At 50.8% G+C, this 70,244-nt stretch overlaps 2 protein-coding genes and 1 pseudogene across 2 annotated transcripts; 2 read left to right on the top strand and 1 right to left on the bottom strand.

Moving 5' to 3' along the window:
• The first annotated feature begins 21,789 nt into the window (after window positions 1-21,789).
• On the top strand, window positions 21,790-34,564 carry SERPINA5 (serpin family A member 5). The gene is made up of 5 exons (XM_055417635.2): window positions 21,790-21,841; window positions 30,016-30,640; window positions 32,240-32,510; window positions 32,850-32,997; window positions 33,539-34,564. Exons 2-5 carry the CDS (start codon window positions 30,034-30,036, stop codon window positions 33,725-33,727), a joined length of 1,215 nt encoding a protein of 404 aa, XP_055273610.2. The 5' UTR covers window positions 21,790-21,841; window positions 30,016-30,033; the 3' UTR covers window positions 33,728-34,564.
• A 19,410-nt stretch (window positions 34,565-53,974) lies between these two features.
• On the top strand, window positions 53,975-60,034 carry LOC129550170 (serpin A3-1-like). The gene is made up of 4 exons (XM_055417638.2): window positions 53,975-54,624; window positions 57,243-57,513; window positions 58,637-58,784; window positions 59,838-60,034. Exons 1-4 carry the CDS (start codon window positions 54,012-54,014, stop codon window positions 60,027-60,029), a joined length of 1,224 nt encoding a protein of 407 aa, XP_055273613.2. The 5' UTR covers window positions 53,975-54,011; the 3' UTR covers window positions 60,030-60,034.
• Window positions 60,035-67,261: 7,227 nt separating this feature from the next.
• Window positions 67,262-69,265, bottom strand: LOC129550168 (GAS2-like protein 1 pseudogene; annotated as a pseudogene).
• Window positions 69,266-70,244: the final 979 nt, after the last annotated feature.

The raw sequence follows: 70,244 nt of genomic DNA, 5'->3' as shown, positions 1-70,244 counted from the left end.
CTAACAGAGACAATAAAATGAGGGCAGTGGGGGTGCTGAGGCTAAAAGTTCCAAAGGTTTATCAGTCTCAAGACCTTGAGGGATGAGAGAGAACGAAGACAAAAAACAAAAAGCCCTCACAATCGTGCCTTTAGGGAGAACACGATGACGTCACCTAATTTGCTGCCTAGCTCGTCAATGAGTCGTGGCAGGTGTCGGCTCTTCCAAGTTTAGGAAACACATCCCCATCTTTTACCTGGGGAAATACCTCCTCCGGTGATGCAAGGGAGCGCGGTTACTCCTGTTCACGGATGAAAGAACGTGCAGCTAGGGTGAGAGATGGACTCAGCCAGGCTGAGCCGTGGTGAAGAGGGAAGTCAGGATATGTTGGAGTGTCCGGCGTTGAACACTCCACAGAGGAAGGGTGTATCCATGAAGACAGTGCATCTGCACAAAGCAACCTGGGCAAAAGTCGGCGGACAGTTGCCCAGCATCTCCTCAAAGACATGCAGGGTAATTCAGGCGAGCCAAGTGTTCTCCAACCAGAGATGAAATCACAAAACTCGTCTACATCTGCTGTTCTTCAGACACATTGTCCATGTTTTCTAGGGTGTCCTAAATGCATCTTGATATTTGTTTACCTGTTTTACAGTAAATCAGTTCAGAGGGCTTATGATTTATAAGAAAATTCTTCTCTAATGGAATCTTTTCCTCCCAGGCTTCTGATCATCTATTCTGGGATCAGCAAAAAGGCTGAATTTCTGATTGTCTGGTTCTGCACTCATAGCAGACATGACTAGTTGATTCTAGGACTCTTACCTGCTGAGTTTGGCACTTCTCAACCCAGTGCTCTGGGCAGCGTTAGTATCTGATCAGAAGGCAGTGTCAAAACGTAGCTATAGCTATTGCCCATCTTCGGATGTGGAGGGGCCGATTCAATCCAGTTCAGCCAACTTTTCCTGAGAACTTCTGTGGATGCAGGGAGAGAGACAGAGAAATCAGACCCTCTGCCCTCAAGCATAAGTGCTTATAAACTCTCACCACAGTTTTCACACATCTTAGCATCACATCCCATAACCACGCTGGGAAGCCATGCGCACCATTAAACTCTCCCTCGGTGTCCTCAGGTTACTCGTCTATAAACTGGGGCTCCTCCACCTCGGCACAGCTGACATTCCTGGTCGGGGAGGCGGTCCCGAGCACCCTAAGGTGTTCAGCTGTGTCTCTGGCCTCTGCCCACTAGGTGGCAGTAGCAACCTCTCAACTGTGACAATCCGAAGTCTCATAGGTTCCCTGGGGGGCAAAATCCATCGCGGACCTCACAGTTCAGAACCGGGGCACTAAAGCCCCTTTCAGCATCAGATTCTCAGAGTAAGTCAGGTCACAGAGAAGAAAGCAGCATCCACAGAGGCCTGGGAAGGATTTTTGCGCCATCTGCTGGTGACTCGAAGCCTTGTCATTGTTGAGCCTGGTGAGCCGCCCTGCAGGTGGCCAGATGCAAACATCCCTGAGAGGTGGCCGCTCTGAGGCTCGGCCTGGGGAAAGTGCTGGAAAAGCAAACGGAGAATGTAAGACTCATGTCTGTGCTTTGTGTAAGATTCATAAGTTAGAGCAGAAACCGAGGCTGACGGGGTCCTTGGTGAGGAGCTGCCAGCTTCTCTCCCACTGTGTTTCTCAGTGGGAGCGATGTTGCCTCCTGGGAGACACTTGACAATGCCTGAGGAGCTCTGGGGTTATCACAGCTGGGAGGGCATGCTACTGGCACCTAGGGGGTAGAGACCAGGGTGCTGCTAAACATCCTTCATTGCACAGGATGCACCCACCCCCCAAGAAAGAATAACCCAGCCCTAAATGCCAATAGCGTTGTGTTGAGAAATTCTGCTCTAAACAAAGCACTGAGCTTTCCAGAGTATTCCTTGCTTCCTGAGGCAGACTGGGCCTGAGTGCTCATAGATACATTCCAGTGCACACCTGCGGAGTGTGGGGAAGTGCACAGACTTTATGAGAATTCCATTTGGAATAATGTATGGTAGCAGGGTTAGAGGGGGTTGGAACAAGGGCAGACTTGCTTTAAACCCAGCCAGCAGGGTTGTTTTCCCTCCTTATGAAGGAAGCCATCCACCCACAGCACACATTTGCCCGACGGTTCCCCTCAGACCCAGCCCTGGACTGAGTGGACAAGTGAGTTGGTCGCCCAGGTTGGCATTTCCCCAACCAGTGAGTTGGGGAAAGGACTTGACCTCTGGAGACCCCAGTCTCCTCATCTGTAAAATGGGCACAATGCTGGCAGTACTACGCTTTCACAGTAGTTGGGCTCATTTGAAGGAAGTCGGTGGTGGGGGGGGGAGCTGGGCAGTGGCACCATCAGCTCGCACCTGGGACTGGAACTGCCCTAGGTGCCATCAGCTCAGCTGCCAGGCCCTCACAAGGGGGTGAATGTCACTGCCCTAAGGGTGACTCAGCGGCTCTCTGCCTTGGCTGATCGGCCTCTGCCTCCCCAGGTCCTCTGAAGCCTCCAGCTCCTCCTCACCCTTCCACCTTAATGTACTCTGTGCCTCCCTGAGCAAGGGGCTCTCACCAGCCAACCAATCCTTGGCTAGGATCCGGGCTTCTCAATGGTCCCCCCAAGGCCTGTGGTCCCCCCAGACCTGTGGCCCTTGTGGGAGGGGGCGAGCTTCAGGTGAGATTCTCCCCCCAAAGCCAGGGCAGGGAAGTCAATGGCACACAGTAGGGTCACTCTCTGTGAGGCTGAGGTCATAGCAGGTGCCAGCAGGAGAACGTGGCCACGCACCTGCCATCAGGGTCAGGATGATGCTGCCAGTGCAGGGAGAGCCGGGTGAAGGGCAGAGTGCTGGTTTCTGGAGAGGAAGGAGGTGCACGGGGAGCATGGCCGGTCCCCACTGAAGGGCATGGGATGACCGGGTGTCAGCGTTTGGGCCGAGCTTGGAGATTCACAAGGCTCTTTTCTGCTTCCTCTTCCAGCTGATCCTCAGAAAACCCTCTGCAGTTGGAAGGACGTCCTTTTCCAGATGTGGAAACTGAGGCCCAGCAGGGGAAATCCCTGCCCCTGGAGGTTATAAACAGCAAGTGCCAAGGCCAGGCTGGATGGCAGGTCTGTCTGATCACAAGCTTGGCACAGCACAGTTGCCTGGACCCTGGGTCACCTGGGAGGGTGGATGGAGTCGTCCCCACCGCAGCCTGGAACGTCCCCTCCACGGCCCGGAGCCCCAGCACGTTAGCTCGGGGGGAGCTTGGGGGGAGCGTGGGCTGCAACTTGGCTGCGACAGGGGCATCCAGGGCAGGGCTGTGGCATCCAGGGGCAGGGGGTACCTAAATAAATGCTGGCAGACCCTGGTGTGTGCATGGTCAGTTGCTCAGTCATGTCCGACTCTTGGCCATCCCATGAACCGCAGCCCACCAGGTTCCTCTGTCCAAGGAATTTTCCAGGCAAGAACACTGGAATGGATTGCCATTTCCTACTCCAAGGGATCTTCCTGATCTCGGGATGGAACTCTTGTGTCTCCTGCACTAGCTGGCAGACCCTTTACCACTGTGCCATCTGGGAATCCCGGAAGACCCTGAAGAGGGGATATTATGGATTTTGGCAGAATGCTTAAATGTGGAGGATGACATGGTCTAATGCTGGCTGGAGAGGGCAGGGCAGGAAACCCCATGTGTTAGATTGAAGCATCGATTATATGAATTTCTGGCACTTGTCTGTTGTTGACTTTAACATCCACAGAGATATAAAGGAGCATCTAGAAGGGGCGTCTCCAACTCAGCACTGGGGGCTAAACGGTGGGATCAGGGAAGAGAGGGGCTGTGGATGAGCAGGAGATGGCATTCCAGGATATGGGGCAACAGCGTGAGTAAGATGAGGAAGCCAGCATACCATTGGTGCATCTCAGCCTGACCCTTATCTGGATACAGCAGGCTGGACCCGGAGCATCCCAAGGCTCCCCATTTATCATCTTCCCCAGCTTGGACGTGGGACAGGCCTGAGCACAGAGCCCTCCTTCTCTCCCAGTGGACCTGAGGGAGGCGGCTCCTAAACCCCCTACTCTGACCATCCAGACGGCCCTTCTCCTCTTCATCCTGGGAGGAGGGGGGTGTGGTGTGGTGTGTAGCCTGCGAGAGCTGGAGCCGTTCCCCAGGGAGAAGTTGAGGGCTGCTTTAGGAGGAACCAGCATCCTTGCCCACGTGAGCAATGAAAAACGTGTACAAAAACTGGACCCTTGTGACTTTGGTCTCTAGGAAACTTAGCTCATAGCCTTGTGAAAACTTCTTACTCATAAATATGCACTTGCTGTGACTTTCCAGCTGTGGCATTTTGTTTCTGTTAATTTACTGTGTCTTTGATAATATCTTGAAATCAGGTAGGGTAAGCCCTCCAGGTTTGTTGTTTTTTTATCATGGCTTTGATCAGCACTCTGACTTCATTTACATTTTTCCTGATGGTGAGTCTAATTTTTTAATTTTTAACTTTTAGGGAAGGTCCCTTAAACCAGTCTCAAATCCTTTAATGAACTGAATGAAACATAAACCTTTTTTTTTTTCCCTCGCAGGAATGCAGGGTTGGAAAAGGCCTTGAAGATCTACTGGCACCAAGGGCATTGCAAACTGGCAGCAAACAGGCTGAACCAGTAGAAGCTGTACTGTTTGGTGTAGACAGATTTATAAAACTTATTGAAATTAGAGACCCACATTTAAAAATTTGGATTACTGCTTGCTTTCTTGGTAGTCACTCAGTCGTGTTCTTGCTTTCTTGGTAGTCACTCTTTGCGACCCCCTGGAGCCCACCAGGCTCCTCTGTCCATGGAATTCTTCAGACAAGAATACTGGAGTGGGTTGCCATTTCCTTCTCCAGGGGATCGTCCCAACCCAGGGATTGAACCTGGGTCTGCTGCATTGCAGGCAGATTCTTTACCATGTGAGCCAAAATTGAGATAGCTCACACACAAAAAAGAAATCCAGATTTACAACTCCCTTGGGACAATCAGAAGCTCCACTGGGGCTGTCAGAAGATCGGACACCAGGTTCATCTAGACCTTCCACGAATGTTTATGGAGAGTTAGACCGTAAAGGAGGCTGAATGCTGAAGAATCGATGCTTTCAAACTGTGGTGTTGGAGAAGACTCTTGAGAGTCCCTTGGATTGCTAGGAGATCAAACCAGTCAATCCTAAAGGAAATCAACCCTGAATACTCATTGGAAGGACTGATGCCAAAGCTTAAGCTCCAATATTTGGGCCACTGATGCAAACAGTCAACTCATTGGAAAAGATCCTAATGCTGGGAAAGATGGAAGGTGGGAGGAGAAAGGGACGACAGAGGATGAGATGGTTGGATAGCATCACTGATTCAATGGACATGAGTCTGAGAAAACTTCGGGAGATGGTGAAGGACAGGGAAGCCTGCCATGCTGCAGTCCATGAGGTCGCAAAGAGTCGGACATGACTGAGTGATTGAACTACAATAAAATCTACTACATGGTAGACGCAGCCCTGGGCACTGAGAGTTTCTCACGGTGCTTCTGAAACTTGCTTCATTGTTCTGTTAACAGCCTGGTCCTTGAAAAGGTCCAATGTGCAGCCCTTACTTGTCTGGCCACCTTCATTTACAGAGGGGAAACTACATAGAAGGAAAGGAACCTGCTGAAGGCCACCCAGAGACCACTGACCATCAAAGAACTGGCACCCAGGTCTCCAACACCCATTCCCAGCTACACAGCCCTCCTCTCGGCCTCTAGCTGGGGAAGCCTGTTACTTCCACCTCCCTGCTCTGGTTCCTGTCATCAGCATGCTCTCAGCAGCACCAGCAGCTCCCAGTGCCCAGGTCTTGAAGGCAACCGACTAATCAAACACACGAAGACTTCCATCTGAGCGACTCTGCAGCCTCTTTCGGGTTCTTGCTTTTTTTTTTTTTTAATTCACTGTGATCCAAGCATCATGTACACCCAGTTCATCCATGCCTGCACTGAAAGCAGCTGTTAGAACTGATGCAGAGTTCGTTACAGCTAGCTGTCTCTGATGTGTTGCGCTCTGCCCGTGTACCTGCGGGAGGTTGGTGCCCTGGCCCGTTCTCCTGCCCTTGCCCCAGCTCCCTCTGCAGGGTTTCCATGGTGAGTGAGGAGTGAGGGAGAGGGACACCACTTTCTTTTCCAGAAGGTGTCTGTGGCAACAGGAGCAGTGGATTCAGATCCCCCTGGGGTGTCTCAGATGCCCCGTCGCCTGCCTCAGCAGTGCGGTCCTGAGTGACTTGCGCTTCCCCCTCTCCCCTCAGCCTGGACTCCCAGCCACACTTGTTTGCATGCGTGTCCCTTCTCCTCATCCACGTCTTGGCTCAAATGTTAACCTCCTCAGGGTGGACTGCCCTGACCAGCCACCCCCCCCAGTCAGTCTGTATCTCCCCCCGGCATGCTCCTTCCAACACTGACCATGATCTGATAGTCTATTAGTTATGTGTTTATTTATGCCCCATCCATCATCTGGACTAGGGCATGAGTTCCATGAGGATGGGGACTTTGTCCTCCCCAAGGCCCAGCTCCCAGAGCCTTGCACAGCACTAGGCACACAGTAGGAGCTCAGTAAATGACCGATGAGCTGCTGAGTGGACTTGGGCCTCCAGCCTCCGCCTTCCTCACTTGAGAACAGCACCTGTCCCATGGGATGTCTTGCAACTTAGTGTCAGCCGGGTGACCTGTGCTTTAGAGTCCTTCTTAGAAAAAACAGAAAAAAGGTCTGCTCTAAAAAGACTCTAAGTCTGGACTGTTTGGAAGATTCACTGTTACATAACAAACCACCCAGAATCTCAGTAGTTGAAAGCAGCCATCACTTTCTCACTTCCTTGAAGGTTAGTTGGGTGGGAAATCCAGGCAGAGTTTTGAACTCTGATGCTTTTGAACTGTGGTGTTGGAGAAGACTCTTGAGAGTCCCTTGGACTGAAAGGAGATCCAACCAGTCCATCCTAAAGGAGATCAGTCCCGGGTGTTCATTGGAAGGACTGATGCTGAAGCTCCAATAGTTTGGCCACCTCATGCGAAGAGTTGACTCACTGGAAAAGACCCTGATGCTGGGAGGGATAGGGGGCAGGAGGAGAAGGGGATAACAGAGGATGAGATGCCTGGATGGCATCACCGACTCGATGGACATGAGTCTGGGTAAACTCCGGGAGCTGGTGATGGACAGGGAGGCCTGGCCTGCTGCGGTTCATGGGGTCACAAAGAGTCGGACACGGCTGAGCAACTGAACTGAACTGACATCAGAGGAGATGCCTGGGCCATTAAGAAGTGGTAGTGAGCCCTCTGGTGGTGAAACATTAAACTGCAGGGAAGTCACACACTGACCCACCCCATGAACTGTAGCCCACCAGGCTTCTCCCTCCATGGGATTTTCCAGGCAAGAATACCAGAGTGGGTTGACATTTCCTTCTCCACACACATCTGGGGAGTTGATTAAAAAAGCAGATGTCTGGACCCACTCTACACCACCCTCATGATGCTGATTCAAGAAACTTGGGGGAAATCTGTGATTCTCTGCTTTTAACAAGTGTCCCTCTTGTGGAGGACCTCAGGGCCGCATTTGAACAATGTTGGCCTTTGGAAAAAGGCAACCACCTCCTTTCTGATGTCAGTAGTTAGAAGTGGAAGTTTCCATCTTGGGCTTTGGAGCCAGAGATGCCAGAGTTCAGATCCCAGCTCTCCCATTTACTAGCTGTGTGACCTCGAGCAAGACAGGTAACCTCTCTGGGCCTCCACTCCATCCCACCACTGCAGAAAGGGAAGAGGGAGACTGACATGGAGCTGGGCACACTCAAGGATGCTATCCGTTTCCCTCCTATGAGCCTTCCCAACAGTAATCACTCCTAATTTGATAGATGAGGAAAGGGAGGTTCAGAGAGGTGGAGTGACTTGCCCAAGGTCACACAGCTCCGTGGTAGCAGAGCGTGTCTAACACCCAAACACAACCTCTATCCAGAGCATTACAGGGGCAGGTGCCAGGACCCAAAGGGCAGTCACTGTGTGCTGACAGTGGGGTCAGGCTACCTGTCCCTCCAGCTGTAGCCAAGCATGTGCTGACCCCTGGAATCTGTTGCATCAACCTCTAACTCCTCGCAGAAGGCAGACCAAGTAGCACAGCCCAAACGGTGGACTAGTGAAGAACAAGTCATTTATTTTCACACGCGTGGGACCAAATATCAGTAAGCATCTTGCCTTCATTCATTCCCTCGGTGAATTTTGCTGGCGCCCCTACTGTATGCCAGTCCCCGTCCCAGCACTTGGGTTAGAGCAGTGAGTGAAACTGGAGCTGATGTTCTAGCAAAGTGACAGTCTGTCCACGCAGAGAAAGAACAGTTCAGAGTGCAAATCCTACCTCGGAATCTGAGCTTGCAACTCTCTGGGCAAGTTTTTTATGGGATAGTATTGTGTGTGTGTGTGTGAGAGAGAGAGAATGAAGTGACACAAGAATTCTCTGTCTTATCTGGCACATCAAGTTCCTCTCTCATCCTGGTGTTGATGCCTTGTTGTGGTGTTAATTTGGGCACGGCCCTGAACCTTCTGAGCCCAACAGCAGAGCTGGGATTTGGGCCCCAGGCCAGCTGGGTCCAGGCCCGTGCTGGGACCTGTCCTGCCCAGCCCAGGGCTCCCGGCCCTGTCTCACTGTTCTACACTGGTGTATAGTCCACTCAGTTCCACCAAGTACCCGGAGACCCATTTAGGAAAGCCTACTAGAGGAAGCCTGCATCACTCCCTGTGGTCCTTCCCCAAATGGTCTGAGGAACAGCCAGACATCACCCCTCCCTACAGCTGTCCCAGAATGATTCACGGGACCTGGGGCCCCCTTTGTTACTGCTCCCTGTTTACTGGAGAAACAGCAGCTTCAGTGCCATGATTAGAGAGGAAGTGTGAGACTGGATTCCTGGGCCAAGGAGCTGTCTGTTCTCACCCTTGCTCCAGGGATGCAGTGTCCTTGCCATCTACCGTGTGATATCTCAGTGGGTTACACTGCAAAAGCATGCAGCTTATGCTGGCAGTGAAGGGAGTGAAGTCGCTCAGTCATGTCCGACTCTTTGCGGCCCCATGGACTGTAGCCTCCCAGGCTCCTCCGTCCATGGGATTTTCCAGGCAAGAGTACTGGAGTGGGTTGCCATTTCCTCCTCCAAGGGATCTTCCTGCATTGCAGGAATCAAACCCAGGTCTCCTGCATTGCAGGCAGATGCTTTACTGTCTGAGCCACTGGGGAAGCCGTTAGGCTCCTCGGAAATCTCCTAGTCCAGGATTGCACTCTGGAGGCCTCCAAATGGGTCTTACCTGGCTGCAGAGGGACGACTCCAGTTCCTCGTGTCCACTCTTCCCCACCTTGTCACCCTGGAAGCTGCCTTCCCAGGTTCGAGAAGGCCCTGGAGTTTGTTGCCTCTGGTCTGGCCCAACTCTTTATTTGCAGGAGGCGGGGATCAGACTAGTGCAGGGCAACAGACACCCGGAGAGGGAGATGGTTATACTTAAGCTCACAAGGCAACCGAGAAGCAGAATGAAGCCTAGGCCCATCCAGGGGTTCCCCTGACCTGCAGGAAAAAGCTTGTATCAGGCAAACCTCAACACGTAACACAAAATGGGAGGACTGAACGCTCTTGGGGCCCCAGCAAGGACGGAGGTTTCTCCTGGGGGTAGGTGAGCCAACTCGCAATGAGGTTTCTCTGTTTTGAGATTCCACTCTGTACCATGGGTCTGTTCATTAATAATTACCTGATAGGGGAGGTGGTGGGTGGGGGCAAAGAGGCTTCTCCAATCTTCCTGGGCTTGATAAGCCCAAGCCACATTCCTGGGTCACCTCTAGAGCTGAGACAGCTGCCTGGGGGCCAGTCCAGGATTGACTGTGCTGTGAGTAACCCTATAAGGACGGCAATGGAAACGACAAAGAGAAGATAACGAATAGTCCTGGATTGCCCAGGACTGAATGTTCTGGAACAAAACTTCCAGTGTCTGGGCCGAAACTAGGACAGTCCTGGGTGAAATGGGACCACTGATCACCCTCATTAGAGGTGACAAAGGCTAGAGAGTCCCTTACATATGATTGCACCCACCTCCTTGTGGCCCTGGGTGGGGGGACTTGTGCTCAGACCCAGAACAGCCTTCTCCAGCCACACACAGCTGGCGGCCCCGGTCTTCTGGCTCCAGGTGCTTTTGAAAAGCTCCTGCCAGAGGGGGATTCAGTGTAATCTCACCGCGAAGCTGGAGAGAGTGTGTGAGAGGAACGGAGGGGCGTTCCTTGTCATGAGCACTCCCCAGCGGGCACAGCAAACTGAATAGATGGGTCAGTGACTGTATGGTCCCCACAGCCAAAGATATTTACTGTCTGGCTCTTTAAAGAAAAAAGTTTTCTTTCCTCTGGTCTCAGAAAAGGATGACAGAGATTTGAATAAGGGTCATAGCAGTAGAGGGTCTGAGAGACTGAATGGGGTGGGAGTGGATGGAAGGCCAGGTAGATCATAGAGGATGACAACTGGGTTTGGAGGCTGATAACTAGGTAACAACAGGGAAGAATCTTCAGGACCTGGAGGTGGGAAAATGTCCCTAAGCAGGACACAGAGACCTAACCATAAAGGAAAAAACTGGTCCGCTAAGTGCATTAAAGTGGGGAATTTCAGTCATAAACGTGCACCATTATGAGAATGAAAAGACAAGTGAGGGAGGAAGAAAACACACAGACAACATACAGACTTGATAGACGGCTAGAGTTCAGAGAACCGCAAATCACTAAGAAACAGCCCTATAGAAATACGGGTCAAAAACGTCACCTGCACCCAGCTAAAATCAAACAAACAACCCCCTACCAAAACTAAAAAAAAAACTTCTGCATGCTTGTGCTAAGTTGCTTCAGTCGTGTCTGACTTTGTGGGACCCGACAGACTGTAGCCCTCCAGGCTCCTCTGTCCACAGGATTCTCCAGGCAAGAATACTGGAGTGGGTTGCTATGCCCTCCTCCAGGGCATCTTCCTGATCCAGGGATTGAACCCGCATCTCTTACGTCTACCTGTGTTGGCAGGTATGTTCTTTACTGCTAGAGCCACCAGTTGACCCATAAACACAAAAGAGTACTCAGTCTGAAAGTGAGAAAGGGCGTGTCTGAATCACGATGAGCCACCACTACACAAACACCAGGTTGGCAAAATGAAGTCCAACGATTTCAAGTAACTGGTGAAGACATGAGAAGATCTTGCTGGGTATCCTCTTGGGTCCCTTCCTTTAGAATCTTTCTGAGCCCCCAGATCCATGCCCCAGGCAGGCCCAGTGTTGAACTGAGGGGACGGTAAGGTAAGGGTCGAGTGATGGTTGGGGGATGTGTTTCTTGGACGGAGGATGGGCTTGTTGGTTCACTGATGCCTGGGACCCTCTTCCCTTCTTCCCTCCAGCTCTGTGGGAGAAACCACTCATCCCCTCCTTGACCACTCCCCACAGCTTCCATGCTGATGAGGACCCCACAGTCAAGGTGCCCGTTGCTGCCGGATGCCCAGCACCACTGCTATCTTCATGACAGGTACTTGCCCTGCTTGGTATTGTGGACGGATTACCAAGGAAACACAGCAACCCTCTTTATCCTTCCTAATCAAGGGAAGATGGAGCAGGTGGAAGAGGTTTTGACTCCCAAGATGCTAACAAGATGGAGCAACTTGCTCCAGAAGAGGTAATCCATCAGGGCATGGTGCAAGCTGAGTCTTCACTGTGAGCCCTTCCAACGAAAGCCAGGGCCCCAAATTGGCAGGGGGGGATCACCAAATTATGGAAGAAGTCTTACTTTCTTCAAGACTTTCCATGGGTTTCCTTAAATAAGGATTGCCAATATTGTATCTAAATTTTGCCCTCATTACTGAAAAGAGAACCAGACTAGGAGTTAGGAATCCTGGGTTTAGATACAGCCATTGTACTACCCACTCCAGTATTCTTGCCTGGGAAATCCCATGGATGGAGGAGTCTGGTGGGCTACAGTCCATGGGGTCGCATAGGAGTCGGACCCAACTAAATAACAACAACTTGTACTGCACAAGTCCGGGGTGAAGAGACACCCGCTCTCTGAGGGTCCATTTAGTGCAATGAATGAGTAGATTTCTGGTCAAGCTGCTGATCATTCTGCTATAGAGGCACTTAGGAAAACCCCATCCACCCACCCCAGGAAGTAGCAAGGAAGCTTTCACACACCCTGAGGCTATAAGGAGGAAAAGTCTTCAAACACATGAAAGAAAAGGACTCCAGGCCAAGGCCATATGGGGGTGGGCAACTCACACAACTCACGTGGTAGAGGAATTCTATCCAAAGAAATCATCGGTTCCAAACAAGTGAAAACCATGGGGCCCCATCAGTTCAGTCCCTCAGTTGTGTCCAACTGTTTGCAATTCCATGGATTGCAGCACGCCAGGCCTCCCTGTCCATCACCAACTCCTGGAGCCTGCTCACATTCATGTCCATCGAGTCGGTGCGCCATCCAACCATCTCATCCTCTGTCATCCCCTTCTCTTCCTGCCTTCAATCTTTCCCAGAATCAGGGTCTTTTCCAGTGAGTCAGTTCTTTGCATTAGGTGGCCAAAGTACTGGAGTTTCAGCTTCAGCATCTGTCCTTCCAATGAGTATTCAGGACTGATTTTGGCCCCATCAGAGACAAAGGCAAAACTGCCACACGAGGAGACCTGTATCTCCTGACACGTGTGCAGAAAACAAACCTCTGCTTAGAAGAGCTGCTGAAGGAAGGAGGCCTTGCAGATGGGTGACCCTGGGGTCAAAGGAGCCTGGCTTTAAGTCACCGGGAGCACTCACTGAGGGCATGGCACAGAACTCTGATGGAGTGGGGGCAGGGAGCGCATGCCCTTGAGAAAAGCCCAGCCCAGACAGGACCCCTGGCTAGTTCAAGAGTCCAGTGTTTTAACCCAGTGCCTCTTTCAGCTATTTTTACAGGAAGCTCAAGTTGTATCTCCCCAAGTTCTCCATTTCTGGCTTCTATGAATTAGATCAGATTTTGCCCAAGCTGGGCATCACAGACCTGTTTTTGCAGCGGGCTGACTTGTCTGACATCACAGAACAGAGCTAAACCTGCGGGTTTCCAAGGTAAGTCACCCATGGGTATCAACCCCTGGAGATCTTGGAGGGGAACTTCTACCTCTTGGAACATGCTGGGTGCTGGGTACTCTCCCGGCCACCATGCGAAGTCTCAGTGCCTGAGTTTTATTCAATAATCCATGGATATAGGGAGCCAAGAAGTAGCCCACCATGTTCTGGGTGTGGTGCTTGATGCTGGGAATCCAGGGGCCACCAGGTCCCTGCCCTCAGAGAACTGTCCCACTCAAGTCATAGATGGTGGCAACAGAGAGTGACAAACGCAACGCCAGAAACAGAGGAAGGATGCAGATGAGGCTGGGTGGTTCCATGAATTTCTTAGGTGAATAAAGGGCCCTCACGACCTCAGTTATGTAAGACAAAGTTGCGCTAAAATGTAGAGTCTTGGGTTTGAGAGTTCAAGTTCTGCCTCTTATGACATTGAAAGGTTACCCAGCCTCTGGATTTACCTTCCTCATCTGTAAAGCAGACATAAGAACTTGACATCATAGGATGGTAGAGAAGAGTTATCTGAGAAGACACATAATTGTATGCAATCACTGTTGTATAAATAAGGGATCATTAGCTCAATGACCTTCCCCATGGTGTAGAAATTCCTGCTGTGTTATCCCAACAAGTGACTTTGGTCTTCAGTGGTCTCTGGTCCCTCCAGGTTTCCTTAAGCCCTGACTCATGCTCTCTCAGGGCTTCCCTGGTGGCTCAGATGGTAAAGAAGTTGCCTGCAATGCCCTGGGTCAGGAAGATCCCCTGGAGAAGGGCATGGCTACCCACTCCAGTGTTCTTGCCTGGAAAATCCCATGGACAGAGGAGCCTGGCAGGCTACAGTCCATGGGGTCGCAAAGTGTTGGACATGACTGAGAGACTAACACACACATGCTCTCTCAGAGCTAACACTAGTCATTTCCCTTTCAGAGTTTCCGCAAGGCCATCCTGGAGGTGAGTGAAGTTGGCACCCAGGCTGCAGTGGCCACCGGCAGGTTTGTCCCCTTTTGGCCCCGGGACAACCGCCAAGCCCTTTGGTTTAACCAGCTCTTCCTTGTGGTGATCTTTTCCACCAACGCCCAGGTGATCTTTCCCACCTTCTTTCTGGGAAAAGTGGTCAACCCCACGAAACCATAGCCCTCCCAGGGCTGGCTTGCCTGTTACAAGCAGGCGGATGTAGCCTGGAGGGCTAGGCGTGAGCAGCTCTGGGCTTGGAGTGGAGGATGCAGAAGATGCTGAGGATCCGGGGCAGAAGTTGCTGGTGAAGGAGTATCTGACGGGTGTAGACTGGACACCCAGCTCCTCAGGGCTGTGCCACCCCAGACAGATCATCTAACCCCTTTGAACAGGTTTCTACCCCGGAAAGTGGGAGAGGCGTCCACCCCCACCCCCACCACCCAGGGTAGTTATACAGATTAAACAAAATGATGGCTACGGGGAGCCTGGCTCAGCACTGTCCATATAGTGGATACTCAGTGCATCCCTTTCCCATCCCTCTGGGGTTTGCCTGCGATCCCCTGGCACACCCAGTCCCAGACGCAGTGGTGAGACGTTCCAAGTTCCAGTGAGTTCACGAGGCGTGTGTGTGTGGTAGGCGGTAGTGGTGTGGGCAGCCAGTGGACAGGGCAGGTGCCCTGTTTCAGAGCCGGGGTTCAGAAGGCCTTGGGAGGGAGAGTGCCCACCAAGGCACCTGCTACCGAGGCTGGAGATGGAGGCTCAGAGAGGCAAGTGGTCACAGGGGCAGCTCAGGCCCCACCCCACCTGTGGTCACGGGGATGTGGCCAGTATCCCTTCCAGAGCAGATTGCCATGGCCACGGACTGAGTTGCACAAGAAGGAGAACTGTGAGATGTACGAGTCTAGAGGCCTATCTTCCCATCCCTGCTGTGCCATCGAGGTGTTCTGAGACTTTTGTGGTCCTTCCCCTCTGGACTTCAGTGTCCCCACCTCAGTAATGTTAGCTGGCCCAGTATTAAAAAGCAGAGACATCATTTTGCTGACAAAGGTCCATCTAGTTAAAGCTATGGTTTTTCAGTCATGGTTGGATGTAAAAGTTGGACTATAAAGAAGTCTGAGTGCCGAAGAATTGATGCTGTTGAACTGTGGTGCTGGAGAAGACGCTTGAGAGTTCCCCGGACAGCAAGGAGATCAAGCCAGTCAATCCTAAAGGAAATCAACCCTGAATATTCATTGGAAGGACTGATGCTGAAGCTGAAACTTCAATACTTTGGCCACCTGATGTGTAGAGCTGATTCGTTGGAAAAGATCCTGATGCTGGGAAAGATTGAGGGCAGGAGGAGAAGGGGATGACAGAGGATGAGATGGTTGGATGGCATCACCGACTCAATGGACATGAGTTTGCGTAACCTCTGGGAGATACTGAAGGACAGGGGAGCCTGGTGTGCTGCAGTCCATGGGGTCACATAGAGTCGGACATGACTTAGCAACTGAACAACAACAACAGGTGGCCCAGCTCAACTGTCTTTGAGTTTGTGGGGTGAAGCCTCTGAGGAGGGACCACGCAGAGTCTGTGAGAATAAACCTCTGCCCCTCCCACGGGAGGACGCAGGCTGACAGGACCTGGCTGTGTTTGTCTAAACCTCAGTAATTTCCAGCAACTGCATTTCTCTGGGCAGGGTCTAGTGGGTTTGGTTCGTTTGTTTGTTTTGATGGTGAGTGTCAGAGGTGGCAGGAGGTCTCACAGACACAAAACCAGAGTTTTCACTGGTGACCAAGAAAAGCAGACGGAGAGCCATCTATGGAGCTGACGGTTATTCCAGAATCAAAATATTCCAGGGACTGTGTGACCTGGTTCTGGTCCTGGTCCTTGGCCCAAATAATGCCACGATGGCAGGAATAGGATAGTGGCAGGAAGCTAGGAAGCCAATATCTGGAGCAGGAGACAGACAACGTTTTTGACAGAAAAAGCCATGAGGAACAGAGTGAGGGGCAGAAGATTCTGGGGGGCCCCCCCCCATTTCCTCTGCAACACAGCTGATGGTCTCGGGCATCACCAACAGAAAGACGATCCTATCGGAGCAAGTATCTCAGCAACACCAGCCCAGTGCTAACCCACCAGCTCTGGGCTCCAAGGTCAAGGGCCTGCCAGAGCTCAGCACCAAGTCCTCCAAGGCCCCGAGGACCTCGCTCTTTTCTTGCCAACCCTGGTTTAATTGGTCCATTTCCCCCTGCACCTGCTGGGATGTTGGATTCTATTTTTCAACAGCCAGGCAAGAGATAGTTAAGCCCAGGCTGACTCATTCCCCTGTCTGCCCCTACAGCAGCAGGAGGTGGGTAGATTTAAGGGTCCCAGACAAGCCTAGAAGAAGATGCAGGCCTGGGGTTACCATGGCAGTGACACCGCTGGGGTGATGTGAGGAAGTGAAGCTCTGGTATGACGGAGGGGAGGAGAGGGGTGCAGTCCCCTCGAGAGTGATGCCTCCTTGTTCTGATTAAGCTCATCTCATTCCCTCCTCTGCTCAAAAGCAAATCAATGGCCCCCTATTGCCTCCAGGATAAAGATCAAATTCCTCCAACTGCAGTCAAGGCGCCCCCAATCTGGTCCCTGCCTGCCTCTCCTGCCCCCCGCCCCTCTCTTGCCCTCACTTACCCAGTGACTGCACTCATGGAAAGTCTGACTGTCTTCCCAGGCTGCCCGTAGCTTCCCATCTTTGGGCTTCTGTCCCTTCAGATCCCTATCACCCAGAACGCTCCCTTCCCCATTTCTGAGGATACTAGGATTTCCAACAAGCGCCTCCTGCTGTCCCTAAGGCAGGCAGTCTTCCTACCATCAAGCATGGCTGGCTGACATTAATCTCTGCCTCCTGTTCAGTCAGCACTGGCCCCTCTTAGACAGAACATCTCAGAGGGAGGACTCTGTTCACACTTCACTCACCTCAGTACCTGACCCCAGTGCTGATCGTCCGGTCTGGCACGTGACTCAGGCCCAGCCAATGGCTGGTGACTGAACGAATGAATGGGGAAGGCTGTACTCAGAGCAAGGTCCCCACGTTATTTGTTCTGTGTCACCACCCCCCGACACACCCCAGGAATTGACTGGGTAAATATTTAGTCCAGCTTCTCAGATTTCAAAATGTCCTTTCGGAGCATTAAAAAAAAAAGACCTACAGGGCTGTGTGTGACCCTTGTTTTGCTACTGGCGAGGCACACTGTGGGCACGGAGTTCAGTGTTGGGAGGCGGGGTATGCTGGTGATTTCTGTCATTCTCCTCTGGCAGGAAAGGCACAGTCTTTCTGCACTTTGCAATTGGAGAGTGGAGGGAGGCAAGGGAGTGTCACGAGTGTTGTGGTGGAGCCTGGGGGACCCGGATGCCAGTGGATGGATGATTGCCCCACCCTCATGAGCAGGTGTAGAGAGAAGCATGTGGGTTCATTTGACTGCTCATTCTCTCATTCAACAAAGAGTGGGGACTGGCCACTAGCCAGGAAGCCAGGGGGATTTCCTCAGTTCAAGAAGAGGCACTTGAAACTTGGGCTGGGACAGAAAGTCTGCATTCCCAGCTTCTCTGTTACCTGTACTGAGGGCAACCTCTTACCTCTCCGGATTTCAGTTTTGCATCTGTAAGTGGGGACATAAACCACAGCATCTATAGAGGTCGGGAGCAGATGGACATGGGATCCACGGAAGACACAGGTCTGGGAACCCCCGGCTCTGATGGAGCCTATGAATGTGTGAACATGTGAAGGGCAGGAGGGTATCTGTTCCATCCCTGGCTGCCTGGGGAGGCGAAGTGTCCTTCTCTGAGCCGGAGCAGATCTAAGCCTAATGCCTTCCAAGCTCTGAGCATCTGCAGTGAGCAAGTGCTTTCCAGGAGTGACCAAGAGGCCATGAGCATCTGAGCACAGAAGCTGGACTTTGGAGCCAGAATGCCTGTGCTGGAACCTGGACTCAACCGATGACCGAGTACACGAGTTGGTTAGGGTACTAATTTTGCTGTAACAAAGGACCACAGCTGAGTGGTTTAACAGCAGAAGTGTATTATTTCACCCTTCTGGAGGCCAGCAGGCCATGATCAAGGTGATGGCAGAATGGTGGAGTTGATTCCTTCTGAGGCTGGGAGGGAGCATTTCTCCCGGCCTCTCCCCTGGCTCCTGGGGGTTCACTGGCCGTCTTTCCTTGGCTTGTAGATCTCTGCTTCATCTTCACATGGTGTTCTCCCTGTGTGGGTGTCTCTGTCCAGAATTCCCCCTTTTACAAGGATGTCAGCATTATTGGATTAGAGGCCCACCCTAGTTCCGAATGACTTCACTCAAACTAATTACATCAGCAATGACCCTATTTCCAAATCAGGTCACCTTCTGAAATGCTGGTGGTAAAGTCTTCAATTTTGAGGAGATGCAGTTGAACCTATGACCTGATGCGGGACTTGGGTCACCCCTCTGCGCCTCAGTTCCCTCGCCTGTGAAACGGAGATGAGGTACCTAACCCGTAAGTAGACTCTGCATGAGTTACTGTTTCTAAAGCACTCACCTTGGCTGTTCCACAAATACTCACTACTGCTATTTCATTTTATCTCTTATCACAACTCTCCCCTAGAGCAGGGCCACAGCTCCACCTGCCTGCCAGAGCTGGCAGGTGGCCCGAGCAGGTAAAGTGGGCTGACAGGGATCGGGACCAAGAAGGTGGAGCAGTAAGAGCCCCCACTGAAGGACATTTCTGTTCCACATTGCCACACTCACTCGGGGCGACAGAACTCCGTTCTGCCCAGGCTGCAACTCTCCTATTGGGAATAGTGCTCTTCATTGCTCTTGATGTCAATGGAAAAAGAAATCTAACATGACATACTTGGTCCTTAAAATTCCCATATCCTGGCCACTGGCTCATCCTACTCTCTCACCCCAGTTGTCGTGGCCTGAATTGTGTCCTCCAGAAGTTTGTATATTGAAGCCTGAACCCCCAGTGAGTGGGCCTTCAGGGAAGTAATTAAAGTGCAGTGAGGTCATAAAGATGGGATCCTGATCTCATGGAGCTAAGCGTGCTTATTAGAGGAAGAGACACCAGAGCTTGCGTCTTCTCTCCCCACCCCCTTCTCTGCCCCCATCCCGGCACAGAGAAGGGGCTGTGTTAGGACTCAGCAAGAAGGCACCATCTACAAGAAATAAACCCGGACATCACCCTGGTCTCGGACTCCCAGCCGCCAGAACTGAGAAACATGTTTCTTTTGTGTGAGGCCCTCTGTCTGTAGTCTTTTGTTCTGGCAGCCAGAGCAGACTAATCCATGCCCTGAGACACCCTCAGAACTTTCTCTTCCAAGTGTCCCCGTCCCAAGTCCCACTTCCTTCAGGACCCTTCTGAGTGGCAATGGGGAGTCAGACTTGCCCCATTCCCCAAATTCTCAAGCTAGCCCTTAGAATGTCAGCCTGGGATGTGGTTCCTGGGGTGCCTCCACGGACATACACACGGGCTGTAGAAGTCTTTTCAGCATCTTGTTTAGTCCCATCTTTCATCGGAAACCCGTTTTAAGGTATTACACTAGTCTCCCACTGCTGCCGTAACCAATTAGGACCAACTGAGTGGGGTAAAGCAACGCGAGTTTATTCTCTCCCGGCTTTGGAGGTCGGAAGCTAGGTCTTCCTGGGCCAGCATCAAGATGCCGCGTCAGCAGGGTTTGCTTCTGGAGCTCCTTGGCCTAAGGCCCCAGATCCACTGTTTCTTTCCTCCTGCTTCCCTGATCACGTCTCCTACCAGGAGACGCTCCAAAGGTAACAAACAATGACTCCCTCGCCTCCTCTGACTCTGCTCTCCAACCCCATTCTGCTTCTCTCCCTCATAAAGAAGGGCCCTTATGATAACACTTAGGGCTCACCTGGGAAATCCATAACAGAACTCCCCAATCCCGTTTCAAGATCAATCAAAGTCCCTTTGGTTCTATCAGGTCACTGTCACAGGTTCTGGGTGTTAGGACATGGATATCTTTGGGGAGCTGTTGTTATCCATACTACACAGGTTTGCTGTTCTTCGGTTGCTAAGTTGTGTCCAACTCTTTGCCACTCCATGGACTGTAGCCGGCCAGGCTTCTCTGTCCTCCACTATCTTCCGGAGTTTGCTCAAATACACGTCCACTGAGTATGTGACGCCCTCCAACCATCTCGTCCTCTGCTGTCCCCTCTCCTCTTGCCCTCAGTCTTTCCCAACATCAGGGTCTTTTCCAATGAGTCGGCTCTTCGCATCAGGTGGCCCAAGTGTTGGAGTTTCAGCTGCAGCATCAGTCCTCCCAGTGAATATTCAGGACTGATTTCCTTTAGGATGGACTGGCTTGGTATCCTTGTGTGGGACTTTGTTCTTGAAAGAGACTCTCAAAAGCTAACAAACACTGATTTCCTTCCTATAAAGCATAGTTTGGGAATCTCTTGGTTATGAGATGAGGGACTCTTGCTTACATCACATGGCACAATGGGTGGAAAACAAAGCCTAAACAAATGAGACCTGGTTTCCCCCTGTTAATGCCTCTCCCTAGCAGCTGTGTGCTGTTGGGCTGATCACCTATCCTCTCTTGACTTCCATCTTCTGATTCCTTAGGGATTCCAGCACTCATCCTCCAGTGCGTAGCGAAGGTAGTGAGCACACAGAAAGCACCCGACGCCAGGGAGTGACTGTGCTCATCTCTAGATTGAAGCAAAGCTCAGTATTATCCCCTTTGCAGGGCAGCTGGAAGTACTAAGCTAGATAAAGGGCCAAAACTGGGTCCCAAATTATGGAGCGAGAAGGCGGATGTCTCAGAGGTTGTAGAGGGACCCTGTTTGCTGAGCAGCAAGGTCACTTTCTCTGGGTAATACCCGACCTTCTGTTTCCTCTACCAACTGCACACTGCATTTACTCACACAGCCTTCTGGGTCGTGGCCACACACTGTACACTCCAGTATTTGGGAGCCCCAGGCATGGGGACACTGGCAATGAAACAAGGCTTGAGCCAACACCCCGCCACTTGGAAACAGTCTTGAGAGAGTGAGGCTGAGTTTTGAAGCCCCAGTGTCAAGGTAGAAAAGGACAGTTCAACTGAGTCCACAGAAATCCTGGAGACAGACCTTTGCTTTGCAAAGAACACTGGCCTTGAAGCTGGTGGCGTGAGCACTCAGCCCCACTCTGGCCCTAACTGATGCATATCTCTGAAAAGTCCCTTCATCTCTCTGAGCCTCAGTTCAGTCATTGGTGCAACAAGAGGGGTGGAGACAGTGATCCCTCATCTCAGCCCTTGTGGTGGTGGTGGTTTAGTCACTAAGTCACATCTGACTCTTGTGATCCCATGGACTGGAGCCCACCAGGCTTCTCTGTCCATGCGATTCTCCAGGCAAAGACCCTCTTGATACATCTAATTTCCACCAGGAGCTGGCTGCAGGGGTCCATGAACCTCGTAAGTGCACAGCCTGCATAGCGCTTGGGCTCTCACTTCCCCAGATCGCAGCAAATTGGCTGCAGGAAACGAAGCGAAGAGGAGTTTGGGAGGGTTTCTCTCTCCTTGTGTCTTGACAGCTGGTCACCTATCCAGCCTGGTCTGCCTGGGGTGTTTGTGCCATGGCAATTGGTGGTTGGTGTAGGGTTTTCAGGGCAGTGAGGGGTGGTCCTGGTCAGAGCTCAGCCCTGCAAATGACTGGAAGGGAGGACCCAAAGGGGTGGGCGGGGCCAGGGGTGGGCGGAGCCATGGAGGCGGAGTCAGGGCTTTGCTTGGTCAGTGACAAATGCTGGCTCCAATCCAGCCAGTTCTCTACCAAGCCTGACCGACTGTTGCCTCTGCTGTGTGCACGCTCATCACCGGCCGGAGTAAGTACAAGCAATGTGGACTGAGGGCCTGTGGGGCTTGCGGTGGTAGCGGGGGCGTGGGGAATGGCCTCTGGAGTTATGGCATTTGGAGGGCTTAAAAACTCTGGAGGTGTCCCAGGGTGAGCAGGACAGTGGTGGGGAGGGAGGAAGCCAGGGCCTCTGGGGCAACAGAGATGTGTCCCCCCCAATCCCCCCTCCCCCACCCCTGTGTAGTCCTGGGGACAATGTTATATCTGGCTGAGTCTCAGCTTTCCCACGGATAAGATGTAAATTATTGTACCCCTTGCAGGGTAAGATTAAATAAAGTGGTGGTTCTCACCCAAGTATGATTTTGCCTCTTGGGCACTGCTTCGTCTGGAGGCACTTTTAGTTGTCATAACTGGAGCGGGTGCTGCTGTTGGCTTCCAGGAGGAGAGGACAGGCCAGGGATACTGTGAACACCCTACGCTACATAGGACAGCCCCCACCGCAAAGAACCATCTGGCTCCCAGTGCCAACAGTGCTGAGAAACCCTGAACTAGGTGGTGGGGACAAAACAGCTGGTACCCGGAACATGCTGGACAAACCATAGCTTCTATTGTTTTCTGTGCCTGGAATCTTTCACCTTCAGAAATCGGTAAAAATGATCAAGTACAATCTGTTTCCCTAAGATAAGGCTGACCTGCCAGGAGGTTGCCACCCAGAGTGGTCATTTGGCTATTTGCTAAGTAAACAAAATGTAGGCATACAGTGAGTGGAATTTTCAGTTTTTCTAAAGATGAGACTTTGGGCATGAAACACAACATTAAAAGGGAAACTGCTCCTCTGGGCCAACATCCTACTGACAGATCAAGAAACCACAGCTTGAAGAATAAAGGGGGTGGGAGGGAACTTTGGGAAGAGGTGGATGGCAGTGATGGTTTCACTGGTGTGTACTTCCCTGCTCTCCAAGCTCATCAGATTGTGAACAATAAATATGTACAGCCTTTGGCAGGTCAGTCCAACCTCAGTAAAGTAGTTTTAGGAAAGAAAGAGAAAGGAAACTGAAGCTGAGCTTCAGTGGGGAAGTTATTCAAGGTCAGCTGGCAAGTTAGCCCCAGGAATGCCAGGGTTCAGCCCTGGATGCCCAGCCTGGCTCACTTCTACGACTTGGTGGCCAGCACGTGATCTAACACCTCTGAATTTCAGAGAAGGAGCCCGGGTCCACTCATCCATCCACTATTCCACAGGGGTGCTGGAGCACCACCTCTTGACTGAACGTGTCATGGCGGGACCAATAGAGATGAAGGTCCTTTCTTACAAGCACATGTTCTAGTGGGGGAGGCTTGGACAAAGGAAGCCCGTAGCACACGCATATGTAATTTCACTTCTGTAATTGATGGAGCCATGAGAGAAACAGTCAAAGGAGGCTTTATAGAGAATAGCAGTGGTGAGGGGATGGCCAAGTGTGGACAGGGTACCATCAAGATAAGTGGAAGCCTGTACCCAGAGAGCAGGTAGCGTTGGTGAAAACAGTGGGGAAAGGTTTCCGGGAGGGAGGGTGGCGTGTACAAGGGCTCAGGACAGGAACAGGGCTTCTGTGTTAGGAACTGAAAAACAAGACGTGTGTCCTGGGCAGAGCTGGTCAGGTGCGGCTGGTGAGAGCCAGACAGAGCCAGCAGCCTCATGGGTCATTGTGCAATAACAGTTAGGTTTTACCGAGCCAGTGGGCAGCAATGATGTCCTTAGGCAAGGGAGTGCCCTGCCTGTATTTGTGATTGAAGGGGATTATTTCAAAATATACTTATGTATGTATAATGGAGCAGGGGCAGGAGAAGCAGAGTCCAGGGAAAAGAGGCTTCCACTGGGATGACAGCAAGAAAAATGGAGCGAGGCAGGCAGATTTCAGAGCTGGAAACCGACAAGCCCCGCTGATGGTCTGGAGATAGGGAGGGAGGTTAAGAAAGTTCCCCAGGCCCCTGATTCCAGAAAGCTCTTCCCCCTGGTCTGTAGGATCTAGGGGAAGTTGTGTTTTATCTCTCCGTCTCTGCCTGGGCTCCAAGTCCTGTTTCTCTTTGTGTAATTAGCAGATAGCAGACAGACCCTCCTGAGCCACACAGCCGCCTCCCACAGCTGAGTCCAAAGTCGACCTTGGTGGGACTTTGTTGCCTAACATTTGGAATAAACACCAGCAGATTTCCAAGCTGGATGGTGGGGGACCAGTGGGAGGACCGCCCAGGGCCTGCCTATCCGATGCCCAACCTCTGTCATCGCAAATCCGTTTGGCCTAGGGTGCCAGGTCAGCCTGATCGATCTGCTTTCTTCCCTCTGACATGTGGGAGCATCTCTGCAGACACACTGGCATCAGGGACCCAGGAGAGGGTCAGCCAGGCCAGGCTCTGCCAGTATGCAGTGGGGGCTGGTCTCCTGAGAGCCAGATTCACAGAGCCTGAAGACTCTCCACTGGCTCAAGGTTAGCACAAAACTCTGTAAGCTGTATATTTGCCCCCAGAGGCCCATGAGTGCAATTGCAAAGCCTGGACTTAGAAACTAGGAAACCTGAAATGAGCACCCCCAGGCCTCTACTATCTCAAAAGTGATCTCTCTGACCCTCTGTTTCCTCTCCTGGACAATCGTGACAATGATACCAACTCCATGTTGCCGTGAAGTAAAGTGTTAGTTGCTCAGTTGTGTCCGACTCTTTGTGACCCTATGGACTGTAGCCCACCAGGTTCCTCTGTCCATGGGATTCTCCAGGCAAGAACACTGGAGTGGGTTACCATTTCCTTCTCCAGGAGATGTTCCCAACCCAGGGATCGAACCTGGGTCTTCTGCATTGCAGGCAGACAAGGAACATAAATGAGCTATTTCAGGTGAACAGGTTAGGAGACACCTGGGAATCAGAAGTGGGGAACAGCGTGTCGTGCTCATGAATCGGAGCCAAGAGGCAGCGTGTCCACTGGTCGGAGTCTGGATATTAACCCAGACCCGTGACTCACTGGCTGGAACGAGCTATTCCATTTTGCTAAGCCTCCGTTTGTTGCTGTTGTTTAGTTATTAAGTTGGATCCAACTCTTTTGCGACCCCGTGGACTGTTGCCCATCAGGCTCCTCTGTCCATGGGATTTCCCAAACAAGAATATTGGAGTGGATTGCCATTTCCTTCTTCAGGGGATCAATCCAACCCTGGGATTAAACCCATGTCTCCTGCCATTGGTAGGCAAATTCTTTACCACTGAGCCATCAGAGAAGACTCAGTTTATTTGGCTGTAAAATGGGACTAATGGTACTTTTGGTAAAGATGAAATGCAGTTATATTTAGAGAGCATTTAATCAGTCCTTAATAGTGGCGTCAGTAAGAGGGAGAGAGCTAAATGAAGCAAGGTTTTCTGGGCTCCAAACCGGAAGTCCAGTGGAGCCTGAGAGAACTGGCTCTAGTCCATCAGATTGCTGGTGTTTCAGAGGGGCAGCAGTGGTGGGGCCACAGCACCAGACCTCCAGGCCTGGCAGGGGAGGGGCCTGGCCCAAGGTCACCAGGCTGTTGTCAGGGACAGGAGGATGGGAGGTTGGAACTCTCACTCCTGCTCCCTGACCAGCTGCCCCTGGGCTCCGCTGTCCAAGCAGGAAACTCCTCTGTGGCCTGTAACTATTCTTTGAAAGCATTTCTTTTACGGTAATTATCAGTTCAGTGTTATCTGTGTGTGGGTGTAGGGGGAGGGTTGAACTGAGTTGCTGCCTAAGCAGCATCCTGTTACATGAACACTCTGCGGACTAAAGGACACAGCGATCACACCACCCACCCATGCTCTTTAAAGACCTTCGTGAAGGTCACTCTCAAAGTGGGAACAAAAAGGGAGTGCCAGCATGGGGAGCCCAGACTACTCCTTATTTTTTTTTTTTTATTTGGCTGCCTTGGGGAACGCAGGACCTTTGTTACAGACTATGGGTCCTTCGGTGTGGTTAAAGACCCTCTAGTGGCACTGGGCTCAATGGTTGTGGTGCAGACGCTTGGTTTTTCTGTAGCATGTGAGGTCTTAGTTCCCTGACTAGAGATCGAACCCGTGTCCCCTGCACTGCAAGGCAAATTCGTGACTGCTGGGCCACCAGCGGAGTCCCCAGACCATTTCTCCATTCTCTGAAGAGGCAGAGGATACAAAATTGGAAGGCTGTGACACAGACAGGGGAGGACCAAGGGATCTGGGGAACTGAATGGTGTGGCGGTTCCGAGCATGAGCTTTCAGGGTCCAAACTGGGTCTGAGCCCAAGCTTTGCCACTACTAGTGAGTGACAAACTCTCTGAGCCTCAGACGACCCATCTGTAAAATGGAGCGGATCTCGTGGCCTCGGCCTGCACCTTCTTGGAGCAGAGCCTGGGTTCCCAGCCAGAGACTGAGGCCAGGTCACGGCGGTGAGAGCACCAGATCCTAGCCACTAGAGCAGTGGTCAGTGACAAGGCCCTGCCCTTCTGCTTTGCAAAAAAAAAGAATTCTCACAAAATGGAAAGTAGTGAAACAAGTGAAGTATTTATTAGGAGGAAAAGGAGTACAGTAAGTTTGGGTAGACACGGGTAAACTCAGAGAGTCACTGAGTTCGCACGCTCATGGCAGTTTGAATTACTTTTATGGGACATTTCTTCCGGGTTTCCTTTGGCCAACCATTTTGATTTCCTGGCTCACAGTCCATGTTTGGTATAGCTCAGGATCCTCCCGTGTGTGCACACGCATCTCTTCGCCAAGATGGATCCCACTGAGGAGGCTCATGGGTAGAGCATTTCTTGACATCACTCCTTGGCCCTCCAAGGAGCCTGTCTGGTCGTGTGTGGTCAGGGAGGTCTCCTGACTTCAAGAAAGAGAAACATGTGTTTTCTGGGTAGGGTCCAGCCCGCTTCCTTAATTGTCCTGCTATTCTCGTCTTGGAGTTTTGATCCACAGAAAATGAATCTCCAATCACTCTTCCCCTGGGGGTCCATCTACCTCCTGCCTCATAGCCTGTAATCAGACCTGCCTCCATGGGTGTATGTAAGACTAAAGGAACTGATGCTTGTCAAGACGTCGCAGCACCCAGCAGTGGCAGGTGCTGGCAGCAGACCTGGGCCTCCCAAGGGCGCGGGGACTCTGAAGCCGCTGTGTTTGGCTCAGGGTCACCGGAGGTTCAGCAGACAGAACATCCTAAATGAACTTCTTTTGTGGGCTCAGGTGTAATTTAATTTTTTGTTTGTTTTTGATAATGTGAGTAGTAGATTTATTTATTTAAACTGACACACATTCCAAAGACAGAATGTGGTTTGTCTCAAAAGATGAGAACAGCCCTGGTAGACACATACCCCACAGAGTGTGGGCCATCGCAGAAAGCAAGAGGCCTTTGGGTGCAATTTGGAGGCCAGGGGTGCTGACTGTGACTTGCTTGAGTCCATTAGTTTCATTTAAAGACAGGAAGGTCCCTGGACCCCCAGGCTCACTGGTATCCTCCACCAGCCATGTCTAATGCAGCAGTTGGGGGCCCTTTGGAGTTTGGTTTTGCGTGGGTCTGTGACCCCGTGGCTGTGCTCACCCTGAGCCTGGGGGGCCTGATGACATGCTGTCCATGGCGGGGAGCACACCCAGCTGAAGGGGGTGCACACCAGGCCATTGTGGGAATTAGCTCTCTGGCTGCCACTGGGCTCCCATGAGAGCGTGTGTGTGAAAGCATGCGCCCCGTGGTACAGCCGGGGAAGCAGGGGTCTCGAGTGGGGCTTTAGTCCATCATGGCCACACCGCCAGCTCACACTTGGACAACATGTCTGCATCGGGCCCAGTTCCAAGCCATTGCTTATGTGGACTCCTTAAAGCCTCAGCCACCCCTGGTGCAGGTTCTGTCCTGACCTCCATCTACAGATGGGTCAGTGACATGGGTGTGACTGACTTGCTCCAAATCACACTTGAAGGGAGCAGCGAGGCTGTAGAGTCTGTGCTGTTCACAGTGGGTGGAAGGAGGGCTTTAGGGGCCCGCACACAGGAGCAGTTTCTGGGTGGACAGGGAGAGACTAGGTAGGTGGCAGGAGAGAGACTGATGGTGGAGGACAAGGCCAGAATGATGGCAGAGCCCCAGGGCCCACCTGAGAGTCTGTAGAGAGACAAGAAGGGGGGCCTCCTCTCTGGGGTGGCAAAGAAGAGCACCGGGCAGGGGGAGGTCAAACATCACACACCCGTGGTCTCACAATCCTGGAGGCTGGAAGGCCAAGGTCAAGGTGTCGGCAGGGCGGGCTCCTCCTGGGGCCTTGCTCCTTGGCTTGTCTGTGATTGTCTCCTCCTCCTCCTGCTGCTGCTGCTGCTAAGTCACTTCAGTCGTGTCCGACTCAGTGTGATCCCATAGACGGAAGCCCACCAGGCTCCCCCGTCCCTGGGATTCTCCAGGCAAGAACACTGGAGTGGGTTGCCATTTCCTTCTCCAATGTGTGAAAGTGAAAAGTGAAAGTGAAGTCGCTCAGTCGTGTCCGACTCGTAGCGACCCCACGGACTGCAGCCTACCAGGCTCCTCCATCCATGGGATTTTCTAGGCAAGAGTACTGGAGTGGCTTGCCATTGCCTTCTCCGTCTCCTCCTCCTTCCTGCGTCCATTTCTCGTGTGGTCACCCCTCAGTCTGCATGTGTCTGTGTCCTAATCTCCTTTTTGTTTTTCTTTTTTTTAATCCTTGATATATTTATTTATTTTTAATTGAGTGATGATTGCTTTACAATATCGGTTTGATTTCTATCAGTGCATCAGCATGAATCAGCCATAGGTATACATATGTGTCCTCCTTCTTGAACCTCCGTCTCACCCTTTTCCAGCCCTCCAGGTGGTTACAGAGCCCCAGTTTGAGTTCCCTGAGTCACACAGCAAATTTCCATTGGCTGTTTTCCATATGTTAGTGTATCTGCTTCCATTTTGTTCTCTCCATTCATCTCACCCTCTCCACGCCCTTGTCCATAAATCTGTTCTCTAATCTCCTTTTCTTTCAAGGACACCAGTCACACTGGATCAGGGCCCTGCTCCAAAGACCTCGTTTTAACTTCAGTTCAGTTTAGTCGCTCAGTCGTGTCCGACTCTTTGCGACCCCATGAATCACAGCACGCCAGGCCTCCCTGTCCATCACCAACTCCCGGAGTCCACTCAAACTCATGTCCATCGAGTCAGTGATGCCATCCAGCCACCTCATTCTCTGTCTTAACTGCCTCTTAAAGGCCTTGTCTCCAAATGCAATCACATTTGGAGGTCTTGCGGTTCTAGATGTCAGTACATGGACTTGGGGGGCCCAATTCAGCCCATCAGAGAAGAAGAGGGAGGTCTGGGAGCTCACAGTGTGTGTGTTAGTTGCTCAGTTGTACCCGACTCTTGGAGACCCCACGGAGTGCAGCCCACTAGGTTCCTTTGTCCATGGGATTTTCCAGGCAAGGATACTGGAGCGGTTTGCCATTTCCTTCTCCAGAGGATTTTCCCGACCCAGGGACTGAACCTGGGTCTCCTGCACTGCAGGCAGATTCTTTACCGACTGAGCCACCAGGGAAGCCCTGGGAGCTCACAGTAAGAGGACAGCATTTCCTCAAGGGAGGAAGGTGCCTCTGATGAGCGACCGGGTGGCTTTGTGCTGTCCTGGAGCAGCCCCTGAGGAAGGAGAGGGAGACTGATGGTATCCTGTGTTCACGAATGAAGCATGGGAGCCTGGCACTCTGCCCACCACCTGGATGCTCTGAATGAGCAGGGACAAATCCAGCAGTGTGGCTGAGAACAGGAGGAGTAGCTACCCAGAGCTCACAGCAGGAAATGAGGTCTTGCAAATACTACGTCCCAGCAAGATAGTGAGTGATAGGGGTCATTCAGAGATACAGGCTGCTCGGCTCCTGGTAACCTCAGAGCTGCTAAGCAGGCAGAATTCTCAGTCCCCTGTGATGGGTACTTCCCTATGGAGGAGAAGCTTCTTCTTGCCCAGTACCCACAGGGGTCTCACTCCTCCCCCTTGTCCTCCTCCCTGCCACAGATACCCATGCCCCCGAGTCTCTGTCCTTCAGCCCCTCTGGTGCTCCCTAAAACTTCACTCCCTCCCAGCCGCTGGGGTTCATCATCTCCCTCTGAGGCTGCTGGTGGGCACTGCCGCCCCCTTCGGAAGGTCAGCCCTGCCCCTAATCTTCAATCTTCTCGCGGAGAGGATGCTCTACCCTGCCCACCCTCTCTGAGTCATCTTCCCACTCTCCCTTTCAGAACGAGGGGTTAGCCACGATGCGTCTCTGTCTCTTCCTGTGCCTGGCACTCCTCGGGCCGCGTATGGCCACCCTCCGGCGCCCCCAAAAGAAGAAAATCCAGGAGGTGTCGCCGGCGGTTACCATGGCACCGCCGAGCAGCAGGGACTTTGTCTTCGACCTCTACAGGACCTTGGCTGCAGCCGCCCCCGACCAGAACATCTTCTTCTCCCCTCTGAGCATCTCCATGAGCCTGGCCATGCTCTCCCTTGGAGCTCGGTCCAACACGAAGGCGCAGATCCTGGAAGGCCTGGGCATCTGCCCGGGGGAAGGCTCGGAGGAGGAACTCCACAGTGCCTCCCAGCAGCTGCTGCATGAGCTCCAGCAGCCCCGAGACAGCCTCCAGCTGAGCCTGGGCAACGCACTGTTCACCAAGCTCGCGTTGCCCATCCAGGAGGCCTTCCTGGGTGCCGTGAGGACGCTGTACCTGGCAGACACTTTCCCCACAGACTTTGAGGACCCCGAAGGGGCCAAGAAGAAGATCAACGATTACGTGGCAAAGCAAACGAAAGGCAAAATTGTGGACTTGATTAAGAGCCTGGATGGCACCCAGGTCATGGTCATGGTGAATTACATTTTCTTTAAAGGTAAGCCCTTTGGGCTTGAATCTGAACTTTCTCTTTGCAGATGCTTTTTTGTCAAAAACAAGCAAACAAAACAAAAGAACCCCAGTCCCTCCAAAACAAAACAAAAGATGAAACAAAACCAGTTCCCACACACATAAAAGAGTGGGAGTGGGTTTAGTTCTCTCTGGTCCCTGATGATAGAGTGAAGTCAATAGTCAGCTGGGTGAGACGATGCCTTCTTAGCCTTCTTAGTGCATATGTCTGTGTTCAGTCGCTTCAGTTGTGTTGGACTCTGGGTAGCCTGCCAGGCTCCTCTGTTCATGGGATTCTACCGACAAGAATACCAGAGTGGGTTGCCATGCCCTGCTTCAGGGGATCTTCCCAACCCAGGGATTGAATCTGCATCTCCTGCATTGCAGGCAGATTCTTTACTGCTGAGCCACCAGGGAAGCCCCTCTTAGAGCCTAAGGTGATATAAAGAGCTGATGCTGTTCCCTCCACTGGGGAAAAGCTGGTTCCTCTTTGGGCCCCCGGGAACACTTAAAGCCACAACATCCACATAAACTCTGAAGCATGAGTGTGTCAAGACCATGATGCCAAAGAAACAGACACCATGGTTACTCAGGGCAGGACTGTGAGCCTTAGGAGGGACCTCGAGGGCTTTTGCCAGCTCCTCCGAGGTGCCCACAACCGCACCTCTGTGCCCTCCTAGGAGCTGTTTCCTTAGCCCAGAAATTCTGGGACAAGAACCTATTCCTCTGAATTGTCTTCTCTCCCCCACTTGAGTGTCAGTCTCCCCATCTTTGTCTCCCTGGCATTTCTTGTAAATATCCCTACTCACCTCAGCTTGTATGCCTGCTTCTCCTTCTAGATGCTGAGTCCTGAGCACCCTAGATGAGGCCTGACTGAGGATAGAGACAGTGGGGCGCGGGGTGGGGGGAGAAAGGGAAAGAGGAAACTAGTTAAATTGTTACCCAAACCCCCTTCCTGTGGTCACAGAGAGTGAGGATCAAGCTTGCCGTCTAAGATTTCTTGTCCTCATGTCCAGGGCTAGGCTTCAGAGGACAGCTGTGAAGTAAGCTAAGTGGACCATGGGGGTTGGATCTATATTTGATAACTGCTAAGAAGATGAAAGCAATTACTTGTATCCCTTTGAACAAAATATCCCATATGAAATAGACAGAGCAAGAAGCACAACCAAAGACTTCCCAGCAGGAAAAATCATGTCTTTTTCAGGACCCTTATGAACCTTTCTTCCAAACCTAGATTGAAATTCAATATTGGGAAAAGAGTGGAAAAGAGAAGAACTCACTCTCTTCACTGGGATATTTGAGCTTGAGTACCAACATCAGAGAATCAGACAAACAGCATTTAGGGTAAAGGGTGTCTGAAGACATGAAAACCAACCTCCTTGTTTTGCACATGTGGGAGGATAGTCCCACAAAGTTCTGATCTGTCCCCTGAATTAAGAAGGGGCTTGTCTTTATATTGAAGAGGTTTTGGCTGTCACTTCTCCCAACGATACTGCTCTAAAGAGGATGCTCTCTGGTAGGTTTACTGTGAGCACACTTTTCACTGGTGGCTGACAATTTCTCATTCCTTTTCCATTTTAATCTGTAGCTAAGTGGGAGACAAGCTTCAACCTGAAAAGTACCCACGAGCAGGACTTCTACGTGACCCCGGAGACGGTGGTGCGGGTCCCCATGATGAAACAACAGGACCAGTTTTACTACCTCCTAGACCGAAACCTCTCCTGCAAGGTGGTGGGGGTCCCCTACGAAGGGAACGCCACTGCCTTCTTCATTCTCCCCCGCGAGGGGGAGATGGAGCAGGTGGAAAATGGCCTGAAGGAAAAAACACTGAAGAAGTGGCTCAGGATGCCCATGAAGAGGTATTCTTCACACTTCTCTGGGGCCAGCCTGCTGCGGCACACACACAGGGCCACACAGCACCTGGCCCAGGACCTGCCTCCAAGTCCAGAAGCATCATGTGAAGTCCCAGCTCCGGGGCCTGAGTCAGCTAGCTGGAGGGAGCAGGACCGGAAGCTGGGTTTTCTGGTGGGACCATCCGAGTACGCAGTGACCGCTGGGGACAGCTCAGGTCCAAGTCCAGAGCCGGATGGGTTCCACTCTAAGCAATAGGCTGGAGGAGCATCAGGAAACCTAGAGGTAGCAAAAATATGAGCCAGTGCTCTAGGAGAGTCTAAGAAAAGGTCCTCTTCTCTTTCCAGGCGGCTTGAGCTTTATCTTCCCAAGTTCTCCATTGAGGGCTCCTATCAGCTGGAGGAAGTCCTCCCCAAGCTGGGGATCAGAGACGTCTTCACTGCCGATGCTGACCTGACCGGAATCTCCAACCACTCCAGCATCCGGATGTCTGAGGTGAGCCCGGAAGCTCCTGAACACCTGCTTCCAGATCCTTTCCTGTTAATTTTCTATTCCGTTCTATTCACCCCATCCCTCATCCCAAATTCTTTCTCTCTCTCTCCTCTTTTCCCTCAAGAAGCAAAGGTTTCACTTTGCCTCTTGTCCTCTGAGCGATGGGAAGTTGTATCCAGCACTGTGTCTTACAGAAGGTGTCTTGTCTTAAGCAATCAAACCTAAGAATCAGATGCTGACTCCTTCCCTTACTGCATGACCTCCAGCAATTACTAGGCCTCTCTGAGCCTCCTTTCTCCCTATAAACTCGGAAAGTCACACCCTTGCTGTGAGAGGCAGTGAGAATTCAATGACAGACACGTGAGCACTCACCCCCAAGCCCTGGGGGCACAGTAGTGGTTCAGTCAACTCATCTTCTATCTGCTTCATGGCTCAGGAGAACAGAGCCTCAGACGGAGGTGCCATCGGCTGAAGCTTGGCTCTTTCCCCCGATGGCATCTCCCTGCCCCTGGTGGCTCCGTGACACCTGATGTCTCCTCCGTAGATGGTACACAAAGCCATGGTGGAGGTGGATGAGTCTGGAACCCAAGCGGCTGCAGCCACGGGGATGGTCATCACGTTCAAATCTGCCCGATTGGGCTCTCAAAGGATCGTCTTCAACAGGCCCTTTCTGATTCTCATTGTGGAGAACAGCAAACACATCCTTTTCTTTGGCAAAGTAACTCGCCCTTGAGATGAGGATTTCTCAAGGGGCCTCCATAGTGGAAGATGAGCATGCACGATGGCTGTCTGTCTGCTGGGAGCTGCTGATTTATACAGGTTTGGTTGACTAATGAGACTCCCACAAATCTTAATATTATCATCGAAACACTGATGACTGCTTCTTTTCACATGATTGCAAGACATGGGTGCCTTGGAGAACATTTGGTTTTGCCCTTGCCTTTCATCATTGGAGATTAGCGCTGAGGGGCCCAGAGAGGTTTGTTGGCTTGCCCAAGGTCACACAGCATGTTAGTGGCAGAGAGAAGCCCAGAATCTAAGCGCCTGTTACCCAGCCCAACACCACCAATTTCTGTAGGAGCATTGTTCCAGTAGATATTTCCAACAGGCAGTGTATCCCTAAGCCTGGCTTCCCACCTGTTGGCAGTACCAGCTATCAGTTCGTCATGGCTTGGAAAAAAATGCTGGGATGGGAGTATGAAATCAGGCTTCTGTCCCAGCTGTGTGACTTTGGGTAATGCTATCCCTCTCTGGACTTTGGTTTCCCCATTTCAGCTCAGGGACTGAAGAATCCTTGAAATCATATAAAAAGGCTAGAATGTTCCCCACCAATCACTGTTGATTTCAATGCATTTAAGTGGCTCTCATCTTTTAAGAAAAGCAGGTGGATAGCAGGGTAGGCATGGCCAACCCAGGATTGTACTGTTCTGTGGGTTAAGTTACAACCTCGTGGGCTTGGCTGGGTGTGGAAGAATGGAGGCCTGACGCAAATACTAGAGTGTCATTTGAAGACCCTAATGACTAACCGTGGATTTTAGTGTCAGCGATAACAATAAAGCATTTTGCAAACACTGGGTGTCATTGTCTTTCTGGAGGCAGTGCTGGGAATGGCGACATTCCTAGCTTACCATGTTCTAGGACCAATGCTAGCTGCTTCACCTGGATCGTTACACGTACCCCTCACAAAATCCTGTACCAGGCAGGCACTCTTCTTACCCCCTTTTTACAGATAGGGAAGGTGAGCCTTGTTGGGAACGGGTAATCTCTCCAGCCCTGCAGCTCCTTGGTGGTGGAGGCAGGATTGGACCCTGGAAGTGTGGCCTCAGGACCTGCCTCTCAGCCCTGGGCTCTGCTGCAGAGTAGACATGACCCAGAAACGGAAGCCCAGATCAAGTGCCTCAGGGCACCAGCGCCACTGTCATCAGGTAGGCTCAGTCTCCTCCTTCCTGAGACCCATCACACTTCCCCATCTGTCAGGTGAGGGGATCAGGCACATTCAAGCCTCAGAGAATGAATGAGTGAAGGAGTCCTTCCCTTAGTCTCAGACAGTCCCCGAATTCTCTGCCTCCAAGTCTGACCCATGAGTGCCCGTCACCCCACCTTGCATGCCCATGGCTTGCTTTTCATGAGCATAAGCCCAGGGCTCTGACACCAGACCCTAGGCTATGTGGCAGGTGTGTGCCCCTCAGAACTAAGGTCAGAACCCTGAGCTTTGACCATCCCCTGAAGTATGAGCACTTACCATGTGCCAGGCACACTTGGCATCTGTGATCTCTGATCCTTCGACGACCCTGCATGCCTATCAGACTCCCCATCTCCCAGAGGACAGCCTAAGTGCATGCCCAGAGCCCTCCAGTGAGGCACAGGCTCGGGGACCCAGATGGCATGAGTTTCGGCTGGCAGCAGGGCAGATGCTACAGCCAACACCAGGCGGCTTGTCCTCGTGTTTGTGCCTCGGGCTTGGGAAGCTGGGGAGGATGGGGCCTCTTTGTGGGGCCTGACCTGCTCCTGGGTGCCTTTTCCTTTCATAACACCTGGTCTTTGGGGGGAAATATTTCTCCCAGCGTTTACTCAGCCAGTCCAAGGTCGGGGGAGGCCCTGACTGTACCACGTGTCTCAGGCCAAGGTCCAGTGCTGTCTAAAGTTCACTCAGCAAATAGTCACTAAATGCCCCCATGTAGGGGACCGGCCCGGGCTCGGGGTGGCTGATTTGGGGTGGCCTGGAGGGAAACTCTGAGCTGGGAGTCAGCACCGCTCACGTAAGTCAATTGTCTCACCATGCTGGGATGAACAGATTGATGGAGCCCGTCAGACAGAGAGGGAAGGAGGGTTACGTTCTGAGGGGGCAGGCAAGGTCTTGCCAAAGAAGTGACCTGAAGTGAGCAGACAGGGCTTCACGGGCAGCAGACTCGGGTACGGGGCTGGGCCATCTGGCCGGGGGAATGGCTGGAGCAGAGTACGGCTGAGGAAGCTGCCGTGCGCACGGGAGATGGTGGCAGCCTCAGCTTGGACCAGGGCCGCCATGGGAAGGAGAGCAAAGAGGGAAGAGAGGGCGATGCTTGTGGTCCAGTGACAGGGACCCTGGGCACTTCTGTCTTGTCCTGAGCTTCAGGGTACTTTGACCATCCTCAGCACACCTAAGGCACTCCCTGAACCCCTTCCGGCCCCTCGCTCTTCCATCTCTGTGTCCGCAGATACCTCACTCAGCCCTTTAGGGGGCGCGCTCACACCCACCCACACCTGCTCCTCCATCGACCCCACCAGACCTATCTTATCGGTGCCTGAATTAGAGGCTTGGTTGTCCCCCTCTGGGGCCTTCCAGGCTGGCACTAGTGGTAAAGAACCCGCCTGCCAGTGCAGGAGATGTAAGAGACTCAGGTTCGATCCCTGGTTCAGGAAGATCTCCTGGAGGAGGGCGTGCAACCCACTCCAGTATTCTTGGCTGGAGAATCCCTTGGACAGAGGAGCCTTTCGTGCTACAGTCCACAGGATCGCAAAGAATCAGACATGACTGAAGCAACTAGGCATGCACACACACCCACCTCTGGACCTTCTTTCTTAGCCCTTATGTTCATTTTCTAGGGTTGCCATAACAAAATCCCACAGACAGGGCAGCTTGACAACATCTCGCAGTCCTAGAGGCTAGGAGTCTGAGATCAGGTGTCTTCAGGGCTGTTTCTGTCTGAGGGCTCTCTTTCGTGTTTGCAGATGGCAGTCTTTTCTCTGTGTCCTCACATGGGCTTCCCTGAGCGTGTGTGTGTCTTAATCTTCTCCCCTCCCAATCTCCATCAGTCACATTGGATGGTAATCGCTCAGTTGTGTCCGACTTTTTGCAACCCCATGGTCTGTCCGTGGGATTCTCCAGGTAAGAATATTGGAGTGGGTAACCATTCCCTTCTCCAGAGGATCTTCCCGACCCAGGGTTGAACCCATGTCTCCTGCATTGCAGGCATTTTCTTTACCATCTGAGCCACCAGGGAAGCCAATATTGGATGGACCCTCGGGGCATAGAGTATGAGTGTATGAGAGTCCCCGGGCACTGAAGCTGGGTGGTGACAGCTGCAGAAAGGAGAGGGTGCGGATTCACTGGGATCTGAGTCAAACTGGATAACTCTGGGCTCTGCCTGTGCATCAGAATCCCAAGGGTGAGGGGGGCTTGTTAAACACACTGATTCCTCCTGTAGGGGCCATAAGGAGACTTCTTTAACAAACACCACCCCTCCCCCCAGTCTCTGGTGATATTGATCACAGGCTGAGAAGCATTGGTGTAAGGTGTGAAGTCAGGGCCCTGCCCCTGCCTTCAGTTCAGTTCAGTTGAGTTCAGTCGCTAAGTCGTGTCCGACTCTTTGCGACCCCATGGACTGCACCATGCTACGCCTTCCTGTCCATCACCAACTCCTGGAGTTTACTCAAACTCATGCCCATTGAGTCGGTGATGCCATCCAACTATCTCATCCTCTGTCGTCCCCTTCTCCCGCCTTCAATCTTTCCCAGCATCAGGGTCTTTTCCATTGAGTCAGTTCTTCCCATCAGGTGGCCAAAGTATTGGAGTTTCAGCTTCAGCATCAATCCTTCCAATGAATATTCAGAACTGATTTCCTTTAGGATGAACTGGTTGGATCTCTTTGCTGTCCAAGGGACTCTCAAGAGTCTTCTCCAATACCACAGTTCAAAGGCATTAATTCTTCAGCGCTCAGCCTTCTTTATGGTCCAACTCTCACATCTATATATGACTACTGGAAAAGCTATAGCTTTGACTAGATGGACCTTTGTTGGCAAAGTAATGTCCTTGCTTTTTAATATGCTGGTAATTTTAATATGCCCCTGCCTGGCTTCCTCCAAGCCTCCTTACCATCACCATACACGGCAGTGGGAAAAATGGACACATTGTGTGTTTGGCTCTGCACACCTGGGAGCAGAGCCTGGGCCCCTGTCTCATATTCTTTTACCACATTCCCAGCAGACCTGCCAGATCGGCCTTCCCAAACCCCCAGCTGGCCCCACCCCAACCCAGCCTGGGCACCATAACATCAGAAGGAACGTGTACCTCCCGCTCAGAGCCATGAATGGTTCATAGCACAGCCTCTCTGGGGGAGGGATGGAGAAGCAAGGACCCAGAGAGGGGAAGGCTCTGGGACCACCTCCCCCACCCAACCTCCCCCCAGGTATACAATGAATGCTCAGCTTTTAGTTCAACCAGAGAATTAGCAGCCGCATATCTCCAGAAGGCTGGGTGTGCCCACGTGTGCACATATGAGCAAGAGCAAAGGCTCTTCCTGTAAGAGGGTGGGAACAGATTTGGAAGAGTCAGAGGAGGGTCTATTCCACCAGGAAGAACCAGGAAGGGCTTCCTGCCACATGCTGCGCAGCCCGAGATAACACAAAGGAGTGGACTGATGTGTGATTGCCTCGAGCTGAAGCCTGAGACAGAACTTCTCAGAGGCCCCCATGTTTGTGAAGCGAGTTGAAATCCTCCCTTGTCCTGGGATGAACTGAGGGACCTGAGGGTTCCCAGGTGGTGCTAGTGGTAAAGAACCCTTCTGCCAATGCAGGAAACATGAGATGCAGGTTTGATCCCTGGGTTGGGAAGAGCCCCTGGAGAAGGGCATGCAAGCCACTCCAGTATTCTTGCCTGGAGAATCCCACGGACAGAGGAGCCTGGTGGGCTACAGCCCATGCGGTCTCGAAGTTGGACACGACTGAAGTGACTTAGCATGCATGCACACGAGGGTTCTATAGGGACAGCTGTGCTCTATGGAATATGCTTTGTGACCTGCGATGCTGGTATCCCAGCTACAGAGGCGGGTGGGGCCAGACCATGTGGGTGCTGATGGGAAAGGAGGCCAGGGGGTGGATGTGGGAGCTTCAGACACTAGTTCCCTGAAAAATCTGTGTCCTTAAAGATGTTCTGAGGACCTTTCAGAAAGCAGACAGAGAGAGCAGGCAGGGAAGAGGGCAGACATCCTAGTGGCTAATGACCTAGGGAGAAGCGCTGGCAGCTGGGACCAGAGCGCGGGCAGGAGCGATGGAGAGTAGGAAGCAGATTTCCGGGATGCAGAAGAGGGATATCTTGCCCACCAAAGGGGAGGATGCCCCAGGCTCCTGGCTGAGCTGGGGAGATAGCGGCACCGCCCACTGAGATGGGGGGCAGAGAACAGAGGGGTGGGGTGGGGGTTACTTAGGGAATAGTTGGTGGGATAGATCCCAAGGAGAGAAGCCAGGGAAGAGCAGTGTCAAAATCCTGATTGCCAGAAGCATGGTGAGAGCTGCAGCATTCCAGGTAAGAGGTGGGAGGTGACCCATGTGACAGAAAACTCAGCAGGTGGAGGAGACCACCCTGCTATGGAGAGTGGATGATCTAGGAGAGGGTCTCAGGTCAGACCAAGCTGCTGAGGGGGCACGGGAAAAAGTTGGAGGGGCACATGAGGGCTTGGTCAACAACACCCACCTTACCCAAGAGCCCTGCAGCCTGCGGCATCTTTGTGCCCTGAAAGTGAAAGTGAAGTCGCTCAGTCCTGTTGGACTCTGCAATCCCATGGATTGTAGCCTACTGGCTCCTCTGTCCATGGGATTTTCCAGGCAAGAGTACTGGAATAGGTTGTTATTTCCTTCTCCAGGGGATCTTCCCAACCCAGGGATTGAACCCAGGTCTCCTGCATTGCAGGTAGATGCTTTACCATCTGAGCCCTCAGGGAAGCCCCTTTCTGCCCCATGATCCCTAAAATCAGAAACTATTACCATCCACATGTTACTGAACCAAATTTGGGTCCACTTGCCCATGTGCAGTGAAACCGGCCTGACACCAGGTTGTAGTAAAGGAAAGTGCAGAGTTTATCACACGTGCCAAGCTGATTGCAACCAGGAAATTAAAAGACGCTTACTCCTTGGAAGGAAAGTTATGACCAACCTAGATAGCATATTAAAAAGCAGAGACATTACTTTGCCAACCAAGGTCCATCTAGTCAAGGCTATGGTTTTTCCCGTGGTCATGTATGGATGTGAGAGTTGGACTGTGAAGAAAGCTGATCGCCGAAGAATTGATGCTTTTGAACTGTGGTGCTGGAGAAGACTCTTGAGAGTCTCTTGGACTGAAAGGAGGTCCAACCAGTCCATTCTAAAGGAGATCAGTCCAGGGTATTCATTGGAAGGACTGATGCTGAAACTGAAACTGCAATACTTTGGCCACCTCATGCGACGAGTTGACTCACTGGAAAAGACTCTGATGCTAGGAGGGATTGGGGGTGGGAGGAGAAGGGGACGACAGAGAATGAGATGGCTTAATGGCATCACCGACTCGATGGACATGAGTTTGAGTGAACTCCGGGAGTTGGTGATGGACAGGGAGGCCTGGCGTGCTGTGATTCATGGGGTTGCAAAGAGTCGGACACGACTGAGCGACTGAACTGAACTGAACTGAAGCAAGGAGTATGGGCAGTTAGTGCTCAAAAGATCTGAACTCCCTGCTGGCTTTCAGGAAAAGTGTTTTAAAATGAGAGGAGGGAAAGGGGCTTTGGGTAGTATGTTTAATCTGCTGTTGAACTTTCTTCTGATTGACTGGTGGCGAGGTAACTGGGAGTCAACATCATCAGCCTTCTGGTTCCAACTGGTCTAGGGTCTGTAGTGGAAAGCTTATAGTTAACTTCCTCCACCTGATGGGGGTTTCAGGATCTGCAAAATAGTTCAAAGGTTATGGTCCAGAATATTATCTATAGCCCTTAGGGAGGAGATAAAGGTCCTTGATTTTGTTTAATGGCTAAAGTACTTTTATTTTGTCTTGCTTGATTATTTTCCTTTGCTTCTGGATTTTCTCACTTCTATGGTTCAATTTATTCTTTGGAACTCAGGGCAGGCCCCACAGGATCCTGGTTCATTGCACACATTACCTGTACCAGATCTTCCCACAGGCTGGCCCAGAGCAGAGTCGGGATGCCTCCTCCTTCCCGTGGGCTGCACGTGCTGTCTCTGTGGCCAGATTGAGAACAGGTCAGCCAGGAGTGGGGCTGTGTCTCCTGGAAAGGACAAGGGCGTGGGCTCTAAAACCAGCTGTCCTGGTGCAAAATCCTCACTGGGCACTTCCTGCCCTGCAACCATGGGGATTCACTTCCTGTCTTTGTATTTCAGTTTCTTCATATGTGAAACTGAATAACCTAACCTTCCTTAGGAGGTATCTGTGAGAGCTTGAGTTCTTAACATAAAGACTAACTACCTGTGGTTACATCCTCATTATGACTAGGCCTCTATGCAGTGAAGGAGGAACTTACACTTTGTATAAAAACAGGGAAGGCAAAGGGAAAACCCATTTACTGAGGCACCAACTGTACAGCACACGCCGTGCTGTGAAGCTGGTCTGCTCTCTTCTGTAACGTTCAAATGTCCCGGTTTCCTGTCTTCCCCTAACCTGAGTCAAGTGGGCAGGTGATGTGGATTTGGGTTAATCTCCTGCTGTATAATAAATCATTCTAAAAGTTCACAGCTTGAAATGATAAAATATTTATTATCTTACAGTTTCTGAGAGTCTGGAATCTAAGACGTGTTAAACTGGGTGGTTCTGGCTCTCTCTCATGAGCTTGGGCAGGAGGGCAACAGACCTGCCCAGAGCTAGAATTCCATGATCAGACTTACTCACACGGTTGTTGGCAAGAGGCCTCAGTTCTTTGTCTTTGGGTCTCTTCATAGGGCTGCTTCACACATGGCTTCCCCTCAAGTCTATGTGTGTGTGTGTGTATGTGTGTGTGCTTGTGTGTATGAGTGAGAAAGAGAGAGAACCCAAGACAGAAGCAGCATCTTTTTACAACCCAAACACAGAAGTGATACCCCATCCCTTCTGCCATATTCCTTCCATTAGAACCAAATCACAAAGTCCCAGGTGGCACTAGTGGCAAAGAACATGCCTGCTGATTCAGGAGACCAGGAGATGTGAGAGGTGGGTTTGATCCCTGGGTTGGGAAGATCCCCTGGAGGAGGGCATGGCAACCCACTTCAGTATTCTAGCCTAGAGAATCCCATGCACAGTGGAGCCTGGCAGGCTACAGTCCATAGGACCCCAAAGAGTTGGACAACTGAAGTGACTTACCACGCACACACATGCCCACTAAGTCCACTCTAGTTCCAGGAGAAGGTAGTTAAACTCTGTCTTTTAAAGGCAGGATTATCAAAGAATTTGTGGACACACCTCTAAAATGACCAGCATATTGTAATTTCCAAATCCAGTGAGGTCACTGTTCTGGTTCAGTTCAGTTCAGTTCAGTCGCTCAGTCGTGTCTGACTCTCCGCGACCCCATGAATCACAGCACGCCAGGCCTCCCTGTCCATCACCAACTCCCGGAGTTCACTCAAACTCATGTCCATCGAGTCAGTGATGCCATCCAGTCATCTCATTCTCCGTTGTCTCCGTCTCCTCCCGCCCCCAATCCCTCCCAGCATCAGACTCCTAGTAGAGCCTTAATTAAAAATGAGTGGGTGGAATGAACAAACAAATGAATGGGTGAGTGAGGGGGACATTTCTGCCCTGACACTGAGAAGAGAGGCTGAGGCACGGAGAGGCTGAACTGTGGTTAAAGTTGTTAGAATGGGGGCAGCTGCTCTGATCTCAACAGTCCCTGTTACCCAGAAATCCTCAGATGTCACCCGGAGCCTGGAGGGCAGTGCTAAAAGGGAAAATGATGATGTAAAGTACAAAGTTCCCTCCTCAAAGGCAAACAAGATACAGCAGGAGGAGGAATGGATGACTAAGCATCAGGCAAATCAGAGACAGGAATTCTCCCTGATCCTGCCGAATGCTTCTGCAGTTGCCTCCAGATCTGATCCGTGTGGGGACACAGCCAAGGGCCAGCTGGGTTGTGCTGAAGGGGATTTGCAAATGCATCTCCAATCTTTAGTCAGCATCTCCCCTGCAACTGCAAAACTAGGTCCTTGGGAACACAGCCAGAGAGCATAGGTGTCCAGCAATAGAGATCTGTTCTCTCCATAGTTTTCCAGGGGAGAGCAGATTCCAGAGTCCCCTGGCCTATAACAGAGAAGGTGGGAACTGCTCTGCAATTTGAGTAGCTATCAATTCTCATTTCTTCTTCCTAAGAATTCTTTAAAGAGACATAATTGACAAAAGAGGTTCAGAGAGGTAAACTAACTGCCCTAACTCAGCTAGTAGATACGGGCAGAGACAGCTGTCAAGGGAGCCTCGCTGAGTGAGACCCTGCCCATGATCCCTGCCAGCTTGCCTCCCACTCAGGGAGCAAACAAGGGCATCTGTTTCTTGTTTTTACTCCCTCTTGTTGCAGCATAAGTCCCAATAAAGCCTTGCCAGAATTTCTCATCTGGCCTCTTATCAATTTTTACTGATTAAAGAGTCCAAGAACTCAAGTCAGTAAAAGACGCAGGTGGGCGGCCCTAGGGAAACAGGAAATCAAAATCAAGAATTAAATTCATGAAAATGAATGAACTGATAAGGATGATTATAATTTGTATGACTTTTTGGTTTAAATATTGTCTATCTTTTTATGTTTTGTTATTCCAGATTTAAGGAACCCCTTTCTTTCAAAGCATCTGTGACTTGCAGCAATTTGATATTGTTTAACTTGTAAACAAATATAAAACATTTATGGATTTCTCCCCACCTGAACTCTCCAGGACTCAGAAACTTTTGAAGAGTGTGCTTATTTTCATGGCAATTTATCCATTTGCATACATTCAAAATAACCTGCTCTCTTTAGAATAGGACACAACTGGAAAAACATTGAGTTATTACCAAGATTTTGTCTGGAATGTCATATTCAAGAGTATGCGTAAACTCAATTTTTACCAGGCAGCTTTAAGGAACTAAGATTGACTTTATAGAGCAAAAAAGCCCCAGGAAAAATAGTCTGGTACCTTGCTTACAAGGTCCCAGCTGTCTAATTAGGTGAGTAAGGAAGGTCACATCCCGGTAAGTACAAGAAGCTCAAGATATTTGGGGGATCTATCTCAAGAAGGGAGGGAATTCACCTAAATCTATAGGCACTGCAGGTAAAATCTGATGGTAAGTATATGGCTTGGCTTTCCTGGACTTCAGAGGCCTTTAAAAGTTTAATCTGGGACTCCTAGTGAAAAGTTCCAGGAAAGCAGATTCAAAAGAGCTGATATCAACTATATCAATTGCTTTTTGTTACACTTAGATAAATAATCAGGACAATTTTGCTGATACCAGACTTACTTTAATGAAAAAATTAATCTTAATTTAGCAATATTTGGTGGAATGAGGGTGTTTCAGTAATATGCCTCTGTGGATAATAGATTCTAGTGCTGCTAACTGTCTTTGAGGTTTTGGTATTTACCGGTAAACTAAACTAGAACTGAATTCTAATTTCCTCCAATATCGGGCTCTGACTCTCAAAACAACTGTTTTCCATTTTTCTTCTAATCTTTTTGACTTAGAATCACTGAAAACTAAAGCTGTCCTTTTTCTGAAGCCATACAAGCTAAAATTGGACAATTTGATATAAACCTCAGGGAAATTACCATAATAGCTCATGTATAGGCAAGTTTTTGGAGAAGGCAATAGCACCCCACTCCAGTACCCTTGCCTGGAAAATTCCATGGATGGAGGAGCCTGGAAGGCTGCAGTCCATGGGGTCGCTGAAGGTCAGACATGACTGAGTGACTTCACTTTCACTTTTCACTTTCATGCATTGAAGAAGGAAATGGCAACCCACTCCAGTGTTCTTGCCTGGAGAATCCCAGGGACAGGGGAACCTGGTAGGCTGCCGTCCATGGGGTTGCGCCGAGTCGGACACGACTGAAGTGACTTAGCAGCAGCATTCAAGCTTTATGCCAGTTGTTGTATGAGTGATTCAGAAAGTTTATGTAAACACCAAAGGTCATCATCAGAGACATTTCAAACTGCAAAAAGAGGCTTCAACACCTTGGCATCTAGAAATCTTATTCAACTGGCTCCCTTCTAGACTATTGTCTTATTATTATCAAAATTGCAACTAGTTATACTGATCGTTCTTCTAATTTGTTCTCTATCATTTTAAAATTTCATATGGTTTTGTCTTCCATTGCTGTACTATGACAGGCTCCAAAAGAATAATGGTAGCTGACTTCTGGAGGTGATTGATTTATCCTTTAAGATTCCTCCTAATGAAGATCCATGAATTTCTCCTATAGTGAGTGCTGCCTAAGACTCACTTCCTAGATGGCTCCTCAAATGTGGCCATAAACTCTCTAAAAGCATATCTCCTGCATAACCATCTCTTTCCTTTCTTCATGGTTTTCTGGGAAGAACTCTTCCCAGCACCAAAGAAGTCAGTGCTAATGCCAAGCAAACAAACAGTTGATCACCAATGCTTTTGCCAAAAAGATCTTGAACAAAAGGTGTAAATTTGACTAGAAAATCAAAATGGAGTCAACATTGCTAAAAGACTTTGGCCTCCTGATGCAAAGAACCGACTCATTGGAAAAGACTCTGATGTTGGGAAAGATTGAAGGCAGGAACAGAAGGGGACAACAGAGGATGAGATGGATGTATGGCATCACCAGCTTGATGGACATGAGCCTGAGCAAGCTCTGGGAGTTGGTGATGGACAGGGAAGCCTGGCGTGCTGCAGTCCACAGTGTCGCAAAGACTCAGACATTACTGGGCAACTAAACTGAACTGATTGTTAAAAGACTCTCTAAAATGGAGTCTGGAGGGCACTTAAGAATTGTGACTAATACACATCTCAGCCCAAATGGATTCTGAACTTTAACCAATTATTTTCTTAACATCAACATCCAGAACATCCGCCCAATCTTCAGATTCAAGATGCATACCAGATTCTTATCCTAAAATAATTCATGACTACTTAGCTACTTATTGGAACCTTATCTTTAAAAAATCTTGACAGCCTATCTCTTAAAGGCAATTGTTTCCTTTCTTGTATCAGAGTCAGCCATAATTCTTGCCAGATAATTTTAACAGCCTTATGGTTTTTGTCTTTACAAGATCCTGACCTTTTTCTTCCTTGGAACACTCTTGATTTTACCTGAATCGATATCTTCCAAACTGCAATTCCAAAGACCCTATGTTGCAGGTTTCTGTGGTTTTTTTAGCACATAGTCTGCTCCCCATCAACATCTTGGGTTACATGGCTGTGCCCCATCAACCTATAAGATGTATATGAATCACTTGGGGGAGATTATCAGAAGACAGATTGTGTGTTAGTAGGTCTGGTACGGGTCCCAAAAGTTTGCCTTTCTACAAGCTCTTGCAGTTGGTCCCATGCCACATTTGAATACGGTAATGGTGTCAAAGCTTTTTCCTCATGGGCAAGAATATCTCTTAAGACATCATCAGTATGCCATTAATTTTTTTTTCCCTTTTGTGTGGTTCATAAATATTTATGGGATCTCCTGGACACAGAAGAGGAGATATTGAAAAAGGATTCCTGGCTTAGGAGGTAAACACATTCCAATAATTCTGTAGCCTCAGTGGCCTATTGAGAGATGTCCTAGAGGGTATTGCTTCAAACATAGGAGCCATTAGATGCAGCAACAGTACAACTGATATTATCTTTGTTGTTTACATTCTGTGTCGTAATTCCCTTATGTTCTGATCAGGCCCTAGTGACACTGTGCCATGACCATCCTTGCATAACCAATGCTGTGGAAATGAAAGAAAAAAAAAAAGTCCTGTATGAAGACTAGGGACCAAGCAGACCAATGAAGTTTCTAAAAGCTCAGAGAAGAGCTGAAAGATGGTCAGAGGTGGCCAGAGGTGCATGTGGCCCTGGAGTATTAGCTTGGAACTCAGGTGACTGGTAGCACCCAGGACTTTTTAGACCTATACATCATCCTGCAAGTTAGCTGGAAAAAGTAGAAAACTTTCCTGCCTTTACATTGCCTGGAGGTCCAGACTAAGCCATTTCGGTCTTAAGGAAAATGATGGCTCTCCTGGAGCTAGATGATTCGAGAACACACAGGGAAAATATTGGGACAATGTTAGTAATGATACCGAATGCCTATTCTCATTGTCTCTCAAGGTAATTATCCCCTTCCCAATTTTTAGCTAGGGCGTGGCACCCAGTGTGGAATATTGGCTGCACCAAATAGCCTCCCTTGCAGCTAGGTGTAACCATAAGACCAACTCTGGCTGATGGAACAGAAGAGAATATTACATAGGCAACATTTAACACATTTCATTCAAAGAAAAAGGTGTGTTTTTCCCTTTCCCAGTGGCCCTTAACTGGAATGTGGACTCAGCAATGATCCATCCAGGAAAGGGGAAATAAATATCAGAAATGACAGAATAAGATAGAAGGAACCTGGATCCTGACAAAGTAGGGGCCAACATGTCAACCCACTGTCTGCATCTGGACCTACATGGGAGGGGAATAAATTGCAGTTTTGTTTCATCCACTGTTTCTTTGCGATTCTGTGTAGCTTAAAAAATATGTAGCTATTCTGAAAATATTTGGTGCCTGAAAGGATGTAAACTTTCATTTCAGGAAGGGTGGGGCCAAAATCTTCTTCGTGATATCAATGCTTTAGAGTCAACAAGTATTTACTAAATACTTAGAGGTGGCACTGGAGAAGGGAATGGCAAACCACTTCAGTATGCTTGCCTTGAGAACCCATGAACAGTATCAAAAGGAAAAATGATAGGATACTGAATGAGGAATTCCCCAGGTCGGTAGGTGCCCAGTATGCTACTGGAGATCAGTGGAGAAATAACTCCAGAAAGAACGAAGGGATGGAGCCAAAGTGAAACAAATACCCAGTTGTGGATGTGACTGGTGATAGAAGCAAGGTCCAATGCTGTAAAGAGCAATATTGCATGGGAACCTGGAATGTTAGGTCCATGAAACAAGGCAAATTGGAAGTGGTCAAACAGGAGATGACAAGAGTGAACATAGACATTCTAGGAATCAGTGAACTAAAATGGACTGAAATGGGTGAATTTAACTCAGATGACCATTATATCTACTACTGTGGGCAGGAATCCCTTAGAAGAAATGGAGTAGCCATCATGGTCAACAAAAGAGTCCGAAATGCAGTACTTGGATGCAATCTTAAAAACAAAAGAATGATTTCTGTTCGTTTCCAAGGCAAACCATTCAATATTACAGTAATCCAAGTCTATGCCCCAACAAATAATGCTGAAGAAGCTGAAGTTGAACGGTTCTACGAAGACCTACAAGACCTTTTAGAACTAACACCCAAAAAAGATGTCCTTTTCATTATAGGGGACTGGAATGCAAAAGTAGGAAGTCAAGAAACACCTAGAGTAACAGGAAAATTTGGCCTTGGAGCATGGAATGAAGCAGGGCAAAGGCTAATAGAGTTTTGCAAAGAGAACGCACTGGTCATAGCAAACACCCTCTTACAACAACAAAAGAGAAGACTCTACACATGAACATCACCAGATGGTCAACAACGAAATCAGATTGATTATATTCTTTGCAGCCAAAGATGGAGAAGCTCTATACAGTTAGCAAAAACAAGACCAGGAGCTGACTGTGGCTCAGATCATGAACTCCTTATTGCCAAGTTCAGACTTAAACTGAAGAAAGTAGGGCAAACCGCTAGACCATTCAGATATGACCTAAATCAAATCCTTTATGATTATACAGTTGAAGTGAGAAATAGATTTAAGGGACTAGATCTGATTGATAGAGTGCCTGATGAACTCTGGACAGAAGCTCGTGACATTGTACAGGACACAGGGACCAAGACTATCCCCATGGAAAAGAAATGCAAAAAAGCAAAATGGCTGTCTGGGGAGGCGTTACAAATAGCTGTGAAAAGAAGAGAAGTGAAAAGCAAAGGAGAAAAGGAAAGATATAAGCATCTGAATGCACAGTTCCAAAGAATAGCAAGGAGAGATAAGAAAGCCTTCCTCAGTGATCAATGCAAAGAAATGAGGAAAACAAAAGAATAGGAAAAATAAGAGATCTTTTCAAGAAAATTAGAGATATCAAAGGAACATTTCATGCAAAGATGGGCTCAATAAAGGACAGAAATGGTATGGACATAACAGAAGCAGAAGATATTAAGAAGAGGTGGCAGGAATACACAGAAGAACTGTACAAAAAAGATCTTCACGATGAAGATAATCACAATGGCGTGATCACTCACCTGGAACCAGACATCTTGGAATGTGAAGTCAAGTGGGCCTTAGAGAGCATCACTACAAACAAAGCTAGTGGAGGTGATGGAATTCCAATTGAGCTATTTCAAATCCTGAAAGATGATGCTGTGAAAGTGCTGCACTCAATATGCCAGCAAATTTGGAAAACTCAGCAATGGCCACAGGACTGGAAGAGGTCAGTCTTCATTCCAATCCCAAAGAAAGGCAATGCCAAAGAATGCTCAAACTACCGCACAATTGCACTCATCTCACACGCTAGTAAAGTCATGCTCAAAATTCTCCAAGCCAGGCTTCAGCAATATGTGAACCGTGAACTCCCAGATGTTCAAGCAGGTTTTAGAAAAGGCAGACGAACCAGAGATCAAATTGCCAATATCCACTGGATCATGGAGAAAGCAAGAGAGTTCCAGAAAAACATCTATTTCTGCTTCATTGACTATGCCAAAGCCGTTGACTGTGTGGATCACAATAAACTGTGGAACATTCTGAAAGAGATGGGAATCCCAGACCACCTGACCTGCCTCTTGAGAAACCTGTATGCAGGTCAGGAAGCAACAGTTAGAACTGGACATGGAAAAACAGACTGGTTCCAAATAGGAAAAGGAGTACATCAAGGCTGTATATTGTCACCTTGCTTATTTAACTTCTATGCAGAGTACATCATGAGGAACATTGGGCTGGAAGAAGCACAAGCTGGAATCAAGATTGCTGGGAGAAATATCAATAACCTCAGATATGCAGATGACACCACCTTTATGGCAGAAAGTGAAGAGGAACTCAAAAGCCTCTTGATGAAAGTGAAAGAGGAGAGTGAAAAGGTTGGTTTGAAGCTCAACATTCAGAAAACAAAGATCATGGCATCTGGTCCCATCACTTCATGGGAAATAGATGGAAAAACAGTGGAGGCAGTGTCAGACTTTATTTTTTGGGGCTCCAAAATCACTGCAGATGCTGATTGCAGCCAGGAAATTAAAAGACGCTTACTCCTTGGAAGGAAAGTTATGACCAACCTAGATAGTACATTAAAAAGCAGAGACATTACTTTACCAACCAAGGTCCGTCTAGTCAAGGCTATGGTTTTTCCCGTGGTCATGTATGGATGTGAGAGTTGGACTATGAAGAAGGCTGATCGCCGAAGAATTGATGCTTTTGAACTGTGGTATTGGAGAAGACTCTTGAGAGTCCCTTGGACTGCAAGGAGATCCAACCAGTCCATTCTGGAGGAGATCAATCCTGGGTGTTCATTGGAAGGACTGATGCTAAAGCTGAAGCTCCAATACTTTGGCCATCTCATGCGAAGAGTTGACTCACTGGAAAAGACTCTGATGCTGGGAGGGATTGGGGGTGGGAGGAGAAGGGGACGACAGAGAATGAGATGGCTGGATGGCATCACCGACTCGATGGACATGAGTTTGAGTGAACTCCGAGAGTTGGTGATGGACAGGGAGGCCTGGCGTGCTGTGATTCATGGGGTCGCAAAGAGTCGGACATGACTGAGTGACTGAACTGAACTGCTCAGGGGAATTTTGTTATCTTCATTTCAGAGGTGAGGAGATTAAGGATGAGGGATTTATAGTAAATTGCTTGAGGTCACTGGAGAAGGAAATGGTGACCCACTCCAGTGTTCTTGCCTAGAGAATCCTGTGTACAGAGGAGCCTGGCGGGCTGCTGTCCATAGGGTCGCATAGAGTCAGACACAACTGAAGTGACTTGGCATTCATGCATGCACTGGAGGAGGAAATGGCAGCCCACTCCGGTATTCTTGCCTGGAGAATCCCAGGGCCGGAGGAGTCTGGTGGGGTCTCACAGAGTCGGACTGAAACGGCTTAGCAGCAGCAGCAACAACAGCTTGAGGTCATACCTGGTGAGGAGTACTTCTTTGATTGAAGTATTCAGTCCAAAGCCAGTGGTTTCCAAACTGCTTGGTGGAGCTCCTACACATCACAAAGGTCTGTCAAGGGTTGTCATGGATGGAGGGTTGTGACTATGAGGGATAAAAGGGTAGGATTTTTCCCATGAGCCCTAGAAAGACCTGGGATTAGCACAAAGAGAAATCTAAGGAGACCTCAAGGTCAGAGATGAAGGTCAACTAGCTATTCAGTTCAGTTCAGTTCATTTCAGTTGCTCAGTTGTGTCCGACTCTTTGCGACCCCATGAATCACAGCACGCCAGGCCTCCCTGTCCATCACCAACTCCCGGAGTTCACTCAAACTCATGTCCATTGAGTTGGTGATGCCATCCAGCCATCTCATTCTCTGTCGTCCCCTTCTCCTCCTGCTCCCAATCCCTCCAGGGTGAACCAATAGTGAAGGGGCAAGGACAAAGGCTGAGACACAGCAGAACCCCAAAGACAGATGGTGCCAGAGAGCAGAGGTCCCAGGCCCTTGCTCTCTAAACCCTCTCAGGGCCCTCACACCCCCTCTCTGGGAAAGTCAATCTTGCTTAGACAAAGTGCGTTACCTGCTAAAACATATCTGAGGTGTTTGGCGATTCCTATCACAGACATGCAGGTACACACATATACACAAATTAAAGAAAGATGGCTTATAAAAGTAACACAGCACAGCGCTGGTGGGCTGTCCCAGAGTGACACAATTCTAGGGGATGTTTTCCAACGTCCTTCTCTACAGTCTTGGGATTATTACATGGTCCTCAATGAGGATATCATAAACACGGGGGAAACTAACAAGACCAACGTTGTTTCAAAAATCACAATAATCAGAGATATTTTTCAATCTCCTTTTTTACATTCTGAATTTTCACATACTCTTCAATGAGTTTTCTTAAATAGGAAACTCTCAATACTCTCAAGGGAAATTTTTAAAATGTATTTTCAGTTTTAACAGACAAGAAGTTAGTGGTTTCTATAACTAGGTTATTCAAATAGATTTAATGAAACCTGTTACCAGAAATGGTCATCTGCCCATTTCCAGTCAGAGGACAGAGTCTTGTGTTGCCCACGCCTATGTTTCACAAGCCTGGGAGGAGGGCTTTGCAGGATAAATAGGCAACAGCACCTGGAAAACTCCAGCATCCGGGCAGGCAGCAGCTCTGGATCCACTGACCACATCCCGCTCTCCCAGGCAGGTAATCCGTGATGCTCCCACCCCTTTCCCAGGGTGGTTCTGGCCTCGGTCAGGGGTGGGTGGAACCTGAGCAGGAGGGAGGCGGGAGAACATATGTCCGATGCTGGGAGGTTCTGAGTCCTCTGAAGACCAGGCCTCTCTCTGGATCTCAGTGTTCATCCTGCAAAGGGAGGGTCGTGCCACCAGGGCTTCTGGGGGCATTTCTGCTTTTGAGTCTTTGGGGTTGTGATTCGAGCCAGCTGTGCCCCGTCCAGCTGTGCATCCAGCGTCAGGTCAGAGCTCCCCCGAGGGCCCTGAGGAGCGTCTCCTTGCCTGGCACAGGGCGCTGCTCTCAGAGAGCCCTGGGGACGGAATTAGTGCAGTGGATACCTCTGGGCAGAGGCTGCGGGGTCTGCAGGGGGGTTTCCTGGGCTCCACTGTCCAGGGTGCCCAGCCAAGTGGACAGTAATTGAGTCTATTCAAAGCCAGACAGGAACTGAAGAGAGCCAGCCCTCCAACATGGCCAAATATACAGAAGCTACTTCTCCAGATATAATTTTGGAGGAAAATGTTTAACTCTTTTCTAAAGAAATGAAATGGTTGCATCAGTCCCACGTTGGGGCAACTGCTTACCTCTGTGCCCAGGCTTGTTTGGGACCTTTGCACTGGCCTCTGGACAAGACTCAGCTCAGGCTCCTCCCTTCCAATTCCTCCTCCTCCTCCCCTCCCCACCACACCACCCCAGCACCCTCTCTCCTCTAAACCCTGAGATGAGTGGCAGAGGCTGCAGGGAAACAGCCCTCTTTGCTGAGGTCACCAGTTTGACTTCAGTCTCTCCTGAGGCTTCTGTGCAGTAGCTCGGTCCTCTGTCCCCAGGGATCACAGTCTGGCTTGCAGAGCCCTAGAGAGGGTGGCCAGTGGAGGGGGTGACACGTCTGGAACTCCACTTAGGAGCCCAGCAACTTCATCCTGTGTGTCACCTGAGCCATTCCACATGTTGGACGAAGGTGGGAACTGAGATCAGAGAGGGTCAGTCACTGCTCGTCACCACACAGCACTCACAAGGGGTCCAAACGAGATCCTCAACCAGGTCCCTGGGACTCTGCTCACCCTGCTTCTCCCCACCAGGAGGCCTTTCCAGGTTCTTGTTGGAAACACCCTCCACGTGTCCACCTGGCAGGGGCTGAGCAGAATGCTCTACCCTCCTTGTTCTTTACACCAGCCCTCCTCAGGGCAGCCAGGCTCCAGCACGGCTCCCGCTGCCTGTGGCGGCCTCTCTCCTGAACCCTCTCTGTGACCAGGAACCTCTATGGGAGAGCCTCCCTGAGGTCATGCCCTTCTCCTCAGAGGTGGGGAGAGGTGCCGTGTGCACTGATTAGTGCAGGGCTCCTTCCTGGGGGGGACAGAGAGGGGACACAGTGGGAAAGGAGCCCTGCTTCTTAGGCCCCTCTGATGGTGTCAGCTCCCGGGAGGGGGATGGTTTCTTATGGGACAGCACCTCACACCGGTCACCAGCTTCCCCACCCTGGAGCCAGGCACCCCAGGCTACTCACCCCCACTCCTCCACTGCTTGCTGTGTGACCTTGGAAAAGGCCCTTCCCCGCTCTGTGCCCCGTCTCTCCACTGGGGAAATTGCTAACAGTCACAGCACTTGATCACAGGGTGAGAGGGAGCCCAGAGCCTCCTCGTGTGTGTTGGGAGCCCAGGAAGGTTCCTAGCCCTGAAGGTCACAGAGCAGCAGGGGCTGAGAGAACAGCGACCATAAGGGACAGTGGGTGGGGATTGGGATGTCATCTGACATGTGGAGACTTCAGGATCTTTGCTTTTCAGAAACGAGGGCAGAGAGAATGTCTCCCCTCCTGGCTCTGGGGCTCCTGGTGGCTGGGCTCTGCTCCAGCGTCCACTGCCTCCCGGAGAATGTGGTGGTAAAGGAGCAACACAGAAGGGTGGATGACCACACGTTAGCCTCCAGCAACACCGACTTCGCCTTCAGCCTCTACAAGCAGTTGGCTTTGGAGAACCCCAATAAGAATGTCATCTTCTCCCCACTGAGCGTCTCCATAGCCTTGGCCTTTCTGTCTCTGGGGGCCCGTGGCTCCACCCTGACAGAGATCCTGGAAGGTCTCAAGTTCAACCTCACAGAGATCCAGGAGACAGAGATCCACCAGGGCTTCCAGCACCTCCTGCAGACGCTCAATCGACCCAGCAACCAGTTGCAGCTGAGCGTGGGCAACGCCATGTTTGTGCAGGAGGAGCTGAAGCTGCTGGACAAGTTCATAGAAGATGCCCAGGTGCTGTACTTCTCCGAGGCCTTCTCCACCAACTTCGGGAATCCTGAAGCTGCCAGGAGTCTAATAAACAACTATGTGAAGAATAAAACCCAGGGGAAAATTGAGGAGCTGTTCAAGCGCCTTTCCCCAAGAACAGTGTTGGTCCTGGTGAATTACATCTACTTTAAAGGTGGGTGTCCTGTTTGATTCAGGAGTAAACGCACCTTTAGTTTTTGTCCTCAGGGTTATTTCTATCCCAGCTCAGCCAACTGTGTTTTTAGGTATCATAGAGGGAGCTGTCATTGGTGAAGGGGGGCTTGGGCACTAAGACCCTGTCCTGGACCATCAGTTCAGCCGCTCAGTCATGTCCGACTGTTAGTGACCCCATGGACTGCAGCACGCCAGGCTTCCCTGTCCATCACCAGCTCCAGGAGCTCACTCAAACTTACGTCCACTGAGTCAGTGATGCCATCCAAACATCTCATCCTCTGTCGTCCCCTTCTCCTCCTGCCTTCAATCTTTCCCAGCATCAGGGTGTTTTACAATGAATCAGTTCTTCACATCAGGTGGCCAAAGTATTGGAGTTTCAGCTCCAGCATCAATCCTTCCAATGAATATTCAGGACTGATTTCCTTTAGGATTGATCAGTTGAATCTCCTTGCAGTCCAAGGGACTCTTAGGAGTCTTCTCCAACACGTCAGCTTAAAAGCATCAGTTCTTCGGTGCTCAGCCTTCTTTGTAGTCCAATTCTCTCTCAACTATACATGATACTGGAAAAACCATAACTTTGACTAGATGTACCTTTGTCAGCGAAGTAACGTCTCTGCTCTTTACTAAGCTGTCTAGTTTGGTCATAGCTTTTCTTCCAAGGAGCAAGCATCTTTTAATTTCATGGCTGCAGTCACCATCTGCAGTGATTTTGGAGCCCAAGAAAATAAAGTCTGTCACTGTTTCCATTGTTTCCCCATTTATTTGCCATGAAGTGATGGGACTGGATGCCATGTTCTTAGTATTTTGAAAGTTTAGTTTTAAGCTAGATTTTTCACTCTCCTCTTTTTTTTTCATCAAGAGTCTCTTTAGCTCCTCTTCATTTTCTGCCATAAGGGTGGTGTCATCTGTATATCTGAGGTTATTGATATTTCTCCCAGCCATCTTGATTCCAGCTTGTGCTTCATCCAGCTTGGCATTTCCCATGACATACTCTGCATAGAAGTTAAATAAGCAGTGTGAACAGTATAAAGCCTTGATGTACTGCTTTCCCAATTTGGGAACCGGTCTGTTGTCCTATGTCTGGTTCTAACTGTTGCTTCTTGATGGGTCTTTGTCTGTCTGGGGGTTTTCTAAATCAGAGCTGTCATTGCAGCACACAAGGGCAAGGGAGCCATTAACCCTTTGTCTGAGCCACAGGGAGCCTTTTGATTCTCAAACTTGCCTGGCTGCCTGGAGGGAGGAACTTTCCTCTCAGGTCACTGCGGAGTGGCTGGAAACCCCAGCTTCTTTTAACACATGCAGGGAAGGCCACTGCTCCACACTCTGTGGGCTGTGTCTGACCTGGGCTGCCTCTAGGGGGGTCTTGGTTCCAGCAGTTGGAGGTGAGGCTGGTGGCCAGCTTCATGCTGTGACAGCCTCTGAGCAGCCTGGCCAACTCAAGGAGTTCAGTTGTGCTCCGTTATAGCTATGAGGGTAGCATTGGCAAGGCCACCCCCAGAGGGAAGCCTCAGGGAAGGACAACATCCGGGCCAGACTCTTTTCCAGAGTCTAGTTGGTCCAGAGCCCTGCCCCATTGGTAGAAACCCAACACTGCAAACCTCATCCTGGAAACTCATAAGGGGCAGAGTGAAGGCAGAAAGATATCATACACGGAGCCAGCAGTGCAAAAGGGACATGGAATAAAGACACAAAGAATGATCATTGAACGAGTGGGTGATCAGATGTCTAAGGGACACCCATTGGGGGGACAGGTTTGCCCTGAAGTGGGGACTCCTAGCAGAGCCGTGGGTAGCCTTCTTGTATCTGTATTTTCCTCTGTAAATGAAGGCACAGGTTCCCTGTTCTCTGGAAAATTGTTAATAATCCAGGGCAGATCGACTATGTTTCTTCCTTGACTTTTCTATGTTCTCATCTCCTGCCACGCTGACCTGTCCCAGGACTTTCTCCTCCCCAAGGGGACCCCCACCAGCCCAGCTTTCCCTCTCCTCCTGTCTCTAACCATGGGGACACAAGCAGGGGTGGAAACAAAGCAGAAGCTGGGGTGGATATATACTCCATGAAGCCCAATGGCTCTAATCTCCCCAAGAAGCTGACCCCCCGACACTAAGGTCTCCATCTTCCTTGGGGGACACCCAAGCCCCCTCCTCTGCTGACCCCGCCCTGCCCTCCAGATCCCCGTGTGGCTCCTGCTCCAGCCGGGCTCACAGGCCATGGGGACGTGTGTTCTCTCTACAAAGCCAACGACTAACGCCTGGTCACTAACATGTCCCCTTGAAGGACCAGGTGGTCCCATATCTCCCCAGGCCCAGCCTCATCCCCATCTCTCCCTTGCCCTCCACATTCCTGTTGACTTCACCTGATGCACAACTAACCAGCTTGTTTAATGCTCCCCTTCCCAATCCTGACCTGTGGGTTCACCCCTGTCCCCAAGGGCTTACCCACCTGCCCAGGTGTATGGTCACACCAAGCAAGTCCGTCTCCAGAGGCAGGTGGTATGGGGGGCTGCTGACGTGGGGAGGGTCTTCCCTGGTCAGGGACCAGGGCCTAGGAGGGAGAGATTTGCCCTCACAGACTGTTCACCTGTCCCCCCGCCTCCAGCCAGGTGGAAGATCCCCTTTGACCCCAAACACACTCAGGAGGCAGAGTTCCATGTGAGCGAGAACAAGACGGTGGAGGTGCCCATGATGAGCACTGGGCTGGAAGCCCCTTACTTCCGGGACGAGGAGCTGGGCTGCACGCTGGTGGAGCTCATGTACACCAGCAACGACAGTGCCCTCTTCATCCTCCCCGACGAGGGCAAAATGCAGGACCTGGAAGCCAAGCTGATCCCGGAGACGTTGACGCGGTGGCGAGACTCCCTGAAACCCAGGTGACTCCCCGGGACCCAGAGCTGTGTGTTCACCTGCCTTCTCGGTCCGTCCCCCTCTTCCTGAACTCTGACTACCAGGAACAGGGCCTCAGGAAAGAGGTACAGGGGGCTGGGAACTGGTGCGAGAGCCCACCTGGGGATGATCTTGCCCTTTGCTGCCTGCCTGACTCAGGGCTTGAATCCTTCTGTAAGTTGACATCTGAAAGGGCAGGAGTTGAAGGTTCATCTCACATTAACAAGGGCTGAGTCATGAGAACTCAACATGACCCCCAATATTCACGAGCTTCTCCCCGTGACTCCTCCTCTTGAAGGAAGAAGGAGCGGTAATAGAATAGGTGAGGGCTCGGTGTGACAGGCTCTGAGGACCATATTCGCACTGTCTTTCCATGTAGTCATTCATTCCTTCCTTCGCCCAGGCAGCACCGGTTGACTAGGTTAACTGAGGACACACTGTGCCTCAGGGACTACCTGAGACCCTGTGGTCGGTCAGCAAATAACTCCTCTGCCCTCGTGGCACTCCTAATTGCGGGACACAGACTGGAAATAAACGCAAATTCTTTGTCAGGTTGAGAGGGGACCAACGGGGAGGTGGGGAGAAGAAAGCACAGTGAAAGGGTGAAGAAAGCCGTATCCAGGGGTAGTCTGTGATCGTAAATAGGGTGGCCCTCAGGTGTTGCTGCAGTGAGAGAATGAGCCTTCTGGATGTGTTGGGAAAAAGCACTTCTGGCCAAGGGAACAACCAGGGCAAAACCTCTGAGGCAGGAGCGAGCCTGGTGTGGTTGAGGATTAGTGAGGCCAGAGCAGGAGAGCAGAGGGAGTGAGAGGGGGAGCTGGGCGAGGTCGGGGTCCCCGGGGGTGGACTCAGGTCACTCGGGGCCTTGCAGCCTCCTTAACCTCCCCCTGCCCTGGTGACTGCTGGCGTGTTTAACTGCTGCAGATTGGAATGGATAAGTAACAAAATAAGGGGATTTAGCCCGAGGGGTCTAGAAACTGAGAAAAGGAGTCCTTATTCCAGGGAGAAGGGGGTTGGTTAAGAGGAATCCTTGGAAGACCATACTGTGAGGTGGGAAAAGGTGGACATCTTTTCAAGCAGGTGTTCAAATTTATTTTTCATGTTTTCTAGTCGAATACATGAACTCTACCTGCCAAAATTTTCCATCAAAAGCGACTATGAGCTGAATGACATCCTCTCCCAGCTGGGCATTAAGAAAATATTCGCCGACCCTGACCTGTCAGGACTCACGGGGGATGGGGACCTGGTAGTCTCCCAGGTGAGTCTGAAGTTTGGACAATTCATCCTCCCGTAAGAGAGTGAAACGTGGAGGCCAGACAGATGGCAGGTCCCCTTGAATTTGCAAAATAACTGCGCCTCCTGTAACTCAGTCTCCCTCCCTGGGAGCCCCAAGCCCAGGAGAGCTGGGTGACAATCAGGGTGACATCAGGTCCCACCTTCCCTGAATATAAAGTGACACAGAAGCCTGTCATTGGGAAGGACCCGGAGTGGAAACCGCCGTGGACCCTGTGTCAGGCTCCATCTTACACTGCCTGTAGAGGGGAATGATCACATTTCTGCATCCCCCAGCTTTTCATCTTTAAAGGGAGCATATGGTTGTTGGTTCCTGTTTGGTGCCTAGCGGAGCAGGTAAGAGGTTATAGGTACTAACAAAGTCTTAAAGCAACCATGATGAAAATATACTAAGAGCACGCGAGAAGAACACCCAGTGTCCTGGTGCTGTGATCTAGAGGCAGAGAAGTCAGAGTGAGTGGTGGGGTGGATGGCTGGGCAGCCCTGCAATCTCCCCTGCACCCACCTGCCAGAGGACCTGGTACAGGAGGCACAGGTGCTGTGGGCCTCGTGGTCCAGGGGTGGGAAGCCAATCCTAGACGAAGTAGCTGAGGGCTCAGGGACGTGTCAGCGGGGGCAGGAGAGGAGCAGAAAGCAGTGCTCGCCCATCAGTTGCTTCGACATGGAGGGACTGTGGACAGTTGGCTGCAAGAAAAATGCCTTGGCCTGGCCCCTCCCCCTATCCTAGGGGGTCTTCGGAGGCGGCACAGTCTCTGGGTTAGGAGAGCGAGTCCCTGTTCTTTGCCTCTCTGATGCCGGGCACATCACTCACAGCCTTGCCTTCAGTTTGCACTTCTGTGTATCACAACTATGCAAACCAGTTGACAGTTTGTTGGGAGGACAAATAAATAGAACAGATGAATGGCAGAGTGACAGGCCAGCGGCAGGTGGGCGAATGTCAGTCCCCTTAGAGACGCTAGGTGACTGCTCACCTCTGCCCACCCGGTCTCTGGTGGGTACTGCTCTGGTGTTCCCACAGGTGGTCCACGGCGCTGCACTGGACGTGGACGAGGAGGGCACGGAAGGAGCTGCTGCCACGGGAATCAGCCTGGAAAGAACAGTCTTGAGAACCACTGTGCGCTTTAACAGGCCCTTCCTGATTGCCGTAGTTCTCAAAGACAGCCAGAGCATCATCTTTTTGGGGAAAGTCACCAACCCCAATCAAGACTAGAGATCCTCTCTGAGCTGTGGGTGCCCTCCCTAAAGAGCGGGGTGCCCAGGTCCCTGGGTGCAGCCTGGCCCCTGGGCACTGAGGATCCACCCTGCCTGTCCCCACCTGCTCACCTCTGGGGAGGTGACAGTGACTCTGCTGGGGGCTCTACATGCACAGGGATTCTGTGTCCAGGTCACAAGGAGGCTCTGAAACCTCTTACAGCAATAAAGCACCTTCCTTGGACTGGTCTCTTTCCTGTGTGTCTCTACCCTGCTGCTGCCTGAGCCCTGAGGCCACCCCCCACTCCAGCTTACCACATCTGCTCATCTCATCCCAGACTCTGATCCCCTCCCTCTGCCCTAGCCTCACTAGCTGGCCAAGGAGTAGGCTTCGCACCTGTGACCAAGCCTGCTGGACCATAGGTCCAGGACTGAAAGGGGCCCTGCTGCCTGATGCCCACCTTCAGAGGCTCTGATTCCAGGTCCAGGTTCACCCCTCTTCCCCCAGGGCCCACAGTGTGCCCTTTTCTGGCACAGCCCCTGGACTCCTCGATCCTGCAGCTGAGCTGGGCCTTCCTCCCCCAGAACCTCCCCTCTGCATCCCAGCAGCAAACCTGCTTCCAGGATCCCAGCTGAGCTCTTCCACCTCCTGACCATTTCCACCTCCTCCCCTGACAGTGGATCCCCATCAGCAGGCAGAAGAGGTGTCCTAGGAGGGGAAGAGCAGCAAATACATCCCTGTGATAAGAGCAACACCCAGCCCTGCATCCTACTGATGTATGGACGTTTGTGTGATCTCCAGGGAGGACAGCTCCAAGTGGTAATGATGGCATCACCCACAACCGAAGGGTCGAGATCTCTCTTTCTAAGACCTCTACCTGGCATAACCCATTTTTAGTCCTTGTGATGATCATAGGAGATACATCGTATTACTCATCCTACTTTACAGATAAGGAATCTGAGGAACAGAGAGCCTCTGTCATTTCCCTCAAGTTCACACAGCTACTAATTATGGCTGGCAAAATGTTATCCCAACCTCCTCGATCAGAATACTCCGAGCCGCAGAGCCATTCTGCCCCATAAATGTTTCTACAGTGATGGTCCTCTCGGAACTTCAGATCTGATGGGCAGGATGTATGAGGAAGCAAGGCTCTGGAAACTGAGAGCAGAGGGCCAAAGTTAGTTCGGGAGGTCAGGAAAGGCTTCCTGGAGGAGGTGATTTCTGTGATGTCATCAGAGGGAGAATAAGAATGTCGTGGAGTGAAGAGAGAGGAGAATGTTCTCAGCAGGAGAAAGAGTGAGGGTGACATTTTCAAGAAACTGAAAAATGTGGGCAGATCTGAAGTAGGAAATGATAGGCTTACACAGAGGGTGGGGCCATGATGGAGCCACTGGACTTTAAGTGGCCTAGCAATCAGTAGGGATTCTGGAAATATTCCATAGCGTCCTAGGCAGCTTTAAAGGAATTTAAACAGAGCGTTGGTGTGAGCAGATGTGCATGGGGGACAAATGACTCTGGCTGCTCTGCAGAGAAGTGATTCAGGATCCAGGTCAGGGACACAGGCTGGGTATTGTCAACTTAGAAAATAGTCGCAACCTAAAAGTTGAGAGTCATATTTTATTTGGTGGAAATTTTTAGGACTTCAGACCTGAGAAACAGCATCTCGAGTAACTCTGAGAAAAGTGTTCCCAGAAGGTAGGGAGAGAAATCAAGTTATATAGAAGTCTGCAACAAAGGGCAGGTCATCTGAACATCAAAAGTATTTTTGTGAATTAAAGAAAACCAGATATCCCAAATTAAGGAATCTAGAGCTTTTCTGTGTATGGGAAAATGCGGGAACTGGGCTCACTGCAATCACTCCTTTCTCATGCGTCTCAACTATCTGGGGCCAGCATCCTGTGTTTTTCACATCCAGAGTTTCTCAGTGCTCACCGTAGGGAGTGACTGCAGCTCGAATGCTGCCAGAGTGAGCAGGTATTCTTCCTGAGTGCCCCTAGGGCTCAGGAATTCACTTTTGGAGGGCCAGAATTGCTGACGACTGGACATGGAACAACAGACTAGTTCCAAATAGGAAAAGGAGTACGTCAAGGCTGTATATTGTCACCTTGCTTATTTAACTTATATGCAGAGTATATCATGAGAAACATTGGGTTGGAGGAAGCACAAGCTGGAATCAAGATTGCCAGGAGAAATATCAATAATCTCAGATAAGCAGATGACACCACCCTTATGGCAGAAAGTGAATAAGAACTAAAGAGACTCTTGATGAAAGTGAAAGAGGAGAGTGAAAAGCCTGGCTTGAAGCTCGACATTCAGAAAACTAAGATCATGGCATCACTTCATGGCGAATAGATGGGGAAACAGTGGCTGACTTTATTTTGGGGGGCTCCAAAATGACTGCAGATGGTGACTGCAGCCATGAAATTAAAAGACACTTACTCCTTGGAGGGAAAGTTACATCCAACCTAGACAGCATATTGAAAAGCAGAGACATTACTTTGCCGACCAAGGTCCGTCTAGTCAAGGCTATGGTTTTTCCAGTGGTCATGTATGGGTGTGAGGGCTGGACTATAAAGAAAACTGAGCGCTGAAGAATTGATGCCTTTGAACTGTGGTGTTGGAGAAGACTCTTGAGAGTCCCTTGGACTGCAAGGAGATCCAAGCAGTCCATCCTAAAGGAGATCAGTCCTGGGTGTTCATTGGAAGGACTGATGCTGAGGCTGAAACTCCAATACTTTGGCCACCTGATGCAAAGAGCTGACTCATTGGAAAAGACCCTGATGCTGGTAAAGATTGAGGGCAGGAGGAGAAGGGGACGACAGAGGATGAGATGGCTGGATGGCATCACTGACTCATCGGACATGGGTTTGGGTGGACTCCGGGAGCTGGTGATGGACAGGGAGGCCTGGTGTGCTGTGGTTCATGGGGTCGCAAAGAGTCAGACACGACAGAGTGACTGAACTGAACTGAGTGTGTCAGCATGCCTAGGGCCCCCAAGCCACAGAGCTCTCCGAACCTGGAGAGACGCTTATCCATTCCCCTGTTGACTTACTCCTTCAAGAAATACTTGGCAATGAGGACATGAGGGACTGGCAGCCTGGATCCAGCCTGGAAAGAGCTCACCAGCTTCTACCTGTGATGGAAATGTGGAGCCCTGATTACAGCTCCATGAGCAATGGCAGTCAGAGGAGGCCTAGACAGGAGAGCACGCATAAAGCAAGCAGGAAGGGAGTTTCTGGAAGGCTTCCCGGAGGAGGTGGCCTCTGAGCTGAGATGGGGAGGTGGATCAGGAGTGCATTAGAGAGGGAAATAGTCAGAGAGAAGAGCATGGTCAAGGTCATGGAGGTAGGATGAGCTGGCAACATACAGCTTGTTGCCCACATGTGCAGCTCTTGGAGCACGAGGGAACACATGTTCTTGTGAGGAGATGACCTGTGGCCAACTCACCAGGCTGAGTGGGGACCAGGACTCCAGCCCCACCTGCAGTTCCACACTCACCTGAAGCTGAACTCTTTGCCTGATTCTTAGAGGAGCTGTGAACAGACAGCAGATCATCAGGGCCCTTGGCACAGAAGCTTGTCCCTGTGTGGGGATAGTGACAGGCTAGTCTCCTGAGACGATACGGACTGTTCCAAAGCTCCTTTTTCCCATCGCCCACCCTCAGAACCACCATCAGTGAGGAGACCAACCCTCAGAGAGGAGGGTGTGGGTATCCATGCATGGAGGAGAAAGAGTTGTGGGCATGGGAGGTCCTGTGACTGGGGTTGAGGTCCTGGGCTGAGGCTCAGGTGTTTGGAGCCTGACTCCCTGAGTCTCAGTTTCCTCCTTTGTCCCCCGGCCACCCAAGATTGCCACTGAGAAACGGAGTATTTCCTGCCGTATCAGTAAACAATGTCACCGTCGTCAGCGACTGCAGCTCTCCAGTATGAAACCTAAGGGCTCTCAGGAAGAAGAACACCTGCAGGATACGGCAGCATCAGATGCAGATGCAGCCACTCCCTATGGTGAGCCTCAAGGAGCTGAGGATGTGAAAACACAGGATATTGGCCTCAGATAGCTGAGATACATTTGGAAAAGTGAACCCAGACTCTCGCCTCTTCCCATACATAGAGAAGTGCTAGATTCCTTAACTTGGGATATCTGGTTTTCTTCAATTCCCAAAACTGCCAAAATATTTTTGATGTTCAGAATACCTGCCTTTTGCTGCAAGCTTCCATATAACCTGACACCCCCTTCAAGTTGATATCATGAAGCTGAAACCAGATTTGTTGATAGAGATTCATTACACCAGGGAAGGCTGAGCTCATTGGAGCCATGCTCCAGCCTCTCCTGGGTCATTCTCTCCTCTGGGACACCTCCCGCTCAGGAGCGCAGCCCAAGTCAATGATCTAGCCTCCAAGAAGCTTGAGTTATGACTCTTTCAGATGTCACAATAGTTTATTTGTTTTGGCTGGAGTGGTTTTCTGTGGTAAATACAAATCAACAGAACTTTCAACTTTAATGCAGCATGAACAGAAAAGTTAATATGTACTCAACAGAAAGCATGTTTGTAAAACTTCTGCAACTCAAAAGCCTGGTCCTTTCTGAGCTGGCTTGATGGCAGGGATGGCACACAGGTGGCCTCCAGACTGAGCAGAGAGTCAGAGTGAATGTGGGTTAATGCATTTGCACCAGACTTCATTTCCTCCCAGCTTTATTCTGACTTCTCATCTACTGTCTGGACATAAACACCCACAGTCTCAATCTTCCTTGACTTCTCAGGAATCTTCAATTCTTTCTCTCGATGTTCACTAAAGCGGGGGCACAGCGGGGGCTGTGACGAGATGTATGGCTTCATTCCTTCCCTCTTTCATCCTTCATTTGTTCAATACTGAGCACCCACTTAATGCTCAGGATGCACTGAATACTGAGAAACAAAGCACAATCTCTCCCTCAAAGATGTCTTTGCTTCACATTTTTATTATGGAGAAATTCAGATATATATAAAAATAGAGTATGACATAATGAATCTCACATACATATCAGCAGCTTCAGTCATTATCAACATGGGCCAATATAATTTTTCCTGCCGCCCAAACCTTTTCGTCTTTTGGGTTGTCTGAAGAAAATTTTACATACTCTGTCATTTTGCTGTTGTTCAGTTGTTCAGACATGTTCAATTCTTTGAGACCCCATGGACTGCAGCACACCAGACCTCCCTGTCCATCACCAACTACCTGAGTTTATTCAAACTCATGTCCATCAAGTCGGTGATGCCACCCAACCATCTCATCCTCTGTCATCCCCTTCTTCTCCTGCCTTCAATCTTTCCCAGCATCAGGGTCTTTTCCATTGAGTCAGTTCTTCACATCAGGTGGCCAAAGTATTGGACTTTCAGCTTCAGCATCAGTCCTTCCAATGAATATTCAGGACTGATCTCCTTTAGAATGGACTGGTTGAATCTCCTTGCAGTCCAAGGGACTCTCAAGTGTCTTCTCCAGCACCACAGTTCAAAAGCATCAATTCTTCGGCGCTCAGCTTTCTTTATAGTCCAAATATCACATCAATACGTGACTACTGGAAAAACCATAGCTTTGACTAGACAGACCTTTGTTGCCAAGGTAATGTCTCTGCTTTATAATATGCTGTCTAGGTTGGTCATAACTTTTCTTCCAAGAAGCAAGTGTCTTTTAATTTCATGGCTGCAGTCACTATCTGCAGTGATTTTGGAGCCCAGGAAAAGAAAGTCTGTCACTGATTCCATTGTTTCCCCATCTATTTCCCATGAAGTGATGGGACCAGATGCCAAGATCTTAGTTTTTTGAATGTTGAGTTTTAAGCCAACTTTTTGCTTCCCTGGTGGCTCAGAGGGTAAAGTGTCTGCCTGCAATGCAGGAGACCTGGGTTCTATTCCTGAGTCAGGAACATCCCCTGGAGAAGGAAATGGCAACCCCCTAAACTACCCTTGCCTAGAAAATCCCATGGATGGAGAAGCCTGGTGGGCTGCAGTCCACAGGGTTGCGAAGACCCCTCCACTCAGTCACTCACTCACTGTGACTCTGCTCTTTCACTTTCATCAAGAGGCTCTTTAGTTCCTCTTCACTTTCTGCCATAAGGGTCATGTCATCTGCATATCTGAGGCTATTGATATTTCTCCCAACCATCTTGACTCCAGTTTGTGCTTCATCCAGCCTGGCATTTCTCATGATGTACTCTGCATATAAGTTAAATAAGCAGGGTGACAATATACAGCCTTGACATACACCTTTCCCGATTTGGAACCAGTCTGTTGTTCCATGTCCAGTTCTAAATGTTGCTTCCTGACCTGCATACAGATTTCTCAAGAGGCAGGTCAGGTGGTCTGGTATTCCCATCTATTGAAGAATTTTCCACAGTTTATTGTGATTCACACAAAGGCTTTGGCATAGTCAATAAAGAAGAAGGAGATGTTTTTCTGGAACTCTCTTGCTTTCTCAATGATCCCATGGATGTTGGCAATTTGATCTCTGGTTTCTGTGCCTTTTCTACATACAGCTCGAACATCTGGAAGTTCACGGTTCACATACTGTTGAAGCCTGGCTTGGAGAACTTCAAGCATTACTTTGCTAGCATGTGAGATGAGTGCAATTGTGTGGTGGTTTGAGCATTCTTTGGCATTGCCTTTCTTTGGGATTGGAATGAAAACTGACATTTTCCAGTTCTGTGTCCACTGCTGACTTTTCTAAATTTGCTGGCATATTGAGTGCAGCACTTTCACAGCATCATCTTTTAGGATTTGAAATAGCTCAACTGGATTTCCATCACCTCCACTAGCTTTGTTCGTAGTGATGCTTCCTAAGGCCCAATTGACTTCACATTCCAGGATATCTGGCTCTAGGTGAGTGATCAACCACACCATCATGATTATCTGGGTCATGAAGATCTTTTCTGCATAGTTCTTCTGTGTATTGTTGCCACCTCTTCTTTTTTTTTTTTTAGCTGGAAGAAAACTTTACTGTCAGGCTCTGCAGGGCCACGGGACCTCAGGAAGAGTCCTTACTGGGCTGGCCCAGCCTCCTCTATGGCATTCAATAATATTAGTAATTAAATAGCAATGTTCATCCCCCAAGAGGTATGTACACCAGAAGTCCCACTGTGCCATGTGGTCCCAAGGTGTCTGGTCCCATGAGGTCTGGTCCACAAGAGGCAGGGGCACTCCCTGATGCAGAGGGGTTAAGGCCACAAAGGAAAAAGAGAAGGAACAGGGGACTGGGGGCAGCTGGGCTGATCCATCACATCCAGGAATCCAGGTCGGTCCTCGGGCTGACTGAGCGCAAGGCATGCCAGGTCCCGGACCCTGTGGGTCCAGGTGGACGGCGGGGGCCCCTTGGTGTGGGGATGCGTGAGGGTTTCGGTCTGGCTGTGCATCCATCCGGCCTCGTGCCCAGGTCCTCAGGGGCTCTGGGCCGGCCAGAGGACTCCCGGGTACATCTGGTGGGCCCCCTACACCGGGGCAAGGGCTGCCCTCATTGGAACAGCTGGACAGGGCTGGGCCTCGGGGCCCTGGCAGCCCGTTGGCCATCCTGCCAGAGTCCCCGGGTTGGCCACACTTGCTACCCAGGATGCTGAGGGACGAAGAGGAGGAGCTGGAAGAACAGTAGGCTGAGTCAGGAACTGGAGGGTCTGGGGCCCGAATTGGGTCAGGGGCTGGTCCACTGGGGGTCCCACCAGCAGCAGCCTCAAGGGCTCGGGAGTTGACTAGGAACTCCTCTTCCAGGCACTGAAACAGTTGCTGTTCCTGCTTTGGGTCAAGCTGCAGGGGTGTGCGGAAGACACTGGCCGGGATTGTGCTCAACTCTGGACTGGGGCTGGGGACCCTGGGAGCTGCAGGGCTGTGGGCACAGGGAGTGTGGGGACTGCTTCTGCCTGAGCCCCCACTGCCTCTGCCCCGCGGCACGCAGGAGTGCGGCCGGTCTGGGTCCGACGCACCAGCAGCACGGCCTGCTCTTCAGGGCTCTGACTCCGGCCCGCCGGGCAGGGCTGGGGGCCTGTCGACAGCTGGCCTCCCCTGCCTCCTGGGGCCCCACGCGGCCGCCCCTATCCCGCCGGTCCAGGGACTGGCTGCGCGGGGCGGGAGGCCATCTAGGGGAGGCCGGGGTGCCCGTGGTCACCCGCCGGCTGGGACGCTCCCCCCGGGGGCCAGTGCCTGAGTCTTCACTGCGGGCACCAAGGGGGCCGCTCTGGGCCGAGGAGGCTGAGGAATCGCTGTCCCCAGAGTACCGGCGGGAGCCGGGATGGGGGGGCAGCTGGTCCCGGTTCCTGAGTGGGGCCTGCCAGTGGGTGTCACCTCTGGGCGGGAGCCCCGGCGCTCCCCTCCTGGGGCTGGGCTACCAGCTCAGGGGCTGGGGCTGCGTGACACTCGCTGCCGGGAGAAGTTGCGGGTCCTGGGCTGGGGCGGGCGATGGGCCGTGCATGTCCAGGTAGTGCTCCAGCGTGTCCCAGCCGCCTCCCACGCGCACCATCACGTGGCTCCTCAGCACCCGCAAGAAGACGAGCAGACTGGAGTCTCCCACGCGGTACTTCCTCTCCGAGGCCCTGATCATGGGAAGCTGGTCTGGGCAGGTGCAGCGCCCCAAGATCTCCCTCACCTCACCAGCTCATCGAGGTTGCGCAGGTCGCTGGGCGTCATGCGCGGCCCACAGGCTGGAGCTCCCTGGGTGGCGGCGGTTTCGGTGGCGTCCTCCCCGGCACTGGGGGCGTTGGAGGCCGGGGGCGCGGCGCGCAGCTCCAGCTCAATCTCCTGGTCGAATTGCAGGAGGCGAGGGGCCAGCAGGCCGAGGCGGGCCCCGCGCCACCTCCAGAGGCACAGCACCACGCTCTTCTCGTTCTTGCGCAGCACCAAGTCCTCCATCTCGAACATGAGTGCTTCGGGAACACCCAGCTCCGCGCGGCAGCAGCCGATAAAGGTGGCCACGTTGTCTCGGGCCATGAGGGAGCCGGGCACCACGCTGTGGGCCTGGAAGGCCACCCCGCGGGCTGGCCGGGCGGCGGCCATGGGGCGGGCGGCCTCAGTGACGGCGTTGGCATGCTGGCATAGGGTGGTGCCCGTGGCCAGCCCCGTCAGGAAGCCATCGCCCCCGCTGGGCAGACCCAGGCCGTACAAGGCGTTGAGCCACTCCGCCAGGTCCTCCCTCATGGCCTCCACGTAGGCCTCGCTCTAGCGGAATGGCCGCACACTCTTGGCCGCGGAGCCGGTGATGCCCGCCACGGGGTCTGCCATGCCCGGGCCAGCCGAGTCACTGGCTCATCCTGCGGCCTTGGGGAGCATCGCCTCGGCTGGGCCGGAGCCGGGCAGGCCGCCCGAGCCACAGCCGTCCCGGTCCCACCTCCCCCTCTTCTTAATATCCTTTGCTTCTGTTAGGTCCATACCACTTCTGTCCTTTATTGAGCCCATCTTTGCATGAAATAGTCCCTTGGTATCTCCAATTTTCTTGAAGAGACCTCTAGTCTTTCCCATTCTACTGTTTTCCTCTATTTCTTTGCATTGATCACTGAGGAAGCCTTTTTTATCTCTCCTTGGCATTCTTTGGAACTCTGCATTCAAATGGATATATCTTTTGTTTTCTCCTTTGCCTTTCATGTCATTTCTTTTCTCAATTATTTGTAAGCCCTCCTTGGACAACCATTTTGCCTTTTTGCATTCCTTTTTCTTGGGATTACTCTTGTTGTCCTTCACTATCTCCCAGAGTTAACTCTAATTCATGTCCGTTGAGTCAGTGGTGCCATCCAACCATCTCATCCTCTGTCGCCCCCTTATCCTCCTACTCTCAATCTTTCCCAGTATCAGTATTTTCCAAAGAATTGACTCTTCACATCACGTGGCCAAAGTATTGGAGCTTCAGCATCAGTCCTTCCAATGAATATTCAGGGTTGATTTCCTTTAGGATTGACTGCTTGGATCTCCTTGCAGTCCAAGGGACTGTCAAGAGTCTTCTCCAACACCACAGTTCAAAGGCATCAATTTTTCAGACCTCAGCCTTCTTTATGGTCCAACTCACATCCATACATGACTATTGGAAAAAAAGCAGTTTTGCTTATATTGACCTTTGTCAGCAAAGAGATGTTTCTGCTTTTTAATACACTGTCTAGGTTTGTCCTAGTTTTCCTTCCAAGAAGCAACCATCTTTTAATTTCATGTCTGCAGTCACCATGTGTTAGACCAGAAATCACAAAGGGTCACTTTTCCTCCACTAGAGCAGTTGAGATGGTCATAAA

Source organism: Moschus berezovskii, chromosome 21 (genome assembly GCF_049115385.1).
Source record: "Moschus berezovskii isolate FMDL1 chromosome 21, NW_MosBer_1.0, whole genome shotgun sequence".
In the NCBI taxonomy this organism is placed as follows: Eukaryota; Metazoa; Chordata; class Mammalia; order Artiodactyla; family Moschidae; genus Moschus; species Moschus berezovskii.
The sequence above is the reverse complement of the archived record's forward strand: the minus strand, read 5'-3'. Positions and strand labels throughout refer to the sequence as shown.

Coding starts and splice junctions, on each gene's coding strand:
- LOC129550170 (XM_055417638.2), top strand. CDS start 54,012: ATGTCTCCCCTCCTGGCTCTGGGGCTCCTGGTGGCTGGGCTCTGCTCC. Junction 54,625..57,242: donor GAATTACATCTACTTTAAAG/GTGGGTGTCCTG, acceptor CCCCGCCTCCAG/CCAGGTGGAAGATCCCCTTT. Junction 58,785..59,837: donor GGGACCTGGTAGTCTCCCAG/GTGAGTCTGAAG, acceptor GTGTTCCCACAG/GTGGTCCACGGCGCTGCACT.
- SERPINA5 (XM_055417635.2), top strand. CDS start 30,034: ATGCGTCTCTGTCTCTTCCTGTGCCTGGCACTCCTCGGGCCGCGTATG. Junction 30,641..32,239: donor GAATTACATTTTCTTTAAAG/GTAAGCCCTTTG, acceptor TTTAATCTGTAG/CTAAGTGGGAGACAAGCTTC. Junction 32,511..32,849: donor CTCAGGATGCCCATGAAGAG/GTATTCTTCACA, acceptor TTCTCTTTCCAG/GCGGCTTGAGCTTTATCTTC.